The sequence below is a fragment of the Chenopodium quinoa genome, unplaced genomic scaffold, assembly GCF_001683475.1.
Source record: "Chenopodium quinoa cultivar QQ74 unplaced genomic scaffold, ASM168347v1, whole genome shotgun sequence".
Lineage (NCBI taxonomy): Eukaryota > Viridiplantae > Streptophyta > Magnoliopsida > Caryophyllales > Amaranthaceae > Chenopodium > Chenopodium quinoa.
In genome coordinates this window covers 1,051,474-1,123,562 of record NW_018743946.1, presented here as the reverse complement: position 1 = coordinate 1,123,562, position 72,089 = coordinate 1,051,474, and the positions used below count along the sequence as shown (strand labels likewise).

At 36.0% G+C, this 72,089-nt stretch overlaps 3 protein-coding genes, 2 long non-coding RNA genes and 1 pseudogene across 16 annotated transcripts; 2 read left to right on the top strand and 4 right to left on the bottom strand.

The window, feature by feature from the left end:
- Positions 1-13,999: 13,999 nt before the first annotated feature.
- Positions 14,000-18,681, top strand: LOC110689039 (annotated as a pseudogene).
- Positions 18,682-29,120: 10,439 nt separating this feature from the next.
- LOC110689065 lies at positions 29,121-30,319 on the bottom strand. Its single transcript, XR_002504792.1, has 3 exons — positions 30,046-30,319; positions 29,832-29,911; positions 29,121-29,731 (listed from the first exon to the last, which is right to left on the bottom strand). It is a non-coding gene; the product is annotated as an uncharacterized LOC110689065 (long non-coding RNA).
- A 14,601-nt stretch (positions 30,320-44,920) lies between these two features.
- On the bottom strand, positions 44,921-50,227 carry LOC110688960. Of its 11 annotated transcripts, none has more exons than XR_002504719.1 (7): positions 49,295-50,220; positions 48,537-49,202; positions 46,999-47,164; positions 46,850-46,922; positions 45,631-46,358; positions 45,130-45,256; positions 44,921-44,960 (listed from the first exon to the last, which is right to left on the bottom strand). It is a non-coding gene; the product is annotated as an uncharacterized LOC110688960 (long non-coding RNA). The 11 variants fall into 11 exon arrangements; XR_002504728.1 differs by lacking the exon at positions 44,921-44,960 and having other exon boundaries at positions 45,013-45,256; positions 45,631-45,809; positions 46,292-46,358; positions 49,295-50,227; XR_002504723.1 differs by lacking the exon at positions 44,921-44,960 and having other exon boundaries at positions 45,013-45,256; positions 45,631-45,809; positions 46,236-46,358; positions 49,295-50,226.
- A 1,278-nt stretch (positions 50,228-51,505) lies between these two features.
- On the top strand, positions 51,506-52,495 carry LOC110689038. The gene is made up of 2 exons (XM_021865787.1): positions 51,506-51,787; positions 51,851-52,495. The coding sequence occupies exons 1-2, from the start codon at positions 51,506-51,508 to the stop codon at positions 52,493-52,495; spliced, it is 927 nt and encodes a 308-aa protein (XP_021721479.1).
- Positions 52,496-53,358: 863 nt separating this feature from the next.
- On the bottom strand, positions 53,359-62,074 carry LOC110688958. The gene is made up of 9 exons (XM_021865707.1): positions 61,918-62,074; positions 61,763-61,824; positions 61,612-61,675; positions 59,263-59,334; positions 56,627-56,862; positions 56,438-56,528; positions 56,230-56,337; positions 56,028-56,144; positions 53,359-54,204 (listed from the first exon to the last, which is right to left on the bottom strand). The coding sequence occupies exons 2-8, from the start codon at positions 61,771-61,773 to the stop codon at positions 56,037-56,039; spliced, it is 690 nt and encodes a 229-aa protein (XP_021721399.1). The 5' UTR covers positions 61,774-61,824; positions 61,918-62,074; the 3' UTR covers positions 53,359-54,204; positions 56,028-56,036.
- Positions 56,869-59,109, bottom strand: LOC110688959 (pheromone-processing carboxypeptidase KEX1-like). Of its 2 annotated transcripts, XM_021865709.1 has the most exons (3): positions 58,112-59,109; positions 57,914-58,017; positions 56,869-57,816 (listed from the first exon to the last, which is right to left on the bottom strand). In XM_021865709.1, the coding sequence occupies exon 3, from the start codon at positions 57,546-57,548 to the stop codon at positions 57,084-57,086; it is 465 nt and encodes a 154-aa protein (XP_021721401.1). In that variant the 5' UTR covers positions 57,549-57,816; positions 57,914-58,017; positions 58,112-59,109; the 3' UTR covers positions 56,869-57,083. The 2 variants fall into 2 exon arrangements, with proteins under 2 accessions (XP_021721401.1, XP_021721400.1); XM_021865708.1 differs by having other exon boundaries at positions 57,914-59,109.
- Positions 62,075-72,089: the final 10,015 nt, after the last annotated feature.

Genomic DNA, 72,089 nt, shown 5'->3' with positions numbered 1-72,089 from the left:
AATAGGAGTTATAAGACCTTTTGCATTCAATCGGTTGAATGCGGTGTCATGACTCATACCAATAGGAATAAAGTTCTTCCTAAATGGTTTCTTTTGTCCTTGGTTGTTCATAGCAAGGACTTCACTCAAATTAAAGGTGCTAACATTGTTTGAGCGGGTGGTTTTGGAAGAAGAAGGATTGTCATTTCTTCTTGCCTTTCCAGCCACTATTGGAGTTATTATTAGTAGTTTTTAATTTAGCAAGGTCGTCTTCAATGTTAATCCAATGTCATAGACGTCCTTGAAGGTGTGTAGATTGTTTTGATATTTCATATACTTGAAGTACTTCTCTTGAAGATTCTTGATGAATAACCTCACAGATTTATTTTCGCTAGGTACTTCAATCATCCTAGCAGAGGTTTCTCTCCATTTTTTAAAGAAAGAAGTGAAACCTTCAATCTCTTTCTGTTTTAGTATTTCAAGGTCTCTATGATCAGTTTCAACTTGAATATTGCACTTATACCTATCAATGAAAGCGTTTACTATTGATTCCCAAGTAGAGGTTTTCTCTTTGTCAAGGGAGAAGAACCATTGTTGGCAAACAGTTTCAAGAGATAAGGAAAATAAAGAAGGAAATACTTTTTTATCAATACCCTTAATACTCATTATTGTTTCAAAAGCTCTTAAATGGAAATTAGGGTTATCATTTGCCTTGAATTTTGGGATGTCGTTGGCATTGAACTTCTGCGGAAGAAGCTCCTTGTCCACCGAGACCCCTTGTGAACTAATGCCCTGAAACTTATAGTCACTAGATAGCTTGCTCAAGCTTTCTTGGATAAGATCCATTTGTTGTTGCTTCACAGGGTCATTAATGTGAAGGGTTAAAGCCTTCAGCACTTCAGTTATGTCAGTTAATTGATTCCTAAGTTCATTGACTTCTTCCTCAGTTGCCAATATCTTCTTGGCTTTTCTTTTTCAAGCGATTGGTTTGTCAAAAAGTTTTACTTGAACGAAAAGGTTTTCTTTGATCAAACACCCTTCCTTTCTTGACTATGCGCTGTAAATTAAACCATTTTTGTTTTAATGACTTGACTCAAATTGACTTTGAATTTACGGGTTTATAAAGAAAAAGAAAAAAGAAAAAAAAGGGTGTATATTTTTGGGAATCAAGTGTAAGGTTCAAACAAGTGGTTTAATTGGAGGATTAATATCCGAATTACCCCCCCCTAAAAAAAATGACGGAAAACACGCGCATACAAGACTCTCTTAACATGGTCAAAGTGTACATACATATTAGTGTGTGATTTATATTGTGAGTGCAAGTGACATGCTTTGACTCTTATGTAAGACCATTAGGCTTAGGACTTGTTTTCTTCAACTTATTTCAGATACTTATTACTTATTCCTTAATAAATTTAGATCAGATGAGAAAGATTCAGATCATACCAGATCAAAACTTTTGATTATCATTTACTTATTGCTAAATATCGTTAATTGCGTATTAAATTTTTTAATAAAAATTACATATTTAAAAAGTTTATAATGAAACAAATCTAACAAGATCCATTTTGATGATATTTTTCTTTATAGATTAGTATTAAAATGCTGTCAAAGTTTAGTCAAATTGTTAAATCAGATCAGACCATACCAGATCAGAAAAATTCAGATCAAACCTTAAAAAATTCAGACCAGATCTACTTGTTTCAGGTGAAGAAAACAAGTCCTTAGTGTTTAGACTCAATTAAGGACTTAACAAAGGTACTGTTATTAACAAAATAATCAAATTGATTAGCAAACTGTTTAATTAGATTCATAGTGATGACTCGAGCAAAATGCTGAATTGTCGCCAAAGCAACAGGACTGTCGCCGCACTGTGCAGTGCAGCGCCAGACGACAGAGTTGTCGCCAGGCGTTGCACAACACAGTGTGGCGATGCAGCCCAAATTGTGGCACCAGTAATGGAGCGTTAATCTGGGACTGCTTTCAGTATTTTTACTCTAGGGGACATGCCTAAAGTTGTACTAAGTCAATTCCGATTAAATTATTAGACTTTAATTACTCAAATTAATTAATTAGGCAAAGTCCTTTTAGTCATTATTCAGTTTATTTTTGTCTTAAAAACAAGTCAAACAAACGGTTATAAATACGCATAAAGTATGCACAATATATAATGCACAATTAGTCAAGTAGGCACAATATGATGCAATGAGTTTGCAACCTAACCATGGCTCTAGTTCTCTAAAGTTCGGGATATGGGTTAGTCAAAGAGGATCCATGGTTAATTGTCCGGATGCACCACGCGGAAGCCTTCCCTTTTGAAGGGTTGGCGTGAGTGGATGGGACACCGCGAGTTAAAAACTCGCTTCCATGGTTTGGTGAATTTAACATTCTTGGATGTACTCTTTGTTGCACAGAGTGTTCGATCAGGTAGATGGAGCTTGAATTCCCAAAGGGTTATGTCCATATGTAGAACACATATGGGTTTCTGAAAAGTGAGAAAAACTCAATCAGGAAATAGAATCGAGCAAACAGTGCTAAAAACTGGTCAAAATTAAATTAGAACGCATATTTCTGGCTCGGTATTGGAAGAACTTGGGGCTAGCGAACAGAGGCCATCGCCGCAATATGTCTTTGTCACCTAGCGACAGAGTCTTATCGTTGGCGACAGACTCTGTTTTCTTGACGCCAGTTCTTACATGCCTATGCAGCTTTCTGTGCTCGATAAAATTTTCCAGTTTCGCGCAGCATTATTTCGATCCTAGTTGTGAAAGATATTCCTCGAATTTCCTACGTGTAAAACTCCTATGTTTTAACTTATTGCGGATGGTCTTTCCAATGAGATCTTTTTTATGCATATGACAATAATGTTAATCAAATTTACGCACATGAAATACTTAGAACGTTTTGAGTCTCATCCACTCATTCTAAATCATTCTCGAAATAAATTTCAGGAATTAAAATAGAAATCCTCCCTAGTGGAGTCGCCAAAAAACTGTAGGGAATATTTCAAGCATTACCCCAAACTTGAACCCCACTGTGATCATACACTAAAGTACGGTGGCGTCCAAACGGAAGGAAGCTAGAGCAAAGGAGTCGCCAACAAGTTTTAGGAACTTGTAAATCGTTCACAGGTTGAAGGTTACACACCATAACGATCCAGGAGATCGTTAACTCCAATAGGTCTTGAACCATGAATGGTAGTTCGGGGATGAAGGTACTAATCCAACCTAAAAGAGATTGAACCTGCCCTAATTATAGGCCTCTACTTTATTCTTCTCGTATTCATGTGCGCTTTCTGACTAACATGCAATCAATAGGTTAACCCTAAACCTGTTTAATCTATGTTGGTTGAATTTAGTGCACAAATAAAATATTGTTGGCGATCACTTGAATTATAATCAAATTAACCCTAAATAAGATTATTAATTATCTTATTAAGCGTGATTACAGGTACAAATTCCCTTTAAACATGCATACAAGGTGTGATCAAGCAATAACAATAAATATAATATCAAGCAACATAATAATAATCATCATAATAATAATAATAATCCAAATCATAATCATAATTATCATAATCATGTTAAAGCATAATATTAGCAAGATCCTAGGCATGATACTAACAAGATTAATAACAAACCCTAGCATGTCACTAAACAATACATATCAAAGCTTTAGCCCTAACATGATACTAACATGAATATTAGGAAAGAGAATAGGAAGCATCGCAGGAATCACAATTGTCATATTTGATATTAGGAATTTTAGTTGTTACCCTAAACATGATACTAGAAAGGTCAAAACACCCTAACATGACACTAGGAATCATAACAACCTAGACATTATTTTTATATCATAATAACAATGCAAACAATTAAAGCACCTACTTCGATGCTTCGTACCTCTTTCTAATAACAAAATACACGGGTTAGTAACTTCAAGGAAAATAATAAACAAACAATTAAACTAAATAATTGAAAGAGAGATTTGGTACCAAACCCTCAGAAATTAAAACCTTTCACGTCTAGGGCGAAGGCAACTTCGAACAATGCTAGGTGTGTCTAGATCTTGTGAATGTGGAATTGTGTATGAGAAAAGCTAGTTTAGAAAAGAGATAGAGAGATAGAGAAGAATTGAGAATTGATGATTGAAAACGGAGGTTTTAGGAGGCTATTTATAGAGAAAATTAGCCGGATATGATAAAAAACGAGTAAGAGTTTCAAAAAGAATTAAACACGACTGCAGCGCCAAACACGTCCCTGTCGCCAGATGTTGCTGACGTATGGCACTGCAAATAATTTTCCATGCGTTTTCTTATTTTGATAAAATCTAAACATAAGAGAGGGTAAAATTGTATTTTCCTTAAAAACACTTCTTTTATTCTAATTAAAACTCCTAAAAGTCAATTAAAGTCAATTTATCAATGATAATTAAATTAGGATTCAAAAGAACTTTCTAGAAGATTCTAGAAGACTATAATCAATCCTAATTGCATTAGGAATGATAAATCATAATAGGCCCTCCTCTAGATCATTGGGCCGCATATAAAGATCAAACCGGGCCCAGTTTAGTAATTTGGCCATAACTTCCTCATTATTCATCGGAATTGGGCTTATAATATATCGTTGGAAAACTCTTTTCAAACCCGACCCAACTACACCGTTATTGGACCCTTGCCATGGACCAAACCAAACTGGATTGCCTGTTTTCTTAAAATAGGTTTTCAAAAACAAAGAGAAAGAAAAGAAATAAAAACTAACCGCAACACTAGACTTTCCACATTTTCACTTCATTCGATAATGATTCAACGTGAAATGTACTCATCACTGGGTTTGGTTTTGGAGAGATACAAATGGGTGTCTACAGGTAGGCAGCCAAGTGAGTGCTTCCTTGTACTTTGCAATCCGCGACAAACGTTGCTAGGATGCCCACAGGAGCACCTAGTAGTGCTACGTTGGTGTGGTGCGGGCGCACGTACTACGCCACATTGCCCGACCTGCTAGGTAGTCGTGGCTATCAATGGCGTGCGCCTAGCTTGTCTAGGTAATTGCATGCGGTATGCTGCATATTTTGCAATTTTTGCCGGTTTAATTATTATATGTATGTTTATTTATTTTAATTAAATTTTGTAGGAGGCTATGCCTCGATTTTAAGCGGCACTTGCAAATTTAATTTGACAAAATATTGGGTTTACCGACTTAATTAATCAGATTAATTAAGTTGGATGCGGAATTTAGTAGGAGCTTCATTATTTGAGCTATTTTAATTGCGCTTAATCATATAATTGGTTAACAACTTTTACTAGTTTTAATTAGGCGCGTTAATCGGATGAACCACTTAAGTTAGTTACTAGTTCATACGTATTTATGCTTTGTTATTTGTTTTTCGTTGTGAAATGCGTGGGCATTCACGTATAGTAAATGGATGAATGGAATGTATATTCTCTCACAGGTTTTAAGAAATGATAATTAGTGGGGCCCGATTAGGACAGACATACAGACTGCTTTCTGTCATGTATTTTTGTAAATATAAATACGGTCTGAGAACTGTTGTGTATTTGTGTCCCTTAATATCTAGATTAGTCCTAATCGTAAATATTAGTAGTTGCATTATTTGAGTTATGTCTTGAAGACGGAGTTTCTTGGAAGACAAAGTCATGAAATTGCAAATCATGACCCTTGAAGACTTGAAGACTCGAGGGGTCATTCTAGTTCCCAAATGCATAATTTACTTATGTTTTTCGATATATATTGATGCTTATATATATTAATGATATGTTAGATGCATGTTTAGAATTTCAAATGTTGTGATGATTATTTAAGTTCACTTAAATCAACCAGCATATAAACCCTAGGTCCCTAAAATATTGAGTAAAACTCATCATTCCAAAACAACACTTACCGAACTATTGTGAATAATGTTGGGCTTTGCCAAAGCGAGGCATTACTATTTTCCCAAGAACGTAACGTGTGTTGATGGGTTTGCAAAAGCAAGACATCATAATACATATTGGTTTTGGTTAGACTCAACGATATGAGTGATGGAGTCCTAACATGTCGTGGCAAAAGAGATAAATTGTTACGAGAGCATTATATGTGACGATTTATGTAAATAAGGGTGGCTTGGAGTCATTAGCAAAGAGTTACTTACCTTAGAGTAATAAGTGTTAAGACAAGCCAAAGCATGCTTAATCACTCATTGATTCTTTGGATCTTGGAATCAACTTATTCTCACCAAATAGGGACAAATTTAATGTGTGAATAAGACGTTTAAATAAGTTTGAAATATCTATGCATGAATTCAATATTATTCAAGTATTATGAATGGTTTTCCATTTCAAATTCTTTCAATTATAGAATCATGTCTCCAAATAACTAAAACAACCAATTCTCATTACGCTCAGTTCTCGACAAGGCGAAACTGAGTTGGCTAAATTTTCTTGATTGGCTAAGAAACTTGCGTATAGTTCTCATGCTTATAAGACTTGATCAATAACAATAATACTTCCGAGATTCTAGCCATCGCAGAAGATCTTCGATCCTTCGCTCCTTATCACATGTGTAGGAGAGTCCATGTTCAAGACAATATATATTACCTCTCTTGATGAAGTGACCATGATTAAGGAAGATGAAGGGATTTTCTTAAATGATGCCGAGAAAAAATTTTCAAGTCTAAGAGAAGACGTTTGAAAACTACAAGATGTCATTTCCATGCTCTTGAACGTGGTAGAAGGACTAGCAACTCGGGTAATGGTTATCGAGAATAATTCTCACCAAGGATTTATTGAAGAACTCAATGCTCCTAAGCCACGGGCAAACCGGAACATTGAAGAATATACACCAATAGGAATGAATTATAATGAAGCTTTGAATATTTTTACGATCGAAAACTTATCCATCCCTCTGGTCCAATCCAAGACTCATCACCTGAGAAACGGCTTCCCAGCCGGGATCCAAACTCTTGTTGCAAATATCATAGAGGCCATGGTCACACAACTAAAGAATGCTTCACCCTCAAAGGCCGAATTCAAGATCTTGTTGATTTAAAATACCTTCGTATTCCTCCGAGCAACAAGAAGGTCAAAATCTATAACCATGGTGGCAAGAGCAAGAAGAACGACAACCCTTCTTTTGTTTCTTCCTATCAGAGTGGAAGTTGCATCGATAAAAAGATTTTGAAGACCAAAGAACAAGAAAAGCAGTTCACCCCAATTGGAATGAGCTATAATATCGCCTTTGATCGACTCCTTGCCAATGGACTCGTCACACCAATTGGACCTATGCAAGATCCTCCTCTTGAAAGGAGATTATCTGAATGGAATCCGGATTCCTATTGCTATTACCATCAAAGTAATGGTCATACTACAAATCAATGTTATAAGTTTCAAAATCTAAATCAAGACCTCATCGATACAAACAAGCTCCCATTCCCTCCAGCTGGCTTGAAGACCGAGTGATGATAATGCACAAGACACGAAGCGAGCTTCAACGATAAGATTTCATGACCTCTCTTTCTATTTCTTTTTCATTATTCCTTTCCCCAATAAGTCTAGCATAGGCACCTTCCTTAGATTTTAAATTTTATGATTTTTCTTTTTCTTTCCTTTAAATAAAATGAGCATTTATTTTCTTGCATATGATCATTGCATTGCATTAAAAAATAAATTAAAAAATTCATGTTGAATTAAGCACAAGGTATACCAACGATTCGAGGCACCCTTGTGGCCTATCATATCACCTTCACCATTTGAACATATAAAAGTGTTTTTTGTAAAAGTGTGCAAAAATAATATAAAAGTGTGCAAGTGTTCCAATGTCTTTGAAATGAATATGTCTTTGATATGAACACGTCTCAGATTGCGTTCCTTATCGAGTGTTCGGTAGCGTGCCTAAGAGGCATGAATTCCAAGTGAATGATAGACCGCATGATGTGGATTTCCCACACTTAGCAAAAAAGGTTCAAATATAAAAAAACACAAAAGCCAAAAAAAAAAAAAAAAAAAAAAAAAAAGAGCAAAAATATAAAAGAAAAAGGATAAAAAAGAGAATAACTCAAGCATAAAAATACAAAGATTTCAAAAGCAAGGTTGTACATCAAATAGAGTGCAACAATAATCCCAAGCTAATAAAAATCATGTCTTTCATCAGTATATGGCATAAGTTCAATCCAACCATCATCATTGATCCAATATCAAATCATATCTTCCACCCCCTTCCCCTAGCCAAAAGTTTATCCTAGAGAAGGGAGATTAAACACGATACCAAAACTAGAAATAAACTCTAGAAACTCAAAACAAAACATAATTAAAATTCATGAAATCAATAACAACTAGATGAACTAATAAGATTAACAACAATAAACAACAATAAAACAAATAAAAAAAATAAAGGAAAGGAGAAGAGATTACTAAATAAAGGATCAATGAAAGATGAAAACTTGAATTCTTGCTTGATTCAAATTTAAACTTGAGCAAAATTAAATCTTGGAAGAAAATTGAGCCATAATCTATTTTCTCTCCCTAAAAATTATCTAATCTAATCCTAAGAAAGAGAAGCTCTCCTAAACTAATTCTAATCTATCTAAAATAAAATGTTAATTGATATTAAGTTAGGAGAAAATAACCCTAAAGGAGGTATTTATAATACAAGTTAAAATAATATAAAAGAAATTAAAAAGAAATAAAACTAAACTAAAACAACCCCTCAAAAAAAAAAAAAAAAAACTAAACTAAAACAATTAAAATAACTAAACTAAAAACCAAAAAAAAAAAAACAAAACTAAATATAAAATAAAAGAAAAGAAAATGAAATGGAAAAAGAAACCCCAAAATTCCCCTCAACCCGTAAGACCCACCAATTCCCCCATTTCGTGGCTACTTTCCTCTTCTTCCTCGAAAATGGCTGCTCCCATTCTCCATATCTACAGCAAACGATCATCATCATCACCACCGTAAATCAACATCATCATCAAGCATCATCACATCGCAGCCGTCCGATTTTCATTAAAAGTCACGTGCGAAGCTCGTGAAATGGTTCGGTCGAACTATGGGTTGGTTCGGTCGAACCATGGGTGTTGGTTCGGTCGAACCATGGGTGTGTTCGACCACACCTCTTCAATTTACAAAACTCTGAAAGTTTCTGACTCGTACCTCGACCGAACTTTCAACGGTTTGCTCGAACTTGCTGATGCTTCTGCGAATTGATTGATTGGAGCTGCGGGAATTGGAGTTGAGGTGCTGGTGCGGATTGGTGGTGGATACGGAGGCTAATAGTGGTTGTTGGCGGTTTGTGAGCTGCGGGTTGCGTGGTGGTAGATTGGAGTTGCGGGTCAGTGAGAAGAGGAGAGGGAAATCAGGGGAGAATTGGTGGTGATTGCTGGCGGATTGGTGGTGTTGTTGTTGGTTAGTACGGGTTTTGGTGGACGGTGGTTAGGGTGGCTGCTGTGGGCGCAGGGGAAGAGTGCATGACTGCTGTTGCGGGTTGTTTGGTGGTGTGGTGAAGGTTGTAGATGGAGCTGGTGGTTGTTACGGGGGTGATTGGTGGTTCAGGGCGGTGTGGCTGGGTGTAGGTGGTGCTGGTTTGGTTGTGGTTGAAGGTGGTGTGCGGCTGTTGCTGTTGGTGTTGGTGTTGTTGGGGGAAAGCAGGGAGCAGGGCATTGTGGTGATATTGGTGGGTGGTAGATTACTTAATTCTCGGACCTTGAACCCGATCGACCAAGGACTCGAAAACACCTACAACCAAAAACAACACGAGGGGATGATCGAGAACAAAATAAAAATAAAATAAAGATAAAATAAAGTAAAGTACAATACTAAAACTAAAAGAAATTAAATAAAATCAAAAGAAAATAAAGAAAATAAAATAAAGAAAACAAACATGGAAATAAAATAAAATAAGAAAATGAGAGAAACTAGGAATTATTAACTAAAAATACAGAAATAAACTAAAAACTACTAAAATACTCAAAATAAAGATAAAAGACAAGAATAAGCAAATAAAAGAAATAAAGAACAAAATGGGCTAAATTATTGTAAAATAAGCCGGAAAGCGACTTAATAAGCACCCTAAAAGTGACATATAAGTCACTTATCAAACTCCCCCAAGCTAAACTTTTTTTCGTCCTCGAGCAATTTAACATGAAACACGAGAGTAGGAGAATGATTTATGCAAGCAAATCTAAGACACTAAAGGAGACAAGAATGTACACTAACTTACTTTCGTAGGAATCACGGTCAATTTTAGCAACTAAAGACAAGCCTTTTAAACCCCTGAATCGCCCTAGAGGACGAGTGTGCTCTCGTGAGGGTGTCCTAAGAGTTTAACCCACAACTCTAGAAAAGAACCAAGGAAAAAGAAAAAGAAAAAGAAAAACAAACACAAAAAACAAACACAACCATGACCAAAATAACATAGTAAGGTTTAGGAAAGCCAATCAAGCTCAAAGGCGAAAAATACTCCATTTGGGCTCAAAAAGAAAAGACATGCACCAAAGAATACTCACCTTTCTCAATTCAATGAGGGAAAACAGGTTCTAAGATGCTCATGGTTGAGAGGGACAAACCTAAGCTAAGCGTAGAGAACTAGAGAATTCATTCTCCACCCTAGCCCCATCTAAGACGGTCCACGTTTTCTCCACTAGCTTCTTATCACCCCCTAGTAAGCTCCTCATAATTCCACGAACGAACCGGAAAAAGATTCAATTTGTGGAATTAGTGGGTCATCCCGACATCTCAACTATGCATACTCTTTCCATAGGATTGAAATCTATCTCCCTCCACCGGAATTTGACCTCACCCCTCTAAAGTCTAACGGTCTTAACTAGGGTTGTAACGTAAGGCAAAGGGTTAAGGTCAGGCGGGGTTAAAATTTGAAAATTTTGGTGATATTTCCTACGTGCAAGCAAATGGGTGATCAAACCTCAAAAACAAACTCAAGAAATCACCAAACATCAAACAAAAATACCAATAATGTCTTCTCCCCCATGCTTACTCAACACCAACATTCCAAAAAAAAAAAAAAAATGAAGTAACGTTCCCCCCCCCCCCCCCCAGCTTGAATGAATCATTGTCCTCAATGCTTAACTTAGGGAAGAAAACGAAACCTACTTTATATATATATATATATATATATATATATATATATATATATATATATATATATATATATATATATCCTTGCCTTTTTTTAACTAAGAACGACTTTTTCGGGGATGCATTTGCTTTATTACACACAATATATACAATTTACTTTCTTGCTTGGTACAAAGAGCATAATACTTTCTCACTTTCATTACAACACAAAACAAACTCTCAAACCGAAATGCTTCACAAACTAAGGGTTAGGGAAACAAAAGGTCATAAGGCTTGCATTATGGCTCATAATCAAGAAAGGGAATAGGCTCAAAGGGTTGGCAAGAGGAGCAAATGCAAATTAAAAACAAAATATGTAACAAAACAAAAAGAAGATAAAGAAAAATAAGAAAAGAGTGCCCTTTTCCTCCCCTAGAGCTGCTTGGTCACGATCTTGGGAGTTAGAGGACAACACAAGGATTAAGATATGCATAGTCAAGGATCCTAAGCGCCGCTCAACAAAATTGATGGAGGCTTGAACAATTTAAATCTCACAAGGGATGGGAAGTAAGCAAATACTAACTAAAGAGCTTCAAATCCACTATAGAGAGCAACACCATCTTACCACTTTTCCGTGAACTAAGGGTTCAAACGTCCTCAATAGTTCTTAACCTTGCTACCTTAGCTTAAAATTTGTCTATCTCAACCATAAGCACTCTCAAACCATGTAGGCCATCATTAATTAGGAAGAAAAACATTCTTTAGCACATTATCAAAGCAATCAATTCCAAATGCATGAGCGAATTCCAAAATAAATTCATTTAATCTTTCCATAGTCATGTTTGCCACAAAAAAAAAAAAACAAAATAAAGAGGAAGAAATAAAAAAGGTTAACAAACGAGGCATATAAACCAAATAAGTCCCAATCGTCAAACAATTGATCGTTCGATAACAACATCAACGATCCCAGGTTCCATAGAACCAATGCAAACAACCTCGAACCATTCAAATTCTTCCTAAAATAGTCCTAAACTAAGCACTCAAAGAAAGAGTAAAAGAGTAAAAATAAGAAAGGTCTCACCGGGAGGTTAGCTTTAAAGAATTAAGGAGCATAAAATAGAGTTCACCAAATGTCACTCCGCTCCAAACTTCCAAAAAGAAACCTACAAGGCAAGACAAGACACAAAAGAAAATATTAAAAAGAACAAAGAAATAAAGCAAAAAGAAAAATAAAGGAGGGGCAGAAAAAGGGTTAGAAATCCTCCGGGTTGCCTCCCGGAAAGCGCTTGTTTATGGTCTCTAGCTTGACCCTTCACCTCATTCAAGGTGGGTTAAATAACATCACCCTCATCAACTTGAGAATTGAGTCATAGATGACCCCAAGCTTGAGAACAAGAACTCCTTAAGGTCTCACATCACCACAAGGAAAAGGAGGGAATGAATCAAGAGCCAATGGTGGCTCATCTTTTCTCTTTCCCTTCTTCTTGTTGATTCTTCTTCTTTTTTCACTCTTCTTTCTTTTCCTTATAAAAGGGGGATCGAGCTTGGAGTCCTCAATATTAGGAAGGGAAACTCACCTTCCTCAAGAGAGCCTTCAAACCAAGCGGGACCTTCAAGGAAGTCATCATACCTCATTGCCACCTTATCATCACGTGGAGGTAAGCTCTCATTAGCCATCACATCATCGACCACATCAACTCCACATACGCTCACCGCCATAGGGCTCTTCAAAACGACATTCTCAACTATCCTACAAGGAAAGGGAACCGGGCCTTCAAACTTGTTTGGTTCACTAAAATCAAATGGCTCCTCATTTTGTTCTTGAATCTTCTTCTCAACCACATCATCTACAACCTTATCCTCCTTGAAAGTTTCGGGTTGATAAGTATGTGAAGGTTAGTAGATGATTGTAAGGGGAGTTTTGTGGTTAAATGGAGATAAGAAGTGTTGGCTAGTTGGGAATCAACAACTTCATTGTAAGATTTGATTTCTTGGTATTGTGGAGTAATAGTTTAACGTTGTTGAAGAATTTGGGTTTGTGTGTGGTCGGGTGGGGATTTTTCTTCATACGCTTGAGGACATAGGTCATGATTTTGATCTTGAGATTTCTCTACTTGGTTGGAAAAGTAGGGAAAGTTTTGGGTTGGTGGATTGAAGAGAGGTCCATATTGGGGGTAGGAGTTTTCTTGCCTTGGAGGTTGTTGAAGTTGTTGGGATTGAGCTTGGGTTACCAACTCTATCTCCCTCAAAGTCAAAACTTCACCATGCTTGAGATTGAACTCTCTACAATAGGACGCATCATGATCCGTCCCACCACAACGAGCACATGAGAAATCAATGATTTGTGAAGGTTTTGAACACAAACCAACACTTGAGTTCAAATTGGAAAGACCTTCATTCAAGAGCTCAACTATGTGCTTAAGTTGGCCGAGTTTCTCCAACTCATAAAGATCTCCTTGCTTCCCTTGGGACCTTCTTCGGCCTCCCCAAGAATAACTAGTAGCCACTTCTTCAATTGTAGCTTCAACTTGGCTTTGAGGGATCTTAATCAATTGGCCACCGGCACCCGCATCTAGATTAGTCCTTGACATTGGCTCCAAGCCATCATAAAAGAATCTTATGAGCAAATTACGGTTGAATTCATGATGAGGACATGCTCTAATAAAATCCTTAAACCTTTCCCATGCTTCCCCAAGAGTTTCATCCGGTTCCTGCTCAAAGGAAGCTATCTTCCTCCTCATTTTTGCGGTTTGCTCATCGGAAATGAACCTCTTGAGAAAGACCTTTGCAACTTCCTTCCATGTGGTGAGAGAGTTGGGCTTCAAAAGCTTGAGCCATTTCTTTGCTCTTCCGGTGAGAGATTGCCGAAAGAGATGCATACGAATGTAATATTGGCTCACTTCATTTGTTTGCATCATTGCACACAACTCAAGGAATCGGTCCAAATGCTCAATGGGGTCTTCACTTACGCCTAGACCTGGCAAATGGGTCATTCGGGTCGGGTATGGGTCGGGTCATTTCAGGTCAGGTCAAGTTCGGGTCAAAAGATTATCGGTCAAGTTCGGGTTGGGTCGGGTCATTTTGGGTTTCGGGTTGATTTCGGGTCGGGTATCGGGTCAAAATTTCGGGTTGAGTTCGGGTCGGGTCAAGTTTGGGTCGGGTCAGGTTAATTTTCGTGTCAATTTCGGGTCGGGTCAACTTCTAGTCAAGTCATATTCGGGTGATTCATTGGGTTAAATTCAACTCTATATATTTATTTATTTTTTTTATTTTTTGACGAAAAACTCACTATATTTATTAAGGCTTTTTTTTCATCTCACTTTGACCATCTTTTTTAGCTATTATATGAAAGTCAATGTAGTCATGTAAGATGTTGTTGGGTCTATTTTAATGTATAATTTCCTAATATAAACTTTTTATAACTTATAGAATTATTTACTAAAAGAAGTTAAAGGTCGGGTAATTTTCAGGTCGGGTAAACTACGGGTCGGGTCGTTACGGGTCTCGGGTCAACTTTGGGTCGGGTCATCTCGGGTCGGTTCGTTTCGGGTTGGGTCATTTCGGATTTCGGGTCAAGGTCGGGCCAGTTCCACTTCGGGTCGAGTATGGGTCGGGTCGTGTTAATTCAGGTTTTGGGTCAATTTTGGGTCACTGGTTTCGGGTCGATTTCGGGTCATGGGTCGAGTCATTTGGGTTGGGTCATCGGGTCTAGGTCAGAATTGCCATGTCTACTTACGCCTCCGGAAAATTGCTCAATTTGCACCATCCTAGCATATTTTAGATGGATTGTGAAATTAGTCTCGGTGGTCGGGAGAAGTATACCACTCGTGAGCTCATAGATTTCCGGGTTTCCAAACTCCCTAAAAAGAAGGTCATCCTCTTGTCTTGCCATATCTCACTTTGAATACAAAAAAGCTAAGCACACGATTAGCAATGACAAGTAAGATTAAAAAAGCAAAATAAAAGAAAGGAAAGAAAATAAAATGACTCTAACAATAGAAAAACTAGACGCTAAACAAGCCGCTTCCCCGGCAACGGCGCCAAAATTTGATCGCGGGATAGATAGGTCGTTAAGCTACTACCCTAACCAAATTAATCATTTATAATACCTAAACCTACACTAAACTAGGTAGTGGCAAGTAAAGAGTCGAACCACTAGGGAAGCACGCTAATTCAACATCAAATATCACTAATGCAAGAGTGAAAGGGGGATTGTTTTTGTTGGTTTTGTTGAGTAAGAATACTAAAACTACAAATAAACAAGAAGATGATAATTAAAATCAATAGAAAATGACGCTAGGGATACAGGAGTATCCAATATGATTAGAAAGAGGAGAATAATGGTGATTAACATGAAACGTATGCCAAAGAACACAAGATTCTACCTAAACAACTCATTCTCATGCAATAGTCTAGGCAAATCAATGAAAGAGGTCTACACTAATAAGGATCATTCTCATGCATCATATTAGTTACAATCAAATCAAGAGAATAAAGAAGCACAATCCATAAAAACTCCACTTTAGTAACTCATTCTCATGCAATCATTAAAATAGAGGTGATCCTAATCTAGTTCAAATCACTTTCATGCATTTAAACTAGAAAACATCAAATAGAGTGCAACAATAATCCCAAGCTAATAAAAATCATGTCTTTCATCAATACATGGCATAAGTTCAATCCAACCATCATCATTGATCCAATATCAAATCATATCTTCCACCCCCTTCCAAAACTAGAAATAAACTCAAGAAACTCAAAACAAAACATAATTAAAATTCATGAAATCAATAACAACTAGATGAACTAATAAGATTAACAACAATAAACAACAATAAAACAAATAAAAAAAATAAAGGAAAGGAGAAGAGATTACTAAAGAAAGGATTAATGAAAGATGAAAACTTGAATTCTTTCTTGATTCAAACTTAAACTTGAGCAAAATTGAATCTTGGAAGAAAATTGAGCCATAATCTATTTTCTCTCCCTAAAAATTATCTACTCTAACCCTAAGAGAGAGAAGCTCTCCTAAACTAATTCTAATCTATCTAAAATAAAATATTAATTGAAAGTTAGGAGAAAATAACCTCAAAAGGGGGTATTTATAATACTAAGTTAAAATATTATAAAAGAAATTAAAAAGAAATAAAACTAAACTAAAAAGCAAAAAAAAAAAAAAAAAAAAAAAAAAAAAAAAAAAAAAAAAAAAAAAAAACTAAAAATAAAATAAAATAAAAGAAAATGAAATGGAAAAAGAAACCCCAAAATTCCCCTCAACCCGTAAGACCCACCAATTCCCCCATTTCGTGGCTACTTTCCTCTTCTTCCTCGAAAATGGCTGCTCCCATTCTCCATATCAAAAGCAAACGATCATCATCATCACCACCGTAAATCAACATCATCATCAAGCGTCATCACATCGCAGCCGTCCGATTTTCATTAAAAGTCACGTGCGAAGCTCGTGAAATGGTTCGGTCGAATTATGGGTTGGTGCGGCCGAACTACGGGGTTGGTTCGGTCGAACCATGGGTGTTGGTTCGGTCGAACCATGGGTGTGTTTGACCACACCTCTTCAATTTACAAAACTCTGAAAGTTCCTGACTCGTACCTCGACCGAACTTTCAACGGTTTGCTCGAACTTGCTGATGCTTCTGCGAATTGATTGATTGGAGCTGCGGGAATTGGAGTTGAGGTGCTGGTGCGAATTGGTGGTGGATACGGAGGCTAATGGTGGTTGTTGGCGGTTTGTGAGCTGCGGGTTGCGTGGTGGTTGATTGGAGTTGCGGGTCAGTGAGAAGAGGAGAGGGAAATCAGGGGAGAATTGGTGGTGATTGCTGGCGGATTGGTGGTGTTGGTGTTGGTTGATACGGGTTTTGGTGGACGGTGGTTTCGGTAGCTGCTGTGGGAGCAGGGGAAGAGTGCGTGACTGCTGTTGCGGGTTGTTTGGTGGTGTGGTGAAGGTTGTAGGTGGAGCTGGTGGTTGTTACGGGGGTGATTGGTGGTTCGGCTGGGTGTAGGTGGTGCTGGTTTGGTTGTGGCTGAAGGTGGTGTGCGGCTGTTGCTGTTGGTGTTGTTGGGGGAAAGCAGGGAGCAGGGCAGTGTGGTGATATTGGTGGGTGGTAGATTACTCAATTCTCGGACCTTGAACCCGATCGACCAAGGACTCGAAAACACCTACAACCAAAAACAACACGAGGGGATGATCGAGAACAAAATAAAAATAAAATAAAGATAAAATAAAGTAAAATAAAATACTAAAACTAAAAGAAATTAAATAAAATCAAAAGAAAATAAAGAAAATAAAATAAAGAAAACAAACATGGAAATAAAATAAAATAAGAAAATGAGAGAAACTAGGAATTATTAACTAAAAATACGAAAATAAACTAAAAACTATTAAAAACTACTAAAATACTCAAAATAAAGATAAAAGACGAGAATAAGCAAATAAAAGAAGTAAAGAACAAAATGGGCTAAATTATTGTAAAATAAGCCGGAAAGCGACTCAATAAACACCTAAAAGTTACATAAAAGTCACTTATCAACCATTAAAACATTCCCTGATATGGGAGTGTGCATTTGGCAAGATCGGAAGAACAATCATTTCAACTTTCATGTTTGCCAAATTATTATATTTGGTTGTCACAGGCTTTTTGATCTTGGAAGGAGACAATTTGCATAACCTTTTGCCTAATCTCAAATTCGGAACCTATTATGAGTTAAATGTTAGAGGAAAGTAGAGTTTTGTGTTGATTGTTGCCCTTATTATTCTTCCATCGGTTTATTTGGATGATCTAAGTATCCTTTCTTATATCTCTTCTACGGGTGTCCTTGCTTCTATTATCATCATCGACTAATTATTTTATGTATTGGCGCATTTGTTAGGGTTGGATTTCACGGCGAAGGTGATATCCTAATTTGGTCCGGTATTCCTACCACTGCTAGCTTATATGGTTTTTGTTATTGTGCTCATCCGGTTTCCTTCCTTATACGACTCCATAAAGAATAAGTGTCAATTTTCAAAGGATTTATAATACTTCGATAGCTTATATGGTTCGTTCTTTCACTTTTCCTAATTATGTTTATATCCAATAATCATTTAGCATTCATTCGTCAATTGTAGGTACAATTTTTGTGTTTCATTTGCTCAACAATTGGTTATGGTTCAATGGCAATTATAGGGTATTTGATGTATGGTTCAAAAGTAAATTCTCAAATAACTTTGAACCTTCCATCTGACAAACTTAGTGCGAAGATTGCAATCTATACAACATTGGTGAATCCGTTATCTAAATATGCACTAATATTAGAACCTATTGTGAATTCTATTGAGGGTTGGTTCACAAATTACAACAAGAAAAAATGGTTCAAATTCTTGCTAAGGACAAGTTTGGTTGCTACGCAAGCCACTATAGCATTAGTTGTTCCCTTCTTTGGATATCTCGTGTCTCTTGTAGGAGCACTTCTAAGCATTACTACGTCAATCACACTTCCTTGCTTATGCTATTTGAAGATCTCAAACAGTCGCTTAAGAAGAGAAACGATAGTAGTGGTAAGCACGATATATAAGTATAGTGATTACAATATCTGGTACCTACATTTCTTTGGTTGATCTATCCAAGAAATTGTTGTAGGTAATTTATTTATTATTTAATTATCATACACCATTGTATTATGTTATGAGGAGCTTTGATTGTTCATCAAATCTTTTACATCTATTTTGTTATTAGTATATATGAGATGATGAATTTGATTGTACATTTTACTATAACCATACTAATAATAACTTAGACGAACTACAACAACATGAGGTGGATTATAATGAGTTTTGTTACAACTAATTTTGTGGAATTATAAACAAAAGCGCAAAAGAACTTACAAATTAAAAAGGAAAATTAGAAAAAATAATCTCAACTTTTATCTATTTTGGTTTAATAATCTTTACTTTGAATTATACTAGAATAATCTGAACTATAGGGGTTATTCTTTTTCTTCAATCCCTAATCGGTCAACCAAAGTCAATGACCTAGTAAAAAAAATTAAAAAAGAAACTAGTAGCCTCCTCTTCCACCATCCGTACATCACCTTGGCCACCCCTTCCCCCACCATCCATACACTTCCTTCGCCGGACCTTTGCATCTCGCCCTCCCTCCCTGGACTGCCAGTTTCCCCCTCCCCAATACCCCTCCCATTCCCCCACGAAACCACCAATGAAACCCCTCCCCACTTTCAAATATCCCAAATGGCTCCTCCCACCACCCCAAAACTCTTGCGACTAGGGTTTTCAATGGTGGGGGAGGCTTTGTGGTGGTTTTCTAGATTAGGGGAGGTGGCTTTAAGGGGTTTCGAGTGGAGGAAGAGGTTTCGATTGTTTTCGAGTAGGGGTTTTGAGTGGTCGCCGGAAAATGAGAAAAGGAAGGAAGGGGAATCAGCGCCGAAGGGGGAGGGGGAATCAACAACGCAAGGGGAAGGGGGAATAAGCGGCGTAGGGGGAATCAACAGCGCAGGAGGTGGTTGTTGGGGTTCTGCTAGTGACAGAAATCGGGAGGGGTTTTGGGCGGTCTTTTTTTTTTGGTTTTTTTTATAAATTTTTTTAACCACTCAATTTGTGACACGTGTTGTTGTCAAAAAAAATTTTAACTATATCATATAAACTTCCATAAATCTATCTTAGAATATCACTAAGATATATTATTATCCTAAATATAATATCATAAGATCTATATGAAAAATATATCAATAATATATTTTCCTATATTCCTAACACCCTCTCGCAATCGTAACGGCAGTAACACGAACGTTACGATTGGAAATTCACACTTTGTTGAAGTTGATCGAGTAGCACTACTCTGTTGATGTCGCCTTCAACTTTTTTATTTAAAAAAAAACGAACTTTTGCTACCACGGCCCTTTGCTGGTGTCCATGGTCTTCTGTCACGGCCCTTTGCTGGTGTCCGTGGTCTTTTGTCACGACCCTTTGCTGGTGTCCGTGGTCTTCTTTGCCACGGTCCTTTGCTGGTGTCCGTAATCTTCTTTGCCACGGCCCTTTGCTGGTGTCCGTGATCTTCTTTGCCAGGCCCTTCGCCGGTGTCCATGGTCTTTTGCAAAAAAAAAAATTCTGAATAAAAAAAAACGCCAAACGTGGCTTTTCTTCATCTCCATGGAGATGCAATAATGGAGGAAGCGCACTCAAACACTACAACCTAACCAAATCACATAGGATCATTCATATTGATCACATACACCAATAATAACCCACGTATCACATGGTTATTCCAAAAAAAAAAGATTAAATAAAAAAAAATAGAAATTTCAAAGAGCAATACTATTGCATAGCGGAAGCAAATTTATGAATCCCACCAGTGGGTTTAATATTCTAACCCACCGGCAGGGAGAGAATTTGTGTGAACGGTCCCAAGATTTAACCTGCTCTTGATACCATGCTAAATTATTTATGAGAGAATAGCTTGAATTGTATTGATGATCTTGGCTATTATTTATAGCCTACAAAAGATAACCTACACAATATAAACTATATCATATAAACTTCCATAAATCTATCTTAGAATATCACTAAGATATATTATTATCCTAAATATAATATCATAAGATCTATATGAAAAATATATCAATAATATATTTTCCTACATTCTTAACAAATACACATGATTCCCACCAAAAACAATCTAAAATCAAGAATGCTCTTTTATCATAGATCAGCCAAGAAATCAAGGGCTAGGTTGACACTTGTCATGAGTATCGATGTATGCATTTAATCATGAACTTAAATATCCAAGCAGCACCTCTTCGATCAAAAAGCTTCCGAAATATATCATGTTTTTGGAACAGATTTAATCGTAGTGCCTAGTTTATGTCACATAAAATAATTTTATTCGGTAACTCAATTGCATCACCAATGACGTAAAATCTTGAAGCCCAAATCGGTATCCGAAATTTGACAATCAACTTGACTGTCCCCAATAAATAACAACTTTGTCGATTGCTTCGTCAATTACACCTCTAATAAGTCATAACTTTTTTTTTTTCAATTTTCTTGATACAAAAACTTCGTCCGAATAATACTTTTCCAAAATTGTTTAGGAATCATATAATAAATTAATACTATTTCGCTTCTAAATTGTTGGTAAAATACCTGTAGATTCTAATGACAAAATAGAGAAGATGAAAAGGAAAAATACTTGATTGAAGATCTCAAACTCACAGTCGCGCCGTGGAACATAATCCACTGCCTAAGAAGCAAAATACGCCACCACGGGTACATGTTTCCTGATGACGCACGCCCCCCCCCAAGTTTAACGCAACTCTCTCCGTAAACCGTGCACACGAATTCGAAGAGTGGAATTGCCCAGAAACTGTTCAGATCTCAAAGGGTAGGTTTGTGTTTGAAGTTTTTTAATGTGAATGATGAAGATAGAAAAGGAAATGCATGCTTGTATTTATATGTGTCCCAAAATTAGGAGACAAATAAACAAACCGACCTAAGGAAAAAAAGGCGGGCCCAATCGGGTAATCAGCCACCTGATCGGGCGCGAGATGAAATTTCCCTGGTGTCGCGCCTAGTGTCACGCCCGGTCAGGCCACACCCGCCCGTTTCCGCGCCCGGTTGGGCCACACCTGCCCGGTCGGGCTTGTCAAAACTCGACTCCGTCGCCCGGTCGGGCAAACTACTGCACAGTCGGGCGCGAGAGCCCTCCTTTTTCCTTAGCCAATTCCGCCTGGTCAGGCGAACCACCGCCCAACCGGGCGCGAGAATCTTCCGTTTGCATTACCATTTCCAACAACCATAATAATGAGGAAATTTCCAAATCTAGGAGAACAATGCCATCGAAAAATAAAGCTGCAACCTACACTTGGACACCAACGCATGTGATATAATCCTTTCCTGAACTTAAAGATATGCGTTCCAAACTTCGTTCAAAACTATGTCGCCATATCCTCCTAAGAAAATAAATAACAGCAAATCATCTATGAAACATGTGTGTCTTGGTTACATCACATCAGTCCATATTATAAGCTACTAGCACTGTAAAACGGTTTGACAGTTCGGGTTTGGTTCGGTTTAAAATCGGTTCGGTATTAAATCGGGTCGGTTTGAAATCGGTTTAATTGTCTCGCGGGTCGGTTTCAGTTCGATTTAAATATTTATCGGTTCGATTCGGTTTCGGTTTAATCTTGATCGGTTTTAATTCGGTTCGGGTTGTAAACAGTCCGGGTAGTAAACGGTTCGATGCAAACGGGTTGCGGTTTTTTAATGGTTCGGTGTAAACAGTTTTTATCCCGGTTCAAACAGTTTCGGGTTGGAAGCGGTTTCGGGTTGGAAACAGTTTGGTTCTTTTTTGGTTCGGTTTATAACTGGTTCGGTTTTTTTTCGGTTCAGTTTATAACTGATCCGGTTCTTTTTTGGTTCAATTTATAACTAGTTCGGTTCTTCTGCGGTTTAACATTATTCGGATCGGTTCCATTCCGAGTTTACTAAATTACGATTCGGGTCGGTTTTCGGTTTCAAAAAATCGATTGTTTATCAAGTCGTTTGGATTTGGGCAGTTAAATGGTTTTGGTTTGAAATTTGATAGTATTTGCTAACCTTTTGCTGGTTAACAAGCTTTATATAAAGTCGAGACTTCATCATTTCATATTTAGGCATCATATTATAAACAAATTCACATTGATTTTATAAATATATATCATGTTCTGTTTCAAGTTTAGTCATACTGATCTTACTAGTGTATTACGAAGTAGATTATAAAAGTTAGTGAATTAATGTATTATTGTTTTACAACTAGGTTGTTATATGTTTCTTATTTAATCATTTAAATACTAGTGTCATAGTCATGATTTGATGAGTTCTTATTAAATGGAAATTTGCAATTTGGTAATTCGATACTTGATTAATCAACAAGACTGATAATTATGGCTTGTTTATCTTTATATATTTTCATGAAATTATGAAGATATTACAAAGTAGTTTGATTTGTGTAATGAAAGAAAACATTAATGATTTATTAACAAGGTAATATTGATTAGTTCAATCGATCGTATGTACACATTAACGCATAGCATCTAACCATCTCATAGTTAAATACTTCGTATGTATTAGTGCAAAGTTATAAATTAGTGAACATTATTTTGATTGGATCAATAACTTGAGCTGTTGTTTTAAATTAAATTAGGATCATTGTTTGTGTAGTTTGAGTATAATGATCTACACCATCTCTAACTATTATTTTAATACTCCATCCGTCCCTTTATTTTGTCTCTTTGTCATTTTTGGGGTCAAACTTTGAAAATATTGACCATAAATTACCACTAATCTATAAAACAGTAAAACTTAATTTTGTCACGAGACTCATGAGTCATGACTCATGACTTCATGAGTGATCTTTTTAAATTTGTATCATTATATATTTTATTAATATAACGTTTTTATAATTTATACTTGTATGAAAATAAAGATATACTACGTAGATATTTTAATACGCGTCTTGGAGACTGATCCCGATCAAATGAATACACAACACACAAAACATCATCTAATCAGTCTCAACCATAGATCAAAAACAATCTACGGTTTTTTCTCCCACAACACACACGGATCACCACTCTCAACCATAGATTAAAAACAATCTACGGTTAGCTTCTTTTCCCCACAACACACACGGATCACCATTCTCAACCATAGATTAAAAAATCAATGGTTAGATTTACATCTCAACCATTTTGATACCCTAATTCCACTTTCACGCCTCCTAGTTCTTTCTCTCTCTCATCTCCTCTCAGATCTCACTCATTCATTCACGACACCTCTTCGTTTGTCGTCTCTCTCATTCATTTTCAATTCTCCCTAATTCATTCACGGCGCCTTTCGTTCGTTGTTGCTGCTCATCGGTGTTGTTGCTGATCTAATCCTCGCTTATCAGTGTTGTTGCTGCTCTAAACCTCTCTTTTTTTGTCCAGGTATGATATCTCTCTTCCTCGTACTTCTTGCAACTGATTTAATCTGATTTATGAAGTAGAAGAATTAAAGGTGTAGTTGATTTAATGAGTATATAATTGTATAATTGTAATTTAGTGGTTTACTGTATAACTCTGATTAGTGGTCTATCTTAAGTTAGTTAGTATTTGACGGTTGTATTTCTTGACTGCTTTGCATTATTGTTTGCATATCAATCAAAATGAATCAAGATTAAATAATTGAACAGGAAAGAGTGAAAGACCAATAATCAAATTTGACATTAAAATTTAGGTTTTCTAAGCTACCACACTATATAACATAGTTGTCCACTACGTTTTGTATTATTATAGTTATAATTCCCCTTAATGAGTATATAATTGTATAATTGTAAGTTAGTGGTAATAGTATATAATATGGGTTCATTTTATTTAATTTTCTAGTAGTTAAAAATTAATGGGTTGCTACTGAAATTTGATTATATGAGTTTATTAGCGTTTATAGAAAAATAATATGGGATTAATGACTTTTCACTCTCTATTCTATTTGTTGGTTTCACTATTAAGTGTACATCTCAATGTAATGGGTTTTCGACTCTTAACTAGAGTGTAAAAAGTACCTAAATGTGTTAGCATTGATAGGGACAATTATTTGTTATAAGGCTGAAATGTGTTGTTTTGATCCTGTTTTTTCAGCAATGGATCAAGGGTATGAAAATTATGATGAGGACAGACAAGATTATTTAGAAACTTCATATTCTCAAAACACTATTCAGAATCAAGATTCTTCTCAGCAACAAGTCACTACCACTAGTGGTAGTAAGCGTGGACGAACATCAAATGTGTGGAGGCATTACACCTTTTTTGATAAGAGTGTTGGTCTTGCTCCGATAAGATATGCGCGATGCAATGTTTGCGGTAATGAATATAAAGCACCAGGTAAGGCTGGTACTTCCACTTGTAAAGCTCATACTAAGGCATGCATGGGTAAAAATATACATCATCCTGCAAATCTTGAAAGTGTTGTTGATCCTACGTTTAATCAAACTCGTCATTTACAATTGCTTGCTAGAGCTATAATTTTGCATTCCTATCCTTTAAATATTGTGGAGCATCATGGCCTTAGGGAAGTTTTTACGAGTCTGAATCCTAATGTGAAGCATGTGTGTAGAAACACTATGTTGAAATATTGTATTGCTGAGCATGATAAGTTTAAGTCCTTGTTGTTGCAATCTTTTTCTGGAATTGAAGGTAGAGTTAGCTTCACTTGTGACTTGTGGAAAGCATGCACTAATCGAGGTTATCTCACTTTGACTGCACATTATGTTGATAAAAATTGGTGTCTAAGGTCTAAAATTCTGAATTTTAGATATTGTGGTCCTCCTCATACTGGTGCTGAGATAGAAAAATTTGTGTTTAAACTTATTGGGGAGTGGAACCTTCAGGGTAAATCTTTTGCAATTACTGTTGATAATGCTCGATCTATGGATGTTATGGTTAAACTTTTGAAAAAAAAATTAATGTTGACTTCTCCTTTTCCTTGTAATGGTAAATTTTTTCATATTCGATGTTCAGCTCATGTCTTGAACATTATTGTTCAAAGAGGTTTGAAAGAAGTTGATAGTAGTGTTCAAAAATTGCGTGAGGTTTGTAAATATATTGATTCTTCGGACTCTAGACTTACTCAATTTGAGAATGCTCTTTCTGAGGTTAACTGTCTATTTAACGGTAAGTTACGTCTTGATGTTGTGACTCGTTGGAATGCCACCTATACGATGCTCCGAAAAGCTTTAGAAGCAAAGGAAGCCTTGAAAGTGGTTATCGATAAGTATATGGGTTATGAATTCAAACTTTCGGATGATGAATGGGATACCCTTGCAAAAATATGTCATTTCCTAAAGCCATTTTATGAAATCACTATGTTATTTTCTGGTTCTGAATATCCTACCGCAAATTTGTATTTTGCTAGTGTTTTGAAAATTGAGCACACAATAACTAAAGCCCATATAGACCCTAAACTTGCACCCATGGCAAAAGTTATGCTTGAAAAGTTTGAGGGCTATTGGGATGACTATAGTTTGATCCTTTCAATAGCTATTGTTCTTGATCCTCGCTATAAGCTTTTTCGATTGACGAATATGTTGAAAGTGCTTTATGTTGAGTAGGCATGTGTTGAAAAGGCGAAGGTGATTAAAGATGCTCTTTTGGAGTTGTATAACTTTTATTCTTCTATGTGTTCCGGTTTTAAGTCAAGTACAATTGTTCCCCCTCCATCCCTATTGGGGTTGATAAATCAAATAGTCTCTTGGATGATGATGATATATTCAAGGTAATCATTTTCTGTTTATTGTGGTTTACTAAAATAATAATTGTATGTCTTAATTTTTATTATTTAATAAAAGCATATTTTTTGCACTTTCCTAGGATGTTGATGTTGATGATAGCCTAAATCGACCATCGATGGAGATTGATAATTATTTGAATACTCCTCGTCAACCATCAATTGAAGGGCAGAATTATGATGTTCTCAAGTATTGGGAATCTCAAATTAATGTGTACCCCATATTAGCTATTATGGCTAGGGATGTTTTGGCCATTCCTATTACATCGGTAGCCTCTTAGTCTTCTTTTAGCATGGGTGGTCGTATTTTAAACAAGTATAGGAGTGCACTTTTGCCTAAGAATGTTGAGGCGTTGGTTACCACACAAAATTGGTTACGTGGTTATGATTGTGATATTGAAGAAGACATCCTTGAAATTGGTAAAGAGGTGATAGATGAAAGTTTTGCATCTAATTAGAAAGGTATGGATGTTGCTATTTTACTGATGCTTAATTTATATTGTGTTGCTTAATTCAAGCTTTCTTGTTTTTTTTTTTTTTGTGAGAAAAGTGTAGCTTCATTTCTTACACTAATGATAAGTATAGGGTGCTGCTACTGCTGACTGCTTCTTCTCCTTACTGTTGTTCTGCTGACTTGTTGTTCTGCTGTTGTTCTTCCATTCTGCTGCTGCTCTTCTTCCATTTTGCTGTTCTGCTGCTCTTCTTCCATTCTGTTGTTCTGCTGCTCTTCTTCCATCGCTGCAGTTCTGCCATTCTGCTGCTGCAGTCTGCAGTGCTACTGATCTGCCATTCTGTTGCAAACTGTGGTGCTGGTATTAATCTTGTTATGCTAAAAACTTGTACAATTCTGTTGTTAAAATTTGTTTGTATGGATTGGTTGGTTTGATTTTGTTACTTTGTTGTTAAAAATTGTTTAATTATGTGTATGGATTGGATTGGTTTGTTTTGGTTTTGTTAAGTTGAAACTTGTTGAATTAGAAGTTTTATAACTTGTTAATGCTATTAATCCTATTATGCTACTGGAATACTGCTATGTTGATGAATAAGGCCCAAAAGGCCAAAAAATTGTAGGTTATTGCCCAAAAAACCAAAATTGCAGATTATTCCCCAAAAACCAAATTAAAGTCAATACTCACGGATTAGCTAACGAAGTGCTATTTCTAAGGGAATTTAGTATTAACTAAGTTACTAAGATATATACAATTAATATGATAAGTATATGGTCTCAAGAAAAATTGATAAGTATGGAATATATGCTAAATATATTTTAAGATTTCTAATACTTAATCCATATAATTACATAAAAAAGTGCACCAAAAAAAAATTATTATTACATACAAAAAAATCTTGTAAACGGTTCGATTTATAAGCGGTTTGGTTCATAAACGGTTCGGTTTATAAGCAGTTCGGTTCATAAACGGTTCGGTTCATAAACGGTTCGGTTTATAAGCAGTTCGGTTTACAATCAGTTCGGTTTTTAAATGGTTTGGTGCAAACGGGTAGCAGTTTGCTAACAGTTCGGTGTAAGCGGTTTTTATGCCAGTTCAAACGGTTTCGGGTCGAAATCGGTTTCGGGTTAGATACGGTTCGGTTCTTTTTCGGTTCGGTTTTCTTTCAGTTCGGTTTATATTTGGTTCGGTTTGTTAACATGTTCAGTTCTTAAACGGTTTAACATTACTCGGATTGGTTCGGTTTCGGGTTTACTAAAATACGGTTCGGGTCGGTTTTCGGTTTCAAAGAAACGGTTTTTAATCGGTTCGGTTCTCATTTGAATCGGTTGGATTCGGGCAGTTAAACGGTTTCGGTTTGAAATTTGACAGCACTATAAGCTACACATATCTCTAATATGAGGGCCACGAGAAAAAAAATTGGCCTAGCTTGGCTCAAATGTTGCACATCGAATTTTAAAGTAATGAGTTTGTGGTCCATAATAACCTAGGAATAATGTAAAAAATAAATTAAATTTTTTTTTTTAAAAAAAAAAAACAACAGTAATACGAAAAGTCAAAACTTACCAAGATATTATATACTTAATTAAAAAGTGCATGCTAAGAAAGTCACCCTACCTCAGAGTGAAAAATTAAATCTTGCGTAAATTATAAGCTATTTTTGAAAAGTTACAATTTGTTAAGTTACACCACCATCATTTATTGGTTAAAAAGTTCCCAAACTATGTAACAAATTGAATAAACAAGAATGGAATGAAATGAAACCAAACCTGGCACTGATCGAGAAAATCAACAACATCACGTTCCAAGTTGTCATCAAAAGATTCACCCAAAAGTGCAAGTGAATGAAGGATCCAATAGCAAAGTCATGGTAGACTGCACAACAAAGGTATTATCTTTTAAAACTTTCCATAAATGGGGCCATTGGATGAGATTGTGGGATGTGGAAGAAGGATGATGAAGGTTTGAGTTAGTTCTCATAGGCAGATTTAGTAGAAACTACGAAAAAAAAAAAATTATCAAAAGAGCGGTATTAAATGTAGATGCAAGTTTAAATATGCTAGGTGAAAAACTTTTAAAATAATAATGTTGATGTGTTTAATATAGTGTGCATTTGCAGCTATCAATAGTTGGCAAAATTATTAACAGGTTAATTAAGTGTGGTTAAATCTCGTAATGACAATACGTAATACCTAATATAACCATTTAATTAATTAAAGTGGAGGAAAGTTGTTTAAAAAATAATCATTGTTTTAAACAAAAATTAGTACATGACTAATTTTTTATTTGGAGAATTTGTTTTGATAATTGAGTTAATAAATTTGATATATAAATTGTGTACTCATTGATCGGTAAAACGTGAACTAATATAAAAAATATTAGGAATAAGGCTAATTGACAAATCCAAAAATATTGAATAAATAATTACAATATTTAGTAGGTTACATGTGTTTAGATAGAGTAAATTATCAACAAAAAAAAGTGGAATAGTAGAAAAAATTAATCAAGGTTTCTGAAATGGGAGTATTAAATACCACCAACAAAAATGATCAAAATCACCGATATTTAGTGTGAATGGACAACAGTGCACTTAGAACTTCACCATTATATCCCTTCTTGCCACCAATCACAAACATCTTGACACCACCACTTGACATCAATTATGTACAACCAGATTTATGTAGGAACATTTGGCATCAATTAAGTGACGTATAGACGTGCCCCCATACCCGTGTTAAAATATCGGACATATTTCCCGTGTCTTAAAATTTTGGAACTTGCTGGATCGGACACTTGGACATGTCTTTATGTCCGACACCCGTTCGCGAGTCCATGTTTTAGTTAGACGTTGAAGAGCTTCTCTGTCATTCCGAAGATCAATACCCTCATTCTTCTTCAAAGTTTCTGCTAGCCATCTACCATTCTCTGCAGTAGCAATTACAAAAATTGTATCATTTCATTGCAAAACAGTAAAGAACCGATTCAAGCCAACACATCATTAGGCACACCGATTCCTTGTTCCTACCTAATCGAAGTCATCACCTCTTAAATGAGTGTCACCTGATGTAGATAACACCTCGAAAACTCCGTCTCCAACCTCAAGAACTGCAAAAGGCAGAAAAAGCTGCAATGTAAGATAATCTGATATACTGCATCAAAAAGTAGACTGTACTAATGCAGAATACTGATAAATGCATAGAATTTCTCACAATTGGAGTCTTTCTTTCTGAAGAACTCACCCGAAACATCAAAAGTACCAACTCCAAGATCGAAAACCAAAATCGTCTCGTTATTCTTCTTCTCAAACCCATATGCTAATGAAGCAACAATAGGGAAGCATTCAATCTACCCCATTAAATAAATCTAACAATTTAGCATTCTAAAGAGTGTAAATTCAATCTCATAAACAGTTGGATGTCTGAGATGCTAGTCTTTGAGTCAGCTACTCGATAATTTGTTAGTATATTCAACAACAAATGTCTTTTCAGAAGCATGTTTTACTTCCTACAGCCTATATCCAGAGAAACTTATCTACATACCTACAAATAAATGAAGAATGTTAGTCTCACAGCTCATATACCTGCAAAGCAATGTATAGAAGACCAAATGAACATTCAAACACTTGAATTTAAGAGAAACTCATAAGCTACTGAAATCACTCATTTGGTGATATGAGATCTTATATTGCACTAATCAAACAACACATTGTAGGGAATATTTCAAGCATTACCCCTAGCTTGAACCCCACTGTGATCATACACTTAAGTACGGTGGCGTCCAAAGGGAAAGAAGATAGAGCAAAAGAGTCGCCAACAAGTTTTAGGAACTTGTAAACCGTTCACGAGATGAAGGTTACACCCCTTAACGAACCAAGAGATCGTCAACTCCAATAGGTCTGGAACCATGACTGGTAGTTCGGGGATGAAGGTACAAATCCAACCTAAAAGAGATTGAACCTGCCCTAATAATAGGCCTTTACTTTATTCTGATCGTATTCATGTGCGCTTTCTGACTAACATGCAAGCAATAGGTTTACCCTAAACCTGTTTAATCTATGTTGGTTGAATATTAATGCACAAATAAATCTATTATTGGCGATCACTTGAATTATAATCAAATTAACCCTAAACAAGATTATTAATTATCTTATTAAGCGTGATTACAAGTACAAATTTCCTTTAAACATGTATAAAAGGTGTGATCAAGCAATAACAATAAATATATTCAAGCAACATAATAATAATCATCACAATCATAATTAAAATAATCATGTTCATGTTAAAGCATTATAATAGCAAGATCCTAGGCATGATACTAACAAGATTAATAAAAAACCCTAGCATGTCACTAAGCAATAAAAATCAAATTTTTAACCCTAACATGATACTAGCATGAATATTAGGAAAAGCAATAAAAGGCATCATAGAAATCATAATTGATTTATAAAACTTATTCTTTAACCTAGACATGATACTAGGTACTTATTGTTGTCACCCTAAACATCAAATTAAGAAAAGCATCCTAACATGATACTAGGAATCAAAATAGGAACCTAAACATGATTTCTATATCATAATATCAATAAAACAATTAAAGCACTTACTTGGATGCCTCATATCTCTTTCTAATAACAAAATACACGCGTTAGTAACTTCAAGGAAAACAATAAACAACAACTAAATTAAATAATTGAAAGAGAGATTTGGTACCAAACCCTCAGAAATTAAAACCTTTCACATCTAGGGCGAAGACAACTTCGAATAATGCTAAGTGTATTTAGGTCTTGTGAGTGCGGAATTATGTTTGAAGGGTGGTAGGTTTAGAAAAGAGAGAAAGAAAGCTTCTAGCTTAGAGAGAGAAAGAATTAGAAAGTTAATGATTCTAGATGATTGAAAATGGAGTTTTTAGAAGGCTATTTATAGAGAAAATCAGCCAAAAAGACATAAAATCGAACCAGAGTTCTGACGCGAAAAAACAAAGTTAGCGCCAGACGCTGACATTAGCGTCAGGCGCTAATGTCTAACGTTAGGCGCTAACCATATTTTTGACGCGTTTTCTAAAATCAGATAAAATTTAACCGTACAGGAGGATAAAATTGTATTTTCCTCAAAAACACTCTTTTATTCTGATTAAAATTCTAAAAAGTCAACAAAAATAAATTTATCAATGCTAATTGAATTAGGAATGAAAAGAACCTTCTGGAAGAATCTAGAAGACTAAAACCATTCCTAATTGCATTAGGAATGATAAATCCGTATTAGGCCCTCCCCTTGATCATTGGGCCGCATATAAGGTTCAATCCGGGCCCAGTTTAGTAAATTGGCCATAACTTCCTCATTATTCATCGAAATTGGGCTTATAATATATCGTTGGAAAGCGCTTTTCAAGCCCTGTCCAACTACACTATTAACGGACCTATATCATGGACCAAACCAACTGGATTGACTGTTTTCTTAAAATAGATTTTCAAAAACAGAGAGAAAAGAAAAGAAATTAAAACTATCCGCAACACTAGACTTTCGACACTTTCACTTCATTCGATTATGATTCGACGTGAAAGGCACTCATCACCTGGTTTGGTTTTGGGGAGACACAAATGGGTGTCTACACACATTATCTTAGTTGAATTATGAAAATACATAGTGAGCTGAAAGGGATCTATTGACAAGTACAGAAATCTTGTTAGAACATACAAGTTTTGACAGGGATAAGAATGTTCTTTGAGTTGTATTCTTACTATAGATGATTCTGTAGATGACGATCATTCTCTCTCTAATAATCACTTTGGTTGTTTCAAATTTTTTTTCTCCAACCATGCAATTTCTCAGTATATTGTATGACAACCATGATCGTCATTTTTTCTTTTATCTTTATAATAATACAATACAAGACTCATAATATAATAAATTATAAAATCACTCGTGTAATCAATCAAAACTTCACCATTATAACTATTTTCCTATCTCCCTCTACCCCTTCCATTCCCTCATCCGATTCCTATGCCTTACTCCCAATTAATTGCTCCCTATTCTTAACTCCCTTTCACTGTTCTATTTATGGTCTTGAAAATTTAGTTCGCCCCACTTGCTCCCTCACCCCTTCTTAAATCCTTATTTCTATCCCAGCTCTCATTTATCTTATTTATTCATGCATAATTAAGAAAGTCTCTTTCTAATTGCCTATACTTTTATCATGTCATTAAAAGCCAAAAATTATTATATTTTATAATGGCCTCCTAACGAAAGATGTAATCTTCTAGCCTCTTATCTGCCTTGCATAATTGATCTTTGCCTATCATCTTAGCCTCGCCTAATCACCCTTTTCACCCCTTTTCCATATTCCCCTCTCATTCCGTCATTTTATCCCTTTCTCTTCTCCATATTATTCTCTCCATACCTCCTTTTGTTGGTGGTTTTAACCTTTTTAGTAAACCTCATCCTACTTACCCCACCTTCTCAATATCTCTCATCTTCACGACATAATATCTCTCTGAACCTCCACCCCCCCTTTTGCATTTCCTCGGTCCCATTCTCTCCGTTGTCACTTCATGCTCCTTATTCTTCTCTCCTCACTTTTTTTATGGTTTTGGAAATTTAAGTAAGCCTAGTCTTACTTTCTTCACCATCTCTATCTCACTCATTTTCATCCTTTTTACCTCCTCCACCTCTTCACATTTCATAGAGAGGCTTTAATAAGAAGCTTACATACTACATACTTCCTCCGTTTTATTAATATTACACCACTTGCCTTTTAAGGAAGTTTTACAAATATTGCACCATTTTCATTTTAGGACAAATATTATCTTTGTTCACACTACAAAAACCCAACATACCCTTACTTTTTGACCTTTATTCTTTAGTTTTTGTTTACATCACATGGACACTTTTGTATTTTTACATTTCTCTCTCTTCCTTTTCCCACAACCAAAATTATTGTGCCCAACTTGTATGGTGCAATAATAAAAAACAGAGGAAGTATATTTTATGGCGTACTGTTAAATTTTGGCAAGGAAGGAAATTGTATTATATACATTATTTATAAATGCGTAGGTTAAATTTGAAGGCATGTAAATTGGATTAAATTTACCATAAGCTTTTAAACTGAGTGCCCTAAGCATCGAAATTAACACGCATTTTGGCTCTGTTCTTCACAAAGGAAGTGAAAGAATGTTTCTGGGTTTAAAGCTTGATTTTCACTTCCTTATTTTTATCCCTGCGTTCATTTATCTTAGTTTGTCTCAACATAAAATGCTACTAAGCCAAAAAAATCAAATTCGAAGCTTTATTTACCTAGTTCTAATAAAGTCGAGGCATTTCGAATTGTGTTATGATACATGAAAAGTCAGGGGGAGCTACTAGCCTTTTGCACTCCTGATCTTCAAAATCTCAACAAATAAATAGAGTTTCTCTTATTAACATAATTATACAGATCTTCAGTATCTTAAAGAACAATATGTAATAGAGGCAAACAAGTTTACCGGTCACTGAAAAGTTTAAGTGGGCTTGAGATCAAAATACGAGCATTGTTTCTTGCCTTACCAGAAAGATCAAATGAAAAACAACCATCAATATTCATGACAAATTTTCGAGCATGACCTTGCAGTAACTATCCTTTACTTATATACTTTATCTATTAAAAAAATCAGAAGAAACAAAACAATACCGCACATTGGTTTTTAAAGGTGCTTAAAAAATACTTCCTCCGTTTTCTTTTAGATGCAACACACACTTTTTCACGGTATTTAAGAAATATGAGATTCACATGATATAATACATTTTAAAATGGGATGAGTGATTGTTAGGAGTGTAATTTAGTGGAACATGTGCTTTAAATAAGGGAAATAGTATAGTTTTTCCCTAAATTAACTTTCCTTTTATAGTGTGTTGCAAGTATTGTGACATTTCCTTTTTAGGGAAGTGTTGCAAGTAAAAGAAAACGGAGGAAGTAGAAATTAAGGAAAGAGGGAGGTTGTGGTTTATAGTTTGGTTTAATTGGTTTAACTAGAAATAGCTCCTTAGTTTGGTTAACTAGTGATGAACTGCTGTAGACATTCAATAAATCAAAGACTTACTTAGGAGTTTTGCATTTGTTTTCAAGTTTAAACCAACATTTGTTGTTTTGAAATAAAAGCAAAATAAGAATTTTACACAGAAAAATTGTGGTCATCACTTCCTTTCCTTTTTTGCTCTACTATATTCCCAAACTTTTATTCTTAACACATGGCCTCTATGCTCATTGCTCACATTAATTAAAATTGTAAGCTAGTTTTCTATTTTGTAAATAAAACAAGACAAATAGATAGTCAACCAATTAGATTACCACAAGCAAAGACTTATTCGAGGACCAATAATAACTGCGACTACAGAAAGTTGTTTAGTAGTTAAGTTTTCTTCAGTGCAGATTGTGCTACCTGCAAATGGGGAAGAAAGAAAATAATAAGCAAATTACCATGTGTAGACACCCATTTGTGTCTCCCCAAAACCAAACCCAGTGATGAGTGTCTTTCACGTCGAATCATAATCGAATGAAACGAAAGTGTAGAAAGGTCTAGTGTTGCGGAAAGTTTTATTTTCTTTTCTCTTCTCTCTGTTTTTGAAAACTTTATTTTAAGAAAACAGTCAATCCAGTTTGGTTGGTCCATGATATGGGTCCAATAGTGGCGTAGTTGGATGGGGTTTGCAAAGACCTTTCCAACGATATATTATAAGCCCAATTCCGATGAATATTGAGGAATTTATGGCCAATTTACTAAACTAGACCCGATTTGAGCTTTAAGTACGGCCCAATGATCTAGGGGAGGGCCTAATATGATTTATCTTTCCTAATATAATTAGGAATGGTTTTAGTCTTCTAGAACATTCTAGAAGGTTCTTATCATTCTTAATTCAATTAGGATTCTTCAAAGTTTTAATTAGATCAAATAACATTTTCGACTGAAATTATATTATTTTATCTTCCAGTACGGGAAATTTATCGGATTTTCAAAAACGCGTTAAAAGCCGGTTTGGCGTCCAACCCCAGGCCTTGGCGCTAGGAATCAGGATTGGCGCTAGACGCCAGCCATTGGCGCCTGGCGCTAGCCACTAGTCCTGGCGCCAATGAGCCAGGGCTGGCGCTAAGGTTGGTTTTCGATCTTCAGGCTCTGTTTTGATAAATTATCTTTTTTTGGATGATTTTCTCTATAAATATCGTATCAAAAACTCCGTTTTGATTCATCATCTACATCTATCGTTCACCACTTCTCTTTATTCTTAAGTTTTTATCAACTATCTTCATCATCGATCATCAACTCTCTTCATTCATAAATCGTTCATCAAGTCTTTTCATTCATTCATCTCTTTCATCAATAATTCTTAACATTCATTCTTTCTTTTCTAAACCTTACTTTTTCATACAAAATTCCGCATTCACAAGATCTTGATACACCTAGCCATATTCGAAGGTGCCTTCGCCCTAGACGTGAAAGGTTTTAATTTCTGAGGGTTTGGTCCCAAATCTCTCTTTCAATTATTTAATTTAATTGCTTTGATTATTATTTTTTCCTTGAAGTTACTAACGTGTGTATTTTGTAATTAGAAAGAGGTACGAGGCATCCAAGTAAGTACTTTGATGGTTTAATTGATTTCATGATGTAGATATCATGCTTAGATTGTTATTTATGATTCCTAGTATCATGTCTAGGGTATCTTTAATATTAAGTATGATTAAAAGTATGATGCTTCCTATGTTCTTCCTAATATTTATGATTATGATTATGATTGATTATTATTATTATTTATTATGTTGCTTGATACATATTATATTTATTCTTTATTGCTTGATCACACCTTTATTGCATGTTTAAAGGGAATTGGTACTTGCAATCGCGCTTAATAAGATATTAATAATCTTGTTTAAGGTTAATTTTGATTATAAATTCAAGTGATCGCCAATAATAGATTTATTTGTGCATTAAATTCAACCAACATAGATTAAACAGGTTTAGGGTTAATCCTATTGATTGTATGTTAGTCAGAAAGCGCACGTGAATACGAGCAGAATAAAGTAGAGGCCTATTATTAGGGCAGGTTCAATCTCTTTTAGGTTGGATTTGTACCATCATCCCCGAACCCTTATTTGGTTCATGACCTTATGGAGTTGACGATCTCTTGGATCGTTAAGGGGTGTAACCTTCATCCTATGAACGGTTTACAAGTTCCTTAAAAACTTGTTGGCGACTCTTTTGCTCTATCTTCTTCCTTTTTGGACGTCACCGTACTTTAGTGTATGATCACAGTGGGGTTCAAGCTAGTGGGATTTTAAAGGCTTGAAACTATTCCCTACAGTTTTTGGCGACTCCACTGGGGAGGATTTCTATTTTAATTCCTGAATTTGTTTCGGCAATGATTTAGAATGAGTGGATGAGACTCGAAAAGTTCTAAGTATTTCATGTGCGTAATTTTGATTAACATTGTGGCATATGCATAAAAAGGTTCTCATTAGAAAGACTATCCGTAATGAGTCAAAAACATAGGATTTTACACGTAGGAAATTTGAGAAATATCTTTCACAACTAGGGCTGAAATAACAACGCGCAAAACTGGATGATTTTATTGAGCACAGAAAGCTGCTGAGGCATGTGGGAAGTAGCGTCAGGGGCCAGAGCTTGGCGCCACACTTTTTGCCGTAGCGCCAGACGCCAGTATTGGCGCCAGGCGCTACAGTTAAAAGTTGGCGCCAGTCTCTGTTTGTTGGCGCCAATTTCCCCCAATACCGAGCCAGAATTATGCGTTCTAATTTCGACCGGTTTTTCGTATTGTTTGCTCGATCCTACTTCCTGATTGAATTTTTTCTCACTTTTCTGAAACCCATATGTGTTCTACATATGGACATAACCCTCTGGGAATTCATGCTCTATCTACCTGATTGAACGCTCCTGGCAACAAAGGGCACATCTGAGAGGTTGAATTCATCAAACCATGGAAGCGAGATTTTTCTAAAAACTCGCGGTGTTCTATTTACACGCGTTAACCCTTCACGGTTAGGCTTCTACGCGGTGCATCTGGACAATTAACCATGGACCCTATTTGACTAAACCTCATCCCGAACTTTAGAGAACTAGAGCCATGGTTAGGTTGCGAACTCATTGCATCATATTGTGCCTACTTGACTAATTGTGCATTATTTGTTGTGCATATATATTCCATACTCCTCTTAACCGTTTGTTGATTTGTGTTGAGATTATAATTAATGACTTAAAGAACTTTGCCCAATTAATTAATTAATTAATTAATTTGAGTCAATAATGTTTTTTTTTTTTTTGAATCGGAATTGACCTAGTACGACTTTAGGCATACCCCAGTTGACTAATAATACCGAAAAGAGTCCCAGACCGAGGCTCCAATATTGGTGCCAAAAAAATCTGAGATGTAGCGCCACTGTATGGTGTGTAGCGCCAGACATTTACTAAAAAGTCTGGCGCCAACCACCATATTGTGACGCCAGTCCTGTCGCTTGGCCGACAGTTCGGATTATTTGTCGAGTCATCACCTAATGTCTAATTAACCAGTTTACTAATTAATTTGGTCAATTTTCGCTGTCAATAACACCTTGTCAAGTCATTAATCGAGTCTTGGTCACATAGTCTAGCCACATGGTCATGACACGAGTCTTAACATGTCACCTACACTCACTAGTCTTAGCACACACTTTGAGTACACATCACCATGATCATGTCTTAGGTCCATGCATGAGTCGATCTTTCCGTCATTTGAGTTGAGGGGTACATTCTATTCCTAATTCTTCATATCCCTCCATCTAAATCTTCTTTCACATTCTATTCCGATCTTTCTTCACCTCCTCCATCCATTGCATGTTGAATAAAGTTTGAGTCAAATAATTAACAATAAATATCCCCAATTTCCTTTTCCACAGTACTTGGTCGAGGAGAGAAAGGCGATTAATCAAGGACAACCGCTTTATTTAAGTCTCGCTTTTTGATAAACTGATTCGTCAAAAGAGGAAGGCTAAGAAGATAATGGCAACTCAAGAAGAAGTCAATGAGCTTAGGAACCAATTGGTTACCATGACTGAAACACTGAAGCTACTCACCCTCAAGGTTGATGATCCCGTGAAGCTACAACAGATGGACCTCATGCAAGAGAGCCTAAGCAAGTTGTCTAGCGATTACCAGTTTCAAGAGCTTACATCACAAGGGGTCTCGCCGGATAAAGAACTTCTTCCGCATAAGTTCAATGCCAACGACATCCCAAAATTCAAGGCAATAGATAATCCTTACTTCCATCTAAGAGCTTTTGAAACTATAATGACCATTAAGGGTATCGATAAGAAGGTTTTCCACTCTCTGTTCTCACTATCTCTTGAAACCGTTTGCCAACAATGGTTCTTCTCCCTTGACAAGAAGAAAACCTCTACCTGGGAATCGATAGCAAACGCTTTCGTTGATAGGTACAAGTGCAATATCCAAGTTAAAACCGATCATAGACAACTTGAGATGCTAAGACAAAAAGAGAATGAAGGCTTTACTTCTTTCTTTAATAAATGGAGGGAAACTTCCGCCAAGATGATTGAAGTCCCCACCGAAAAGGAATCTGTGAGGATGTTTATCAAGAATCTCCAAGAAAAGTATTCGAAGCACCTAAAATATCAACACAATTTGAATACTTTCAAGGCCGTTTATGACATCGGAATTGAAATCGAAGATGACCTTGCAAAGCAAAAAGCTACTAACAATAGTAACCACGGTGGCTGGAAAGGAAAGAAGAACGACAATCCTTCTTCTTCCGAAAACGCCCACTCTAGTAACAATGTTAGTACCTTTGATCTCAGTGAAGTTTTAGCCATAGATAACCAAGGATCTAAGAAGCAACTAAGGAAAGACTTCACCCCCATTAGGATGAGCAACAATACTGCCTTCGATCGACTCCATGCCAAAGGACTCATTACTCCCATTGGACCTATTCAAGATCCCGCACCTGAAAAGAGATTACCTAGTTGGAATCCAGACGAACACTGCAAGTACCATCAAGGTAGGGGTCATACTACTGAGAGTTGTTGGAAGCTAAAGGAGACTATCCAACATTTGATTGATAATAACAAGCTTCTCATGCCTCCAGTTAACAAGAAGAGCAAGATGATAAAGCAAACAACACAAGACAAGAGGCGAACTTCAACGACAAGATTTCATGGCCTCTTTTTCTATTTCTTTTTCATCTTTTCTTTCTCCAATAAGTCTAGCATAGGCACCTTTTTCCTTTCCTTAGATTAATTTTGTAGATTCTTTATTTTCTTCTAATAAAATGAGCATCTATTTCCTTGCACATGATCATTTCATTACATTGCATTTAAAAAGAAAAAAAAATCCATGTCGAATTAAGCACAAGGTATACCAATGATTTGAGGCACCCCTTGTAGCCACATCACATCTCCTTTCGCCCTTCAATTATACAATCCTTTCTTCATAAACCACTTTGAGCCTCGTCTAACGATAGACCCTTCTTTTTTCAACATACATCTACTTAACCTTGGGATGGGTTGGCGTGCAACTTATGCAATTCTAAAGAAAGCTTGAGCAATTCAAAAGAAAGCAATAGAAAAAAATAAGCAATAATAAAAAAACGAAAACAAGTATACAAAAGAGCAAGTGTTCCAATGTCTTTGATATGAAAATATATTCGATAAGAACACGTCTCAGATTGCGTCTCTTATCGAGTGCTCGGTACCGTGCCTGAGAAACATGAATGCCAAGTGAGTGATAGACCGCATGATCGGGATTGCCCACACTTATAAAAATAAAATAAATGCTAAAGCAAAAAGAGCTAAAAAAGAGTAGAAACTCAAACATAAAAATACAAATATTCAAAAGCAAGGTTGCACACCTTGGGAGCTTATCTAGGTTCTTGAGCCTTTATGCCCTTCTTCTTCAAACCTTTAGCCTAACCACGCTACAACCCTTAAAAAGACCTTTTTTGAGGTATACACACTTGTGCGAGGTTCGGCTAGAGCTACGTTCGGCCTGATTCCTAACGGATACGTAGGCAACCTCACATCGAGGTGCGGCCGTAATAAACATGCATTCATATTCACATTCACACACTTGCACCATGATCATATCAAGGAATCTCCAATGCTCATCCCTTTTCATTTAGAGCTAGATTTGGGGGCTTGATCCCTATATTATTAGCTTACCTAGCCTAAGAGTCACCACCATTTGACTCTTTTCAATATATTTTTCCACACACTTAGCTCTTGCGGCCTAGCTTTAGTGTCACTATCACACACTGCACACATACATGACCAAATATATTTCCCTTAGGAACCCTTTGTCATGAAATCTTAACGCTGAAGCATGCTTCGTCAAAATCACTCATAAATAATAATCATCATAGCATCACAAAGTACGAAGTGCTTAGCCTCCGTGCCTAAATTACCCAAATACTTTCATCATTGAGTCAACCATTGAGATAGCCTAGGATGAATTAATCCTTGAACCTTGAGAGATAGTATCAAATGACATTTGACTAAGCTCATTCAACATGCATCTTCAAACTTCGATTCTTTTTCGCGTCTTTCTTTTTCGGGAGAAAGTCGGTACCTTCCACAAAAATGACGGAAATTTTTTGCTTTTTTGCATTTTTCGAGTCAACACAATGCACACACAAGTCATGTACACATTGAGTCATGTCGTGTCATATCACTTTGATTTGAGTCTAACACATATGTCAAACAGTTTGAGTCGAGTCAACCTCGAGTCAGTCGATCACATGAATCAAGTTTATGCCTTGAGTCGTGTCAAGTTGATGAGTCAAGCAACGTTAAGCCTTAGGTCAACCCTAAGATGATTAAAGAGATTGGCAAAGTTCTATAGTCAAAATAAATACAGGTGCAGCAGAACAGGGAAGACTCTATCGCAGCGTTCGCGACGAACAGAGCAAGAAATAAAACGGAAAATTGAATTTAAAGGAGAATCCGTGCTGGCGCCAGTCCCTAGGCATTGGCGTCACTTTCTGTGCTTGGCGCCAGACGCCAATTCCAGCGCCTGGCGCTAATGCCATATGTTTGGCGCTGATTGATTTTTAGCGACGCCAAAGCAGCCAGCCACCTGTTGGGGTTGTGCTAGCCTTCTGCAATATATTTTTGGGTTCCTTGGTACGCTAGTTAGCCCCTATAAGCAATATTGACATGATTAAGTAGTCAGTTTGATTACAATTGCAATAAGTGATCGACCTGATGAAAGATCGTCTCACTTAGCTTAAAGCGCCTAAGCATTGGCTCAAAAGCAGAAAAGGCACCGACGTATAGGTTCAAAGCAACGAAAGCGCCGACGTACAGGCATAGCGGAAGCAAAGTTCGAGCAAGCTTTAAAGATCGACAAGTGTTGGTCTTCGGTATTTTTCCTTTGGGAAAATTATCGCATCAAATGAGGATGACTTCAAGTAAAGTTATTTTCGACAGCGTTCGCTAAGATTGTGGAAGTTGTCACCAAAGATTTGAGAAGATGGCACGAGATGGGCGGTCTTCGACGGCATTCGCTAAAATTGTGGAGGTTGTCACCCAAGATTTGAGAAGATAGCACGAGATGGGCGGTCTTCAACAGCATTCGCTAAGATTGTGGAGGTTATCACCCAAGATTTGAGAAGATAGCACGAGATGGGCGGTCTTCGACGGCATTCGCTAAGATTGTGGAGGTTGTCACCCGAGATTTGAGAAGATAGCACGAGATGGGCAGTCTTCGACGACTTTTGCTATGATTGGAAAGGTTGTCACTATGATTCAAGAAAAGGCTCAAGATGTAGCAACATTGATCGACGGCGTTCCCTAGATTGCGGAAGATCGTCAAAACAAACAGCAAGGTGGCGTTCCCTAGATTGTGGAGAGTTGTCACAAACAACTGAGGATTGTTTCAAGAGAAATAATCTTCGATGGTGTTCCCTTGGACGTGGAATATTATCACAGCGGAGAAGGTAGTTTCAGGCGAAGCAATCTTCTAATTTGGAAGCAGTTACGGGCGTAGCGGTTTTCAAGCGGGATGGCATTCTCTAGCTTGCAGGAGGTCATCAAAACAGCAACAGCAACAGTCGGTTACTTTCAGAGACGTGCTTGACGGTGCAAGATACGCGTTTCTTAACTCTTTTATCTGTTTAACTAATGCTAGTTTTGCAGGTATCGGCGTTATAAGATTGATTTAGGATCGCAGAACGTTCTGAATCATTCTCCGTCCCTATCGATACTTTGGCTTTCGTTTTCGAAACTTGTGTTTCTCCAAACTCAGTCAAAGTGGGGGCTTCTGTAGACACCCATTTGTGTCTCCCCAAAACCAAACCCAGTGATAAGTGTCTTTCACGTCGAATCATAATCGAATGAAACGAAAGTGTGGAAAGGTCTAGTGTTGCGGAAAGTTTTATTTTATTTTCTTTTCTCTTCTCTCTGTTTTTGAAAACTTTATTTTAAGAAAACAGTCAATCCAGTTTGGTTGGTCCATGATATGGGTCCAATAGTGGGGTAGTTGGATGGGGTTTGCAAAGACCTTTCCAACGATATATTATAAGCTCAATTCCGATGAATATTGAGGAATTTATGGCCAATTTACTAAACTAGGCCCGATTTGAGCTTTAAGTACGGCCCAATGATCTAGGGGAGGGCCTAATATGATTTATCTTTCCTAATATAATTAGGAATGGTTTTAGTCTTCTAGAACATTCTAGAAGGTTCTTATCATTCTTAATTCAATTAGGATTCTTCAAAGTTTTAATTAGATCAAATAACATTTTCAACTGAAATTATATTATTTTATCTTCCAGTACGGGAAATTTATCGGATTTTCGAAAACGCGTTAAAAGCCGGTTTGGCGTCCAACCCCAGGCCTTGGCGCCTGGAATCAGGATTGGCGCCAGACGCCAGCCATTGGCGCCTGGCGCTAGCCACTGGTCCTAGCGCCAATGAGCCAGGGCTGGCGCCAAGGTTGGTTTTCGATCTTCAGGCTCTGTTTTGATAAATTATCTTTTTTTGGATGATTTTCTCTATAAATATCGTATCAAAAACTCCGTTTTGATTCATCATCTACATCTATCGTTCACCAATTCTCTTTATTCTCAAGTTTTTATCAACTATCTTCATCATCGATCATCAACTCTCTTCATTCATAAATCGTTCATCAAGTCTTTTCATTCATTCATCTCTTTCATCAATAATTCTTAACATTCATTCTTTCTTTTCTAAACCTTACTTTTTCATACAAAATTCCGCATTCACAAGATCTTGAATACACCTAGCCATATTCGAAGTTGTCTTCGCCCTAGACGTGAAAGGTTTTAATTTCTGAGGGTTTGGTCTCAAATCTCTCTTTCAATTATTTAATTTAATTGCTTTGATTATTATTTTTTTTCCTTGAAGTTACTAACGTGTGTATTTTGTAATTAGAAAGAGGTACGAGACATCCAAGTAAGTACTTTGATGGTTTAATTGATTCCATGATGTAGATATCATGCTTAGATTGTTATTTATGATTCCTAGTATCATGTCTAGGGTATCTTTAATATTAAGTATGATTAAAAGTATGATGCTTCCTATGTTCTTCCTAATATTTATGATTATGATTGATTATTATTATTATTTATTATGTTTCTTGATACATATTATATTTATTCTTTATTGCTTGATCACACCTAAATTGCATGTTTAAAGGGAATTGGTACTTGCAATCGCGCTTAATAAGATATTAATAATCTTGTTTAGGGTAATTGTGATTATAAATTCAAGTGATCGCCAATAATAGATTTATTTGTGCATTAAATTCAACCAACATAGATTAAACAGGTTTAGGGTTAATCCTATTGATTGTATGTTAGTCAGAAAGCGCACGTGAATACGAGCAGAATAAAGTAGAGGCCTATTATTAGAGCAGGTTCAATCTCTTTTAGGTTGGATTTGTACCATCATCCCTGAACCCTTATTTTGTTCATGACCTTATGGAGTTGACGATCTCTTGGATCGTTAAGGGGTGTAACCTTCATCCTATGAACGGTTTACAAGTTCCTTAAAAACTTGTTGGCGACTCTTTTGCTCTATCTTCTTCCTTTTTGGACGTCACCGTACTTTAGTGTATGATCACAGTGGGGTTCAAGGTAGTGGGATTTTAAAGGCTTGAAACTATTCCCTACACCATGATACCAAAAAGCAATAACAAATCAACAGGGTCGAAAACAGAGGAAGGCAAACTAAAGGTAGCAATATATTGTTACTTATATTAGCAACCAAGAAGTAAATCTATATACAGAAGTACATTCAATACAATTTCAGTACATTTAAATATACTAAGCACATACCCATTAGGTCACAAATTGAACGCCATTGCAAACTTGCACAAACTTCCAATAATCGCCCTTCAATGAATGCACCAGCTTGTTACTTTTATATATACTACTTCCCTATTATCACTCACTTAGATAAACCCTGGTATACACAAAAAAAATTGTTCTATTATTGGCAATGTAGCACCCTTAGGGCTTTCAAATACACTCTTTCAGCTAACATTCTAATATAGAGTGCCAATTCCCAACAACTCTTAAACCAAGTAATCAAATTGATAGCTCATGATCTACAATTTTACACAAATAGAGAAAGAATCACATGATACAGAGTACTAATTTTACATATAATAGCTAAAAGACAAATGTACTAAACAAATCAAATATTTGTTTCTTAATTTTAACTATTTCAATTGTATAATTGAAATATCCATATTCACATAGTACACTCAACAAGAACAAGATAAAGCGAACAAAACATTTCAACCATCAAAATAATCAGTGAAATAGCAATTGTACCTGAGATAAAATTACTTGACCAAGAATTTCTCCATTGCCTCTCACCTGAAACCCCAACAATCAATTAAATTGGATATCACCTTCGCAAACTTCTCCACCAGCTACCCTTTCACTGAAGAACTAAGATAGCGACGCTCCAAAAACTTCACGGCTTCACCATTTCACCATTACAATGTGCTCTGTATTTTAGTAAGAAATTAAACAGTCCTTATCCTTTTATAAAGTATAAATCGTAACCTCAAAAAAATTCAAATTTCCATTTTAAAACCCAAAAAATCCAAATTTCATTTTTACAAACCCTAACATAAGAAATAGAACAGAAAAATCCAAATTTCACTAAGGGTCCTACCCCTCCAACCTTCTGCTACCCCTATATCCTTCCTTGCCCTTCATTATGTGCATGCAGTTGCAATTTTCTATCTCCTCTATCCACTCTCCATAGCAATAGTATTCACTTTAGTAATATAAGAAGAGATGAAGTTCTTAGATAACTCCATTCTAATAGTAACCTATTTCTAAACAGAATATATCCTATCCATCCCTAAGCAATATTTTATATTCTACTACAATCAACAACAAAAAAAGCATAATATCTATAAATGTACCCATGGCATTATAATTGATTAAATTCTCAAGAAGACTTGATAATGATCACCATGACCTGCTTGTATGATATTTACAACACGAACTATTCTCACACTACACCTCTTGCAAAGAGCATCAATTATCTGCAATTTCAAAAGTGGGAAAACATTTAAAATTTTATGGAAACGATAACGTATAACAAAACTAAAGAGGAAAGTTCAATAATTATTAAGCATTAATAACACCAATTAACATGTGATTTGTATTATATTCTGAAACTTGTAACATTTTAAAAACCCACATTAGACAACAACCAGAGTTTCATTACCAAAGAATTATCACATCATGTTTGTTCTGATCTGAACGCTTGGAATTGAAATAGATCAAACAAGAGTTAATTAAAAGAAACGCTAAAGGCTTATTAGACACTTAAATTCAACCTACTTACCAACATTCATATAATGAAAGAGTTCAAGAAAAAGACAATGAGCAGAGTAAACTAGCCAATAAAATACACATGCAGAATTAAAAAAAGGGAAGCATGGTGAAGACTGCAACTAAGATACATCATAATATATTGTAGTCTTCTATCACACACTAAAAAATGTACAGGAAGATATATTAAAGGGCTCACCGAAGCTCTTTTGGGCAATGTAGTAAATATTCCTACAGCTTGCCACCACGTCTCTATCTCAACTACACCACTCCTGCACCACATATAAGACATGTCATTGAATAACATGACCTGAAAAACCCCAACAGTAATAGAAAAAGTAAACATACCAAGCTATATATCAGTATATCTCAATGTGCATGCACACAATCACCCATATGAGATGAAGATTTCTTTATTTTTAAAGACAATGAGATGAAGCTTTCTCATGGTAGGGATTGTTGCAAATCCACCAGTTGAGAATCCAACACTTAATGCATGGTTGCACCCCACTTCCTACATTACAAAGATCCCTTTTAACATTAAAATAGAATAAAATATAGTTTTCATAAAGTGAATCCCCTAAGAGAACATATCTCCTAACACCACTAATACAATAGTTATTTTCCAAATTGATACCAGTATCACGTATCTACGGATAATAGAAGATGTCAGGAAATGAAAGGAAGAATCAGTTCATGGAAGATGCATAAAGGATTACCAGCACAATGTTACACAATGAATGTAACACAGATTAAATAATAATCATAGACATGATCAAATGAGTCTTAATTCAAAATTTGGCATTTACATAGTACAAATTTTCAAAGGTTCAGGTTCAGTATCTCTTGATACTACGGGTCACAACGATCTTGTCATTTGTTCCTTGAAATATAAAATGTCTAAGCTCTTAGCGTAACAGAAATAAGATGTTATTGCATGCTTCTGTGAACCATAATCACACTCACAGCCATTGACAAGAACAAAAAGTAATAACTTAAACGTCCTTGCAAATGACATCACTACAAAGAATCAACTGGAAAACCATACATTAGAAACTTTATAATCAATCTTATTTTAACTGTTGTCACCAAAATTCCAACAAAACTGTCATTTATGAAATAAAATCTCCTCTAAAGGATAAACTGCCATATTCAAGTCCTCGAGGCTCAAATCTAATGCATAAAACAGCCTTACATCAAAATCATAAACCAAGATGGTTGGTCCATATGATAAATTAATCTTAAATTTGAGAGATTTCCAACATCTATGAATCCTGATTGATACCTAAACAACAAATAACTGACACTAATTCATACTCCGAATCGCTAAAACTTTGTAATTCAAATTCAATAATTACCACAAATAATTTTAACAACCCATAATACAAATTTACCAATAAACATGTAAAAATCCAAAATTTAGACAAACTCATTAATCTAGTTTCTACTACAATTCGTAAACCAAAACTTCATCAAATCCAAAATTCAACATATTACCACTCATAAACTTGATCAAACCCATAATGCAAAAATTATCAATTATCCATGGACCAACCAAAATCAAATATGCTTCATTATTCCAAATTCACAACTCAAAGGCCAAAATTAACCAAACCCATACTTCCAATTCAACAGATTACTACTCCAAACCCAAATTTAACTGTATACATTTCTAAATTCACCGAAAATAAACCATTGGGACCAATCTTAACACCCCATTTTATCATTTAGCCCTTCTTCACCATTTCATTACTAAACTAAACAATTTAGTGACATAAGATAATGCTAATTCTATAGTACTTCATAACAACATGCTCAATAAAACAGAAGAACAAAACAAAACCAAATAATTTGATGAAAATTTTCAAAAAACAAATAAATTTTACCTTCTCAAGCATCATTAAACTCTCCTCCCATGAGAGTATTACCCCTAGCCGACCTCTGACCACCGTAATATAATTTCTTTACAATAATAGCATTAAAGAGCTCATTGTTCAAAATAATCAAGGAAAATACAACATAAAGTATATAACACAGTAAACTCACATTGACTAAATTGTATAAAAAAAGATGACAATAATCAGTCACATTTAGAATATAAGCAATCCATCATTACTTTCTCCAAATTCAATTGCCCAAACATAAAACAACAAAATCATCAGACAAAACTAACATAGATTTACAAAGCATAATTACTAACAAGGATATATCTGGAATCAACCCACGAACAGAGCAAAATTCTAGCTGAATAATATAGGTAAAACTAATAAAACCAAGAATTGAGGTTCTCACTTTGTTCTGGATAGAAAAATTGATGAAATTGGTATCAACTATAACCCGATAAGGCATCCCAAAACGGTAAATAAGGCGGATGATACATTAGGCCTAATTCACACCCACAAAAACAACAATAAAATTATCATGAAATTCGTTTATACCCAATAATTATAACTGCTTAAATAAATTGAAGAATTTAGGAAGCTTACACATTTCCAGGAAGAATAGCGGATTCAAGGTCTTTCTTGTAGGGGTTTAATACGTCTTGCTTATGCCTGAATTTGAATAAAACAATAGACAATTGAAGAGTGAGTACATGTTAATTAATGTAAAGAAAGAAATAGAGAGGAAGAGAGAGAATTAGTACCTATTTTGGAAGTGAAGAGCTTCTTCCTGACGCCAAATTTGGGGCTTTTTTTAGCTTTTCCCATTAATTCGTCATCAAATTTTGCCTCAATTGAAACATTTTCTCCTGAATGACTTCTTCTATGCCCCCCATCTAAATCAACAGCAGCCTCCGTTGCTAAGTTCTGGTCGGAGAGGCTCTTAAATAGTCGCAAGTATACCTAGCCTACTATGTGCTATGAAAGATGAGATGAGAAAGGAAACTTACGCAAACACGAGTTGCGATGAAGAAGAAGATCTGGAGATGTTGATGCTTTTCCGATTGAATTTTCAGTAAGTTGAAGAATGGATAAGCCCTAGAAAATTGTTGGAGAGGAGAAGCTAGGAGAGTGAAACTGAGATGACTGTAATTCAGAGCAAAAGAAAAAATAACAAGAAAAAAATGAAAGGTAGTGAGGAAGAGTAGGATAAAGAAAGGACATGGGTAGCCATCAGTCCAAGAGCTCACACAGCAACTTAATTTCGTGGCAAGGGGTAGTTTGGGCATAGCACTGTAGATAAGCTACAGTAGCACTTCCCACTTTTTAAAGGGTTTTAGATTCGTGCTTCCTCTAAAGGTAGGTAGCGATCCCCATATGCGGGTTTGTTTAGGTGTGTTGGTAAGTTCTTTTAGGTTGTAATAGTGCGTTTATTTATATAGTTCTCTTTGTCAAAAAAAAAAAAAAAAAAAAGCCATTTAGGCCTCAGTCTTTTAAATTAGCAGTTGTGGTTTTTTTAAGCTATTAGAGTAGGTTATACTAGTTGTGACTGTTAGCTATAAAACAGGCATTCAAAATATGAGTGTTTGGAATATTAGAAGTTAAATTTATGTACTTCGTAATATATGTAGGTTATTTTACCATCATATGTTAACTTTCATCCTCCTTGTATTTTGACATATAAACTAGTTATTGGTCCGGGCGATACCCTGGTATTTATAAATTTTATCAAAATTAATTAAAATAAGGTTAATATTGAACAATTATAATTGAGTAAGTGAAAATATAATAATTTAAACTATTATTTTTCATTAATATTTATATTTTAAATGTCAAATATAAATATGAAGGTTATACATATGAATAGTTTTTGAAGTAAATAAATCATTAATATAGAGAATTAAAATTATACTAATGAAGAGTTTTTAAATTAATTACACATCATTGCATTTCAATGCGGTGAGAAATGAGTGTTACACATAGGATGACACATAGCGCACATGTGGCACCAAATAATAATAATGGTACACATGGCGTTAGCATGTTAATTCCATGAGTTTTAATAATAATATATAAAGGGAGGCAACTTAGGAGAAGGACCAATTTTTCAAGTCGATTTTTATACTACACATATTATTTTCAAGCAACATTGCCACTTCAACAATAACAACAAAAGTTTAAAAGTTTGTGAAGAGCTAGTCAAACACTACTTGTACGCCTAACCAGTAACCACCACCTTAGACACTATGGAGTACTTAGCCAAACAGTCATATTTCTAACTAGTATATTGAATTATTGATGATCATGTCAAACCTCAAATCGTTACTTTAAAAACAATTGCCAAACAAGGCCTATCCTTAATTATTAGCACAATTCATCAATTCTTACTCCGTACTTATCTAAATTTAAAAATGCAAAAGTATCAAAGGGGAAAAAGAAAACACACTTGGCATCAAGAAAAAAAACGAAGCAGGAAGCCATTTGAGGCCATTGGTGAGATACTCGACATGGTTATCACTCGCAATTTCCATCATGAACACAAAGGCAATAAGCGATTGAGAATCAGAACAAAAAATTATACTTTATACGAAAATATAGAAACTGATAGAATATGTTAAATATTCTCGATATTATTTTGTATAGAAAGATATAGTTTGATAATATTCTATAATTATCTTGTGAGATCTCCTAACGTGTTTAGGGATCACTCTTGTAACCCTATATATATTTGATCAATGGAATCACTCCAATCTGAGGAGTTTTACACAAAATCTAACATGGTATGACAGCACAGGTTTTGATCAAACCTCGTTTCCGCAAAAAAAAAAAATTATCTTCCTCATACTAGCCGACCACCTCCCTATACACTGTAGCTTCCCCTAGCCGCCCACCATGACCAAGGAAGACGGTGATAATTCATCTTCCTCTGACTATCTCTTGCCTTTGGAGTGAATAACATCAAGAATGTAATCCCCATGATTCTTGATCGTGACAAGGTCCAATATTCAAATTGGGTTGAACTCTTTGAATGTCATGCTAATGCTTACAACGTTTTAGATCATATTGACCTAAAAACTTCACGGCCTACAGGTTTATCGGATGATATATGGAAGAGACTTGATTCAATTGTTATAAACTGGATTTATGGCACAATCTCTCGTGATTTGCTTGAAACAATTTTGTGCAAGGGAGCCACGGCTCAAGAAATTTGGGATAAGCTCAAGGCGATTTTTCAAGATAATAAAACTACTAGGGCGGTATATCTTGAAAATCAATTCAATGCTTTACATCTCTCCAATTTTAATGGCATCTCTTCTTAGTGTCGTGAGTTGAAGAACTTGAAGGATCAATTGGCCAGTGTTGATCAAGCGGTGTCGGAGCAAAATATGGTGATTAGGTTGGTCTCGGGTCTTATAGGTACTGATTTGGACACCGTTGCTGCCATTATCCAACAATCAGACCCGCTGCCATCTTTTGAAACTGCTCGATCTCGTCTTCTTCTTGAGGAGTCGAGGCGTGCCAATGATAATAGTGCTTCCGCGTCTTCCTTTGTAGCCCAATCAAGCAATTCGAGCTCTGCTAGCACCACCACCGTGCCACCCCAACAGCAGCAGCAGCCGGGTGGTAGGGGTGGCGGCATAGGTGGACGCGACAGGGGACGTGGCTGTGAACGGGGCAAGGGTCGTGATCGTGGACAACCGCAACAGCAGCAACAACCCCCACCCCAGCAGCAAGGTGCGCCTATGTGGGGGGTGCTCCGCAACAGCAGTGGGAAGGGACAGCAGGTCAGCATGCCCTGCAATGGGGCTACGCTCCCTATCCGCACCCACAACAGTGGGCAGCCCCGAAACCCGCCTTCCCACAGCAGCTGCAGCATTTTAAGTAGCAGCAAGCCCACTTCACACGCCCCTTGCCGCAGCAACAACAATATCAAGGTCGAAATTCACAGTACGGTGCTACAATGACTCCGGCCGAGCTAGGCAACGCCTTTGCAACTATGAGCTTGCCAAATTACGACCCATCTTGGTACATGGACTCCGGAGCCATTTCCCACATGACCAATCAATCCGGTAATCTCTTAACCCTCTTTAATTTAAGCACTCATAATTATATTCAAGTGGGTAACGCTCAACGCATTCCAATAACGGGTTATCACTACTAAAAAACCAGTGAATTGCGACCGCCAGTGCCGGTCGCAAATTATGAGGAAAACGGTCGCTATTTGGAATTGCGACCGTCACCGGTCGCAAAGGCGCAGTCCTTATTTAATTGGTCGCAAAAAACAAAAAATTGCGTCCACTTGGCGATCGCAGATCAAATTGCGACCGTTTTTCATATTTTCAACGACCGTTTTTTAAGCTGACGTAATTGGTTATTTGCGACAGGCAAAGCGGTCGCAATTGTTGAAAATTACGACCGCCTAAGACGGTCGCAAAATCCTGCGATCTGCGACAGGTCGTGACGGTCGCAATAGTCAGAAAATTACGACCGCCTAAGACGGTCGCAAAAACGTGGGATCTGCGACAGGGTACTGGCGGTCGCAATATTTAGAAAATTACGACAGGCAGCTAAACGGTCGCAATTTCTCATAGAATTGCGACTGAGCAGGGCGGTCACAATTTATTAAGTCTGCGACAGGTATAGACGGTCGCAATTTATTAAATCTGCGACAGGTATAGACGGTCGCAAATATGATATTATTATAATGCAATTTTCATATCATTACAATTTGCATTATCGATGTCATCCTAACCTGAACCTATAACTTGTTATCATGTGAATTAATTTTAAAATTAATATAAAATAAAAATAAAATGCATAATTCATATAGATAATAATATTAATAATTAAAAAGTCCAACTTCGAACAATACATACAATAACAATGTTCAAGTTAATAATAATAGTAATTAGTTAGTAATAGTTTTATAAGCTTAACTTTAAAACTAAGTTAGGCCTATATGAATAATTAATGGCCTATGTTCCTTCAAAAAATAGATAAGGCCAACATGTGACAATATAATATCAATTTCAGGCCTATATTCTCCAAATAAATAACGAAATGGCCTATATCCCCCAAAAAAACAAACCTAAGGCCTATATTCCCAAAAAAAAAACCTAAGGCCTATATTCCCCCAAAAAAAATACTAAGGCCTATATCAACAATACTAATGTAAGAGCTTTATGAACAAAAACTACGACACCGGAGTCTGGTGACCAAGCCCACCACCAGTCATGTCCGGGTCATCTTCCCTACGAAACTGAAATGGAGGACCACCTGAACAGTTAGAGAACAAGTTCTGCAACATCGTCTCCATCATTCTCTTACTCTCAATTGCCGCCTCCTCCTGCTCTTTCTTCAATGCCTCCTGCAATTGCGTAGCAAACTGTGCCTCCATCTGTGCCTGCATTTGCACTTTTGCCTCCTCTATTCGCTCGGCAACCTCGGCTTGCACACGTTCCTCCAACTGTGAAGGCGTGAAGCTATAGAAGGATTGTACGATTGCAGCCTTTCTCGGAAGAGGGGCTATAAATTAAAACAAACTAGCACTTGCACCTAGGCCCTTCACTACACCCTTTTTCCTACCACCAACGGCCTCCCAGTATAGCTGGTTAGGGCCCGGTTGTGACCCTTCTTGAGTGGAAGACTCGTCAAGCTTCTTTTGGTAGGCTTCCTGAAATCAAACAAATCAAATTTTGCATATTAAACATGTTTATAGGTTCAAATTGCTTTCAAGCATTTACAAGGCTATAGGTTTACAACTTGGCTTAAATGGCCTTCTAACTTACCCACTTTTTTTTTTGATATATTCTAAGATTTTATCAATCAAATAACTCATATTTATCTTACAAAACATGTTTATAGGTTCAAATTGGTTAATCATAGAGATTTTCATGCAGATTCAAGGCTATAGGTTCATGATTAGGCTAAAATGGCATAAATTACCTTCTAACTTACCCATTTTCTTTGTTTATGCTATATTCTAAGATTTTATCAATCAAACAAATCAAATTTATCATAAAAAACATGTTTATAGGTTCAAATTGGTTAATCATAGGCATTTTCAAGCATTTACAAGGCTATATGTTCACAACTAGGCTAAAATGGCTTAAATGGCCTTCTAACTTAACCATTTTCTTTGTGTTTGATATATTCTAAGATTTTATCAATCAAACAACTCATATTTAGCATACAAAACATGTTTATAGGTTCAAATTGGTTAATCATAGAGATTTTCATGCATATTCAAGGCTATAGGTTCATGACTAGGCTAAAATGGCATAAATGACCTTCTAACTTACCCATTTTTTTGTTTATGCTATATTCTAAGATTTTATCAATCAAATAACTCATATTTAGCATAAAAAACATGTTTATAGGTTCAAATTGGTTAATCATAGACATTTTCAAGCATTTACAAGGCTATAGGTTCACAACTTGGCTAAAATGGCTTAAATGGCCTTCTAACTTACCCATTTTCTTTGTGTTTGATATATTCTACGATTTTTTATCAATCAAACAACTCATATTTAGCATAAAAACATGTTTATAGGTTCAAATTGGTTAATCATAGAGATTTTCATGCATATTCAAGACTATAGGTTAATGACTAGACTAAAATGGCATAAATGACCTTCTAACTTACCCGTTTTCTTTGTTTATGCTATATTCTAAGATTTTATCAATCAAAAAACTCATATTTAGCATATTAAACATGTTTATAGGTTCAAATTGCAAAAACTTACACATTTTCATGCATATTCATGGCTATAGGTTCATGACTAGGCTAAAATGGCATAAACGGCATTCTAACTTAGCCATTTTCTTTGTTTTTGCTATATTTTAAGATTTTATCAATCAAACAACTCATATTTAGCATATTAAACATGTTTATAGGTTCAAATTGCAAAAACATACACATTTTCATGCATATTCATGGCTATAGGTTCATGACTAGGCTAAAATGGCATAAATGGCATTCTAACTTAGCCATTTTCTTTGTTTTTGCTATATTTTAATATTTTATCAATCAAACAACTCATATTTAGCATATTAAACATGTTTATAGGTTCAAATTGCAAAAACTTACACATTTTCATGCATATTCATGGCTATAGGTTCATGACTAGGCTAAAATGGCATAAATGGCATTCTAACTTAGCCTTTTTCTTTGTTTTTGCTATATTTTAAGATTTTATCAATCAAACAACTCATATTTAGCATACAAAATATGTTTATAGGCATAAATTGCTAAAACATACACATTTTCAAGCATATACAAGGCTATAGGTTTATAACTATGCTAAAATGGCTTAAATGGCCTTGTAACTTACCCATTTTCTTTGTTTTTGATATGTTCTAAGAGTTTGTCATTCAAAAAACACATTATTTTCCAAATTTAGGTGCCTCAAATTTTAAATCACAAGTATAAGTGCCTATGTTATGCTTGCTTCCTTAAAAAATAATTTCATTAGTTTCCAAAGTTAGATGTGTTACCGAGATTTGTTATGCCCTCTTGTTAGCCGCAACTTTTCCTTTTCTTGGAACTTCCTTGAAATGTGTCTTTAGGAACACCTCAGGGGCAGTTGGAAGCACTCCACCGGCTTTCTGAACCTGCACAAATCAAATAACTCCTTAAATGCTTAGTGTATGTAACTACTAAAATTTATCATTATCATTATATAACATTAAGTATTACCATTTTCTTTGCATGCTTTGAGGCAGAGATAGAACCTTGGAAGTGTGACAGCTCAATTGGATTATACAAGGAGCCGCCCCTCCTGTTCTTCTTCGCTTTTTCAGACCTCTTGTAATAAGTAACCAACAAACAACAAAGTTAGATGAGTAAAATAAACTTGGGGGTTTTATAATACCGTAAACGAGTTCCACCAATGGGTCTTAGTAACCTTGTCAACCATTTCATATTTAAGCCATGGTTCGCGCCAATGTGCTTGAAAAATATTTGTAATGGAGGTGCTCACGGTGTTATCATCGAACCTTTGTACCAATAAGCAAACAAATGAAGTCATTACATACAAATCTAACCAAGATTGTTCAAGTTGGAATGCAAATTAAGATGACCATGAGTAACTTACCATAACCCCGTCGGGTGCAAAGTCCTTCTCGCAACGGGGGTAGGTACCTCACCCATGGGAGAGTTACCGTCTTGCGTCTGAGGAACCTGAGTAGATGTCCTAGAACCACCTACATATGACTCAAAGGATGGGGTAACTTCCAGAGAAGTTTCCGTATTTGCATGGCTTGTCGACGAAAACAATTCTCTCGGGGTGGCATGTCCCAGCTTCCGACGACCACCACCGGCCATGACAACCTACAATAAGAAAAACATTATGAATATCGGTAAAAATCATATAGCCATGTTATATCACGATCTATAAGCTATTGTCACACATAACCTTGGCTTTGCAAAATATAAATAATAACATATTCACACAAGTATATCACATTGAAACTAGGATGGTCTTTTAAAATAAATTGAAATCCATTAAGATTACATAATTAAAAAGTCAAAACAAGGTTACAATCAATCTCCTAAATCTCAGTTGAATCATCCTCCCCATCAGCACTAAGATCATCATCGGTATCATCATCCCAAAATCCGTCATCCTCATCCTCGTCCTCACTATCAGTAGATTTGAAACTAGACTCATCTGGAGGGGCATCAGGCAACACTTCATTTTCAGTATCCGAATCTCCAAATCCATCTTCATCACCTTCATAGTCCGGAACGTCATCCGGAGCACAAAGAGTTGGAATGTCAGCACTGGTTTCTTGTAGAAAGTCTTCGTCAACTGGTGCATCAACAACAGACCTCGCCTTTGTCTTGAACACTTCCCACCTTTGAGCCTTGTCTCTTTTCAGACTTGGGTAAGGTGCATAATAGACTTGGTTTGCTTGGTAAGAAAGCACAAATGGATCGTACTTGGGGTATTTTTTGGTATGATTGACTTCTACAAGCTTGTATTGATCAATGTTCATACCCCTAGTGGAATCCATTCAACTGCACTTTGAAAAGAACAGTCTTATAAGTCCGTAGGGCACTAGTGAACTCCAACTCGATGATATCCTCTAGAAACCCAAAATAATCACCACCATCTTCATTGGATACACTTACTCTATAATTCATTGTTGACTTATGTTTTCCATGGCCATAAGTTTGGAATTTGTATCCATTCACATAGAATTGGCTCCAAGTACGCACTCGCTTAGATGGGCCCATAGCCAAAGCAAACAATATTTCATCATTTGGCTTTTCTTGAATCACCTACTCATATGGCATAATTATATTAATAAATTGATATTAGTCGTGAAGTTATAGAAACAAAGTAAGAAAACGTGTTGATGTCAAATGCGTATCATACTCATTTTCAACCTAAACCACTCGAGGAATTCAGCTTCATGTTTAATCCACACATCTTCTTTGCGAATAGTGGGTTGCATTTAAAAAATGTGGTCCTCAAACCCCCTTCCATATAACCAGAGAAAGAGTATTAATGAAGGTGGTCGACATTGGATACGATGTAAAATTCAATGAAATCTTAGTGAGTGTGATAATTTACAAATTTAATACTTCTCATATGGTTCCAGAATACCGCTATTTCCCAAAACATATAAATGGGCACGTTGTAGTTCTTTTTCATCCAAATAGCGACGAACTCCACCAGTAGAAGCATGTCCATGATCAACCCTAAACAGTTCTAGAACACTATCATCCAAAGTGCTTTCAACATCATCATGAACATTTCACATTCTTTATTAAGAGATTTAAACATATGTTATGTCACATGCTTCTAACTTGATAAATACTTATAATTTTTACAACATGTTTTCTAAAATACTTATTATTTATATTTTACAATATTGATTAAATTATTTATAACTTACACTAAAAAATTATATTTATACCATTTCAAAGTAAATTGATGTAACATTAATAAAATAAAAGAAGCAATATGATTTGTATAGTTAACAAAGATGGGAGTTTGATAACAAAAATCAAAATATAAAAATATAAAATAAAACAACTACATGTAACCTTTCATGAAAAAACAAAATAATTTACAAAATACATTATAGAACCATAATACAAATTAATGTTCAAAAGATTATCATAACCCCTTAAACATACATATTTCTAATAAAGCCATTGTAATTCAATAAGAATCATTTTTTTAAAAACGAAAACTAAAATTATCCAACACATGAGTTCATACCATCCAATAGTCCTACATTGGACATAAAGCAAAATAAATTCCTATTCCAACCAAAACACATCCAAGTTCTAGCCTACGCACAATAAAGCGTAAAAAAATCCAACAATGAACCAAGCTATCAATAGCAAACCTCTTGCTAATACTAAACTGACCATATAAGAATCACTAAACCCGCTTAAACAAGTAGCATATTGACAAAGTAAAGCAATGATAATAAACTGAAATCAAAATGCATCTAATAAGGATTTTTTTAAAAAAAAATTTAGATCACAACTCCATAAACAACTAACATAAATATGAATCATATTGCACAAGTAAAAGAAGTAGTTAAATAATAAGGGAAGAAAAACACACAGCGGAGGAATTGACCAGAATTGACCAGAAAAGCAGAGGCGGCGACGAAGGTGGTCCTGGTATATGGTGGTGTTACACTTTTAGGTAGGGTATTTATAAAAAAAAATTAAAATGAAAAAAATAAATAACTACACACGACTTACCTGGTGGCGGCGATGGAAAACGACAGAAAAAGGAGAAGGGACGAGCGGAAGAGGAATCCGGCGACGATGGAGCTGCAAAGGGGGTTAATTTGCGACTCACAATTAGCTATTTCAAATTAAATAACGAAATTAAAAAAAAAAAATCAACCAAAAGGTCAAGACTGAGAACATAGCTTTAATCAAAAGTTCAAGAGTTAAATTTCACCATATTTAACCAAAAATTAGCCGAAAAGGCTATTTATACTATTTAAAGAAAATATTCAACTATGTAGCCTGATATTAAAGTAATTACAATGAGATAAACCCATGTATTAATACACATTTACGATAAGGTAGCTTATTTGGAATGCACATTTACCATGTCTAATTCTTAACTAGTCATTATGAATCTTGTATATTAGATAAAATCATGTACAAATTCAACCGTAAATCTCAAAGCAAACAAAGTTACATGGCTTATTTAATCGATTCAAGACAGAAAAATTTCATTACATCCAAACTTAATCTCAAAAATAATGAACTAATATAATGGCTGCCCTGTTTTTCCATCTTAAATTACCTAATTTATGCATATTGATTTGCTTTAAAATGTTTTTGGTTGGATTTTACTTTCTTCTTTGGTTGGTTTCCTAACATACTTTCAAATTGTAATTTGCTCAGGTTTACAGAATATGCTTAACAATACGGGTGACACTGGGGGGAAATGTTTACAGTTTTGGGACATATTCTACTAGAGCTGCTTATAGGAAAGCAGGCCTATAGATTAATTAATGATAGTCAAATTACAGCCAAAGAACCAAGTATTCAGCTCACCATTTCCCATAAGAAAGTTCAAACTACTACTACTAAGGAAATTAAACATAATATTCAGGTTCATAACCTGAATATTCATCAGTCATTCATGATTATGCAATGCTATTATATGGGATATTGTTCAAATATCAATCAATGTCAATAGTTTAGTGCCAAGTTTTGCACAACATTATTGAGACAATACAATAAATGTACTAATCAATGTCCGATAACAGGAGAAAAAGACCAACATGTTCAAAATCAAGGTCTTGAAAAGATTTGTGTTTTTCAGACCAACAAATCGTGTTTCCCTACCATTACAATTTCACAAATTTGATGAAACATATATCATTAACATCATGATTATTTGAAACTAAAAGCATAAAAATCAGGTATCAGCAAGTAACAATCGCAAATTCACAATTCCACAAGCATTTAAGTAATAAACTGCTTTATTAATCAATCCACAATTGATCATTCAAAGAATGAAATAAGGTAATTAGTTCATCTAGGAAAAGAAAGAAAGAGAGAGAGAGAAGGCCATAAACACCCAAAAGGACCCTACAAGTCTGATTTTGACAAGACCAGAGTTAGTTGTTTTGAAAGAGCATACTCAAAAAAATATCAACATTAACGACTTGAAGTGAATTACTGAATAAAGCGTACAAGTGACTATTAACAAACCAGCAAGAAGTATATTTATATTCGTATATTATTCTTCGATTCGAGTTGTAATTGTGTATAGATCAACAACAGAAGAAGAATCTTAATCTAACATAAACCCAAGATTAAAAGCAAAGTACTAAAACCAACAATGAAATAAGCATGGTCTATGACCAAGAAAAATAAAACGACAAAGAATTCAAGCATTAGAAAGATTCACCAATAAAATCCATTTTTATATCACCAAAGGAAAAATAATTCATTTGTATGGGAAAAAGTTAAGTATGATGTGCCCAGATTTATTTCATAAAATAAAATTAGATAAACCTTTAATTCAAATAGTGGATCATGAAATCAACAGGAAGCACTTTAATTGAACCAGATTTCCAGCAAAAATTAGCAAACATACAATTAAATTACCATCGTAATAAACAAAAACAGTAAGTAATCTAACATGCTAAATTTCCATGTTCATTTTGATCGGGCATGTGAGATCTGTTGTATTGTCTATCTCTTTTGCAAGCCTTTTTTGCTTTATACTATGAATTACATATGTATTTTCAAATTGTTTATTCTCGATCTCTTAAATATTGGAATGCAGTATATGGGAGCACTCTACTATCAATATTACTTGTCAAAGCTAGACGATTGTTTATATACCATTCCTGATGGACTTAATTGTAGTCAAGTGCATAAAGAATGTGTTGCCAAACAAGATGAAATTAAGAATGGGATGCTTTCTGATGCGTTTGCTAATGAAATTGGCTTAAAGAGCTTCATTCAGAAAGTGATCTACTGCTTTGTTTGGGATACACTCGACAGAAAATACACTCAACAGAAAATAAATTTTTAAAAAATATAATAAATAAAAAAAAACCCAATAGCATGACTTACCTGATTATACTCGACGGGAGACGGAAGAGGCAAAGATAGAAGGAGGAAACCGGCGATGGTAGCCCTGCGAACGTTGATTTGTGACCCGATTTTAGGGTTTTCGCCCAAATTAACAAAAATTCATAACAAAATAATGATACCATCGACTTACCTGGATACCATCGTCGGAAAACAAAGGAGGGACGACCTGGAGGGGAATCCGGCGACGGTGGTCTGCGTGGGGGTTGAATTGAGACCCAAAGTTAGGGTTTTCGCACAAATTAATTAAACTAATAAAATAAAAAAAATAAAAATAAAACGGCATACCTGTGTGTAGCGTCGCTGGCCCGAGACTGGTCGTCGGTGGGAACAACGGCGGAGTAGCGACCGTCCTTGCTGTTCTCCCTCTTCCCCCTTCTTCTCTGATTCAAACTTCCTTTTCCCCTTCTGAAAATATGAAATCCCGATTTCATTTTAATTTGTGTTTTAAAATTTTACGACCGGTTAGACCGGTCGTAATTATTTTTTAAAAAAATTAAATTAAATAATTTTAACGACTGTTATAACGGCTGCAATTTATTAAAAAACGGTCACAATTAATTAAAATTACGCCAGGCTACGAAACGGTTGTAAATAATACTATTTGCGACCGTTTTTTGGATAGTCGCAAGAAAATAGTCGTAAAATCACCGAATTTTAGTAGTGTATGGTCATTCCACTATTGCTAATAAATCCCTTGCTTTATGTGATGTTTATTTAGCTCCACAAATTATCAAAAATTTAATTTTTGTTCGAAAATTTACTTCTGATAATTCTATGTCCAAAGAGTTTGACCCTAGTGGTTTTTCTGTGAAGGATCTTCGAACGGGGAGTCAGATAACCAAATGCAATAGTACGGGGGGATCTCTATCCTGTGACCACCGCTCCATCAACTTGTCTAGCCACTTCTCTCACAGCCTTGTCTCCTTCCACATGGCACAACCATCTAAGACATCCCGGGGCCCCTACCATAGATTTTCTTAAGAGTAGAAATTTGATTGTTTGTAATAAGGTGCATAACTCCAGTACTTGTGTTGGTTGTCAATTGGGAAAACATATACGCTTGCCTTTTTATCATTTTAATAGCACTGCTCATTCTGCTTTTGACATAATTCATGCCAATTTGTGGACTTCTCCTATTCGTAGTGACAAAGGTCACAAATATTATCTAGTGCTTTTAGATGATTTCTCTCATTATGTTTGGACTATTCCACTTTCTTATAAATCTCAAGTATTTCAAACCTTTCTTAATTTTCGACAATATGTTCTCACACAATTTGAACATATTAAATCCTTTCAAAGCGATCAGGTCGTGAATTTGATAATTATCCGTTAAAACTTTTTTGTGTCAAAAATGGGTTGGTTTTACGTTTCTCTTGTCCAAACACATCCTCACAAAATGGCAAAGCCGAAAGAATGATCCGTACGATTAACAACGTTAAGCGTCCTCTGCTATTCCATGCTTCCCTTCCACCTTCTATGTGGCACTAGGGTTGTTCATAACCGGATACCCGGCTTTTCGGGTACCCGCTTTTGTGAGTAGTTAAATGTTCGGCCCATGACCCGACCCGCGAAATTCGGGTACCCGGTTAACGGGTACCCAAAATTACCGGGTCAAATCTTAGGGTACCCGAATTAAAAAAAATTAAAATTAAACTTGCAATTGAATAAAGCCATACATTGTACAACAACAATGAAATTAATTCGCATATACTAATCAAAGAGAATAAAAAGTCAACCACCAATTTGCAAGAAATTGAGTAACAAACATAGAAAAATTATATGCAAAGCGACATTTATCAGTTTTTTCCGTATCATCTTGACCATTCATCTCACTTAAACTTGATATTGTGTTATCTCGACTATTGATCTCCGGGATTAGTCGAGATACACATTTAGAAATTTGAACGCACCGTTGCACCGTACTGTATACGCAGGAGAAGGCGACGATGGAAGCATTACGTTCATCAAAGATTCATTTTCAGTTTCTATATATCCTCGTCGGTAACGATTAATGTGTGTTCACGTTGTTTGGGGCTTTGAGGGAAATAAAGGTCGCCGGAGGACTAGATAATGCAGGTTTGTGGTGGATTAAGCGGTAAAAATTTGTAATTTTGATAGTTAGAGTTTTTGACGGGGTGAGATGAGAGACAAAGAGAGTGAGCGGCGCAAAGAGATAAATGATTGAGCATTAAAGTCGGCAAAACCTAGAGTAAAAATAATTATTTGGGTAATTGTTAGGTACCCATTTACTCAACATCCGGCCCATGACCCTACCCGGAACAAGAGTATTTTAGCGGGTCGGGTACCCAACCCAGAAAAATGTAAAAAATTATTAATTATCCGTCAGGTATTTTGCGGGTCAGCGGGTTATCGGGTCGGGTTTTTTGAACACCCCTATGTGGCACCATGCTTTTGAAACCGCAACATATTCGCTTAATATCTTTCCTACTAAAACACTCAATCAAATAACTCCGGCTCAATCTCTATTTGGGGTAGTTCCTTCCTATGATCATCTTCGGGTATTTGCGTGTCTTTGCTTTCCGAACTTGTCGGACACTATGCCTCATAAACTAGCACCTTGTTCCACTCCTTGCGTGTTTTTGGGTTACCCCTTCGATCATCGAGGTTATAGGTGTTTGGATCTCAATACAAATAAAATTTTCATCTCTCGTCATATTACATTTGATGAGAACACTCTTCCATTATCGCAGCATCTCTTTGTTTCGCCAAGTCGATTATGATTTTTTGTCTTCCGATGATCCATCACCCTATTTTTTACATCACACCGCTTTGCGTTCGATGCCCCAAAATCACCCAAACACACCCCACACCCACGAACAGCCTAGTCCGCAGGCAGGCCACAACACTCAGCCTCACACCGCAGCCAGCCTGCGGACCATCCTGCCTGACCCTGCTGCTCAGCACCCATCACACGCTGGAAACCCAGCAGGCCAGGTAGTGCTGTCAGGCACCCAGCCGCAACAGCAGGTAGTGCTGCCAGGCATCCTGGCGCACCACAGCCCAGCACAAGACCACGCAATGCAGCCTGGCAGCCCAACCACACTAACTCGTCCACCTCCTTCTCCAAAAATGCAAACTCGTTCCAAACACGACATTTTTAAACCGAACCCAAAATTCGGTCTTGCCATTACCACCCCGAGTCAACCAATAAACCAATCCCCGCTTCCCAAAAATCATAAACAAGCCCTTTCCGACCCAAATTGGAATGCTGTGATACTTGATGAATATAGTACTTTAATTAAAACGGGGACGTGGGAATTGGTCCCTAGACCTAAGGGGGTGAATATTGTTAATTGTATGTGGCTTTTTTGTCATAAATTGAATTCTAATGGTGATTTGGAATGACATAAAGCTCGTCTTGTTTGTAATGGTAAATCACAGGTTGAAGGTGTGGATTGTGATGAAACATTTAGTCCGGTTGTGAAACTGACTGCTATTCGCACGGTGCTGAGCTTGGCTTTGACTCATAAGTGGTCTATTCATCAACTTGATGTTAAAAATGCATTTTTACATGGTGATTTGAATGAGTGTGTGTATATGCATTAACCCCCGATTTTGTTGACAAGAGATTTCTAGGCTATGTTCGTAGACTCCATAAGGCTCTATATGGTCTAAAACAGGCTCCAAGGGCTTGGTATCAACAATTTGCTAACTTTCTATTGCAGATGGGGTTTGTCATTACTAAAAGTGACAACTCTTTACTCATTTTCAGACACGGGAATTATATGGCATACCTTCTTTTATATGTTGATGATATTATGTTGGTTACATCTTCAGATATGTTACGTGAGCGCATCATCTCTCACTTATGTACAGGGTTTCCAATGAATGATATAGGTCCTCTGAATTTTTTCTGGGCATTGTTGTCACTCGTACTCCATCATACTTGTTTCTGTCTCAGCAAAAATATGTACATGAAATATTAGAGTGCGTAAGTATGGCTAGCTGTAAACCTGCGACAACTCCAGTGGATACTCAATCCAAGCTTAGTGCGGAGTCAGGGCCGAAATGTCATGATCGAACACTTTATCGCAGTCTTGCAGGTGCATTTCAGTACCTAACATTCACTCGCCCAGATATAGCTTATGCAGTTCAACAGGTTTGTTTATTCATGCATGACCCGAGAGAGGCTCACTTTGATGCATGCATTGAAACTCATCCTGCAGTACATTCAGGGTACCATTGATCACGGGTTACACTTATCCTTCATCATCTTCGCAATTGATTACATATACTGATGCAGATTGGGGTGGGTGTCCTAACACTTGTCGGTCGACCTTAGAGTATTGTTGTTTTCTAGGTGACAATCTCATTTCCTGGTCGTCCACGCAACAGCCCACTCTTTCTAAATCAAGTGCAGAGGTTGAATATCGTGGCGTCGCAAATGTTGTTGCCGAGGCATGTTGGCTTCGTAATCTTCTTTTGGAGTTAATGTGTCCTCTTAGAAAGGCCATTGTTGTTTATTATAATAATGCCAGTGCCATTTATTTATATCATAACCCTGTACAACACTAACGCACCAAACACATCAAAATGGACACTCATTTCGTTCGACAAAAGGTGGAGTTGGGGCATGTACGGGTCTTGCACGTTCCTTCACATTATCAGTTTGCTGACATCTTCACGAAAGGCCTACCTCGACAACTATTTTTGGAGTTCCGTTTCAGTCTTAGCGTACGTCCTCCTCCCGCTGTGACTGCGGGGGTGTGATAGAATATGTTAAATATTCTCGATATTATTTTGTATAGAAGGATATAGTTTGTTAATATTCTATAATTATCTTGTGAGATCTCCTAATGTGTTTAGGGATCACTCTTGTAACCCTATATATATTTGATCAATGGAATCACTCCAATTTAAGGAGTTTTATACAAAATCTAACATAAACAAATAAATAAACAAAGAATTAAAGAATACATGATGGTTTGAGCTCTCCTAGGGAGATGATTGAAATGTTTGTAGATGCTAAACACTTTAGACTCGACCATCCCTTCCTCTCTCATTGTCACCGTGACGTTCGCTTGTGGTGCCGCCTCCATTGCTATAAGTGAAAAACATATTACCTCGCAAGTTGCTTTTCAAAAGCTTTGATTTTTTTTTCTATGATTTTTTTATCAAAATCTATGGTAATCAGACTGGGTATTTAAGTGAGAAAACAGATGACAGAGAAAAGGAGAGATAGGGTAAGAAGGATTGGTTCAAAAAAGAGAGATAAAGCAATTGAATGGTGGAGCAGGAAAAGGGGAAAGAGCAAGACTGAAGGTTGGACCGAAGTCAATCGGGAAATAAGAATAAGAAAAAAAAAATGGAGGCGGTATAAACGTCACTACACTATAGATTTAAAATAGTAACACTATAACCATGGTACACTCGGGATTGAAACTGTCATTTTACTTTTGTTTTTTTTAACAAAAATTGAATTGATTATTAAATAAAAAGTCATACGAAATCTACAAAGAGATTTATATCAAACATATACATGACAATTGAATCAAATAAAACATCCTTTCAGCAAATCTATCATCGTTGTTGCAAATGGTACAATTTTATACCCTCTTTCACAACATGTGATTTACAGCCTTCATCGACGAGGGATCTATCGATATGTTGTAGCTGTGAAGATAATTTTTGTTTGATTTGTCTGGTGGTAATTGAAAGATTAATTAACAAGACTAAAAAGATTATATTGAAGTCAATCGGGAAATAAGAATAAGAAGAAAAAAAACAGAGGGTATAAACGTCACTACACTATAGATTTGAAATCTATATCTATATATATACTATACTAAAACAGGCTACACTAGCTCCATAGCTGTCACGTGTCCCTATCTTAGTTTTATTTTATTAATTAAAAATCATACTAATAATCAGTTTATTATGGTAAGATTGATTATCAAATAATATTATTCATATTATATTCTTAAATTATATAGTTTTAGCAAAGTTTATGTAATGAATATTCTTCTTTCCTAAAACAATAAATTTACTATCCTCCCACTTTGGACATAACATCAAAGTATTTATCTTATATTCTTATATAGTTTTATGTTTAAATTCCTTAACAAAATTGATGTTAAGAATTATTATTCATATAATATTCTTATATAGTTTAGAAAAGTATATGTAAAGAATATTCTTCTAAAATAATAAATTTACTATCCGCCCACTTTGGACATAGCATCAAAGTATTTATCTTATATTCTAATATATTTTTAGGTTTAAATTGCTTAACAAAATTGATCATCAAATAATATTGTCATGAAATCATGTATGTGTATGTCCAAAAGAGTCATAGTATAGTACCCATGCAACTACCTACTCAATATATAAATATTTGAAAATATATTTTCTCTTACTAATAAGCTAATAGTACATATGTATCTTGTAAGTATAGTATGAATTTTCTGAAGATATAATTAAAATATTTACCATGTATGACGTTTAACATAATTAATGTTTAAATACCATTATATATACGCACATGATTCACTAAAAGAAAGTTGGAAAATTAGGGTCGGGATTGTGAGACTCTGGCGTAAACCTGATTACTACAAGCCAGACATAACTAAAGCAATTGAGTTAGTTTGGTTGATGAAAAGGTAAATTCATGTAGTAAAGATTTATATTGAATTTTTCTTAAATTAGCATCAACAACTTCCTTTGTAACTTCTATATACTTACGTGTATTGATTTTATATTATAGGGTGACAAAATTCAAGCCAATATCAAGATGTCTTTCATAAAGCGATTTAAAAGTCTTGTGAAAGAGGATTTCACATGTGTTATTTCTAACTTTGGAGTGGTAGACAATGTTGGTAAATGGTATTATTAGAGTTACTAACCATACCTTTAAGATTGATTTTATTTTATTTTTTATATAACTTCAGTTAAAGATTGTGAAGATGCATGACTCTCGCTATATGGACTTTTTTGGGGGGATATTCCCATTGATACACTCCAGGTTTTGACTTTTCTCAATGGTACCACATTTTTTTTAACATCCTGCTAATACACCCAAGGTTTTGACTTTATAATTCACGTACTTAAGTCTATTAATCAGACGTTAATAACTTGATAAATTAACATCTTAGGCTTAGTAAAAGATGAAATGACTAATATACCCCTTTTTAAATCCATTCCCTCCAAATTTCCCCCCTTAAATTGTCTGTTATATCCCTCCAACTTCTCAAACCCTATTCCCTCCCTAAAAAAATCCACTTCCCCTCTTCTATTCTCCAATAAAGTTCTCCTCCATTGCTGCAAACTTATCTCATCTCCATTAAAGTTCTCCTCCGTTGCTGCAAACTTATCTTCTCTTCTGACATTGCTGCAAACTTATCATTGACTGTGTATGTTTAATGTGTTTAATGCTCTTTGATAAGTTACCATTGAGATCAACTAAAATAGACAAAGTAACTAAAATGTGGGACAAATTGAAATAGACAAAATGGCATCAGTTGCCAACATTCATTAATATATCCAGGTTATTTGGGAACATTGCAAAAATCCAAATTTCAATAGTAAAGTTGTCTACTAAATTACCAAATAACAATAGCAAAAATCATCCCAAATGACCAAAAAATAGAGTTAACTACAAGCTTTGACTTTCTATCAAATTATCAAAATGCATATGCCACTATACTGCAGAACAAAAGACTTAGGAGCTTGGAGAATTTGAGTTTCATTGAGACATAGGCACTGGTTGGCTAGGCAACTATGAAGCTATCAGTACTGTTGCTTGCTCAACTGAGGGTCTGCCCTTCTTTCCCTTTGCTTGTTTAGATGAAGTTGCAGACTAAGATCCAACTTCTTCAAATTTCTTTGCTGCCTTAGTTGCCTTTGCTGCATTGCTTTGGTCTCTGACCCTAGGATTTTTTATGACAACAGGCTCATTTGACTTCAGTTCTTTCCCAGTTAAGCATCCCTTACAAGTTGTCTTATTATGGCCAAAGCAACCACATTTGCTACATTTGACTGTTTTGGACCTTTTTCCAGGTTGCTCTTTACCTTCCTCCCTCTTTCTATTCCTACTTGTTCTTCCAATTCCCCTCTTCATCTTAGGAGGCATGATGATTATACCTGACTCATCTGCAGGCCATTGCTGTGTGTCAGGAATTGGGTTAATGCAGAAACTATAAGCTTGCTTGTAAGTCTTCACAGAATACCAGGAACTGACAAAGTCATGTGGGTCAAGCTTTGCATCAATGCAGGCCCTAATGGCATACCTATATGGCACACCTGTCAGTTGCCATGCCCCACAAGAACAAATCTTCTTGTTTAAGCTCAGAGGAAGTTGTGATCTTCCTCCATGAATTTCATATTCTCCTGGGCTGGACTTGAAAGCTCTGCATTTTGAGGTAGCTTTACCTATTTCTTTCACTGGCTTCACAATTTTAGGAATAATGTCTTCATCTTTCCAAGACCTTTGCATTCTCCATCCTTGTTGCAATTCTCACCATACAAACCCTTCTTATTCCTGCATTCATTATCATAATTAGATGTATTACCAAACCAGTTTGAAATAACAATGATATCATATCAAGTGAACAATTAATACCTTCTAGCAAAGTCAAAATAGGCCTACACCTATTCACCCCAAGTGTAGAGTTGAAGCTCTCTACAAAATTACAAGTATTGGAGTCATTGCAAACATTTGGGTCAAATGCATGCTTATTCCATTTAGATTGCTCTCCCAAGTCTACAAACCAAGTCATGACATCATCACCTCCTACTTTCTGCAACTTCTCCATAGCTTTCCTAAATGTGAAAGCTGAAGATGCATTGCAAGCTCTCCAAAAGAGAACATACATCATAGGGCCTGGAAAAAGTTTCTTGAAGTTTCTACTAAGATGCCTACAACAAAACCTCCTATCAGCTTTAGGCCAGACTTGTTCTAATGCAAGTTCAACTCCCTGATACAATGAGTACACAATAAGCATGTTTAGGGATAGACTCATATCAGAGCAAATTAATCAAAAAATTGAAACACAAAGAGGGAAGTACTTGCCTTTTGCCTATCAGAAATAATGGTCCAATGCTCCCTTGATAAGTCTTTCACAATGTTCAACAAATGTCAAAAGAAGTATGTCCATGATTGCTTGTCTTCTTGGCCAATACATCATATGCAATGGGGAGGATCTCATTATTTCCATCTACTCCCACAATAGAGAGCAATAACCCCCCTATAGTTACCTTTGAGATGGGTCCCATCTACACCAATTAAAGGTCTAACACCTCTTAACTGACCTTTCCATTGTCCAGTGAAGGAGATAAAGATGCTTGTAAATTGCAGCTGTTTAGGGATAGACTTAGTTTCATTCCATGCACAAAAAGCTTTTGACTCTGGGTTTGTTTCTATGCACATCTTAGCATATTGTGGCAGCAGTCTATATGACTCATCATGTCCTCCAAACAACTGCTCAATCACATAGCTCTTTAACCTGTACAAGGTTGACTGCCTCATGTAGATGCCATATCTCTAAAAAAGAAGTTCATTGAGTGCTTTCCCAAGAATGTCTGGGTTAGCCCTGATGTCTTCCATGACTTTTTGTGATGCCCATTTTGCATTGCTTATGGGGTTGTAAGTCTCTAAGCCCCTGCAAGTGTGTACATTAGGCCATATTTGATTGCCCAAGTTCTGCCATCTGACAGTCTACTGGCATGCAATCTCCAATCACAATATTCAGATTGACAAACTGCACTGTACCTTTTGTTGTCAGCATACTCTACATCGATAGCAAATCTTTCTTGAACAGCAAAATCCTTCAAAGTGTCCTTAAAGTGAGCCCCTGCAAGTGTGTACATTAGGCCATATTTTCTTGATTGCCCAAGTTCTGCCATCTGACAGTCTACTGGCATGCAATCTCCAATCACAATATTCAGATTGACAAACTGCACTATACCTTTTGTTGTCAGCATACTCTACATCGATAGCAAATCTTTCTTGAACAACAAAATCCTTCAAAGTGTCCTTAAAGTGAGCTTTGTCAGTAAAAATCATCCAAGGCCTGAGTTTTATTTTACAAAAATTAGCATCCTCATACATTTCTCCATTCTTGTACAATCTCTGAAAATAATCTTCATCATCTTCATCATTAAAGAAGTCAAACCATTTTGTTGGTTTCCAGGTGTCCTTCACTTTTGGTATCCTATTAAGCTGCTCTTGCTCATCTTCTGAAATATCACCTGTTGGTGCAACTTCTCCATCAGAGTCTTCTTCAACTTCATTATAACCACCTGATCTCTCAGTTCCATAGAATCAGATCTTAGGACAACAAATTGCATCTTTCTTCTCAGCCCAGAACCAGAACTGCCCTGCACCTGACTCATATTCACCCCTAAAGAACTTCCATGCACCTAACTCAAATTCACTGCTGAAGAACTGCCCTGCACTTGACTAAAATTACCCCTAAAAAACTGCCCTCAGTCACAGTCAC

Bases quoted from the DNA above. Each gene is read 5' to 3' on its own strand.
- LOC110689038 (XM_021865787.1), top strand. From the start codon at position 51,506: ATGATTCTTGATCGTGACAAGGTCCAATATTCAAATTGGGTTGAACTC. The intron at 51,788-51,850 runs GTATATCTTGAA...ATCTCTTCTTAG, and splicing joins ATAATAAAACTACTAGGGCG to TGTCGTGAGTTGAAGAACTT.
- LOC110688959 (XM_021865708.1), bottom strand. From the start codon at position 57,548: ATGGATTCCACTAGGGGTATGAACATTGATCAATACAAGCTTGTAGAA.
- LOC110688958 (XM_021865707.1), bottom strand. The intron at 56,863-59,262 runs GTAAGTCGTGTG...TTCTTATTGTAG, and splicing joins TTTTCCATCGCCGCCACCAG to GTTGTCATGGCCGGTGGTGG. The intron at 56,529-56,626 runs GTAAGTTACTCA...ATTGGTACAAAG, and splicing joins TTGCACCCGACGGGGTTATG to GTTCGATGATAACACCGTGA.